The 72,089-nt window shown below is 39.3% G+C and overlaps 1 protein-coding gene across 3 annotated transcripts; it reads right to left on the bottom strand.

Annotated features, from left to right (window-relative positions):
• Positions 1-14,701: 14,701 nt before the first annotated feature.
• On the bottom strand, positions 14,702-49,375 carry LOC110601855 (beta-amylase 8). Of its 3 annotated transcripts, XM_021739214.2 has the most exons (10): positions 48,700-49,370; positions 48,389-48,616; positions 47,866-47,946; positions 47,443-47,646; positions 36,719-36,913; positions 26,795-26,959; positions 22,681-22,941; positions 17,822-18,034; positions 17,407-17,626; positions 14,702-15,060 (listed from the first exon to the last, which is right to left on the bottom strand). In XM_021739214.2, exons 1-10 carry the CDS (start codon positions 49,171-49,173, stop codon positions 15,032-15,034), a joined length of 2,070 nt encoding a protein of 689 aa, XP_021594906.1. In that variant the 5' UTR covers positions 49,174-49,370; the 3' UTR covers positions 14,702-15,031. The 3 variants fall into 3 exon arrangements, with proteins under 3 accessions (XP_021594906.1, XP_043806757.1, XP_043806756.1); XM_043950822.1 differs by lacking the exon at positions 17,822-18,034 and having other exon boundaries at positions 48,700-49,375; XM_043950821.1 differs by lacking the exon at positions 14,702-15,060 and having other exon boundaries at positions 17,484-17,626; positions 17,712-18,034; positions 48,700-49,374.
• Positions 49,376-72,089: the final 22,714 nt, after the last annotated feature.

Below are 72,089 nucleotides of genomic sequence, written 5' to 3'. Positions count from 1 at the left end.
CATCACTAGATGGCAGAGCTAAAACTGGCGCTGAAGTCAACCTCTTCTTAAGCTCTTCAAAACTCTCTTCGCACTGGTCGGTCCACAGAAATTTCTGATTCTTCCTGGTTAGTCTGGTCAGAGGAGCTGCTATTTTCGAGAAGTCCTGAACGAACCTCCTGTAGTAACCTGCCAAACCCAAGAACTCCTGATCTCCGTCACTGAAGTGGGTCTAGGCCAGTTAGCCACAGTTTCCGTCTTCTTGGGGTCCACCTCTATCCCATTCTCTGACACTACATGCCCCAAGAACGAAATGCTCCTCAGCCAGAACTCACACTTAGAGAACTTGGCATACAAGCCATGTTCCCTCAAGGTCTGTAGAACCAACCTCGGATGATGGGCATGCTCCTCTGCATTCCTGGAATACACTAGGATATCATCTATGAAGACAATAACAAAGTGATCCAGGTACTGGCTAAACACTCTATTCATGAGATCCATGAATGCTGCAGGGGCGTTGGTTAACCCGAACGGCATTACAAGGAACTCAAAATGCCCATATCTGGTCCTGAAAGCCGTCTTTGGCACATCCTCATCTCTGATCCTCAGCTGGTGGTACCCAGATCTCAGATCTATTTTGGAGAAACAGCCCGCTCCTGCTAGCTGGTCGAATAGATCGTCGATCCTTGGCAAAGGGTACTTGTTCTTGGTAGTGACTTTGTTCAACTGCCTGTAGTCGATACAAAGTCTAAGGGATCCATCCTTCTTTCTCACGAATAAAACTGGAGCACCCCAGGGTGAGGTACTCGGTCGGATGAAGCCCTTGTCTACCAGCTCCTGCAATTGCTCCTTCAACTCTTTCAATTCTGCTGGCACCATCCTGTAGGGAGGGATAGAGATCGGTCGGGTTCCAGGCATTAGTTCTATCTCGAACTCTATCTCCCTAGCAGGTGGTAAACCTGGCAGCTCGTCTGGGAACACATCTAAGAACTCTCTAACCACTGGCACTGAGGCGGGCTCTCTGACCTGACTGCTAAGCTCTCTCACATAAGCCAAATACCCCTGACATCCCCTCCTGAGCAACCTACGAGCCTGAAGAGCTGATATCAGACCTCTAGGTGTACCCCTCCTATTTCCTCTGAAGACAACCTCAGACCCATCCTGACCTCTGAACCTGACTACCTTGTCCCTGCAGTCCAAGGTAGCACCATGGGTAGATAACCAGTCCATCCCTAGAATGACGTCAAAATCTGTCAAATCTAGAACCACTAGGTCGGCGGACAAGCATCTTCCCTCAACAAACACAGGACTACACTGGCAGACTGACTCTGCCACTGATGGATCACACTTGGGTCCACTGACCCAGAGAGGACACTCTAACCCAGAAGTCATCAGACCTAACCTCCCCACGGCTCTCGGAGCAATAAAAGAATGAGATGCACCAGGGTCCATCAAGGCATACACATCTGAACAACCAATGATTAAGTTACCTGCCACTACGGTGTTAGATGCATCTGCCTCCTGCTGTGTCATTGTGAAGATCCGTGCTGGAGCTGATGGACCTTCACCTCTGAAACCCGCTGAAGAAGAGGCTGCCCCTCTCCCTCTGCCTCTGCCACTGGCCTGAGTCATGGCTGGAGCTGCTGGCTGCGCTACACTGCCTGAGGCTGTCTGCTGGGACTGAGCCATCGGGACTGCTCTTGGACATTCTCGAGCCATATGCCCCTCCTGACCACATATGAAACAGGCGTTCGTCCCAAACCGACATACTCCCCTGTGTGGCCTACCACACTTCGCACAAACTGCATTATCCGCACCAAAGCTTGAGCCACTCCCAAATCTCAGACTGGACTTGACTTTATTCCAGAACTTATTCTTCTTACCCTTGGGCTTACCCCATCTCTTACTGCCTGAAGCTGCTGCACTCAGGGTAGAAGGATCTAATCTTCCCCCACCCGGAGTTTTAGAACCAGAAGGCTGTGCCACTGTCTGCTTAACTGTCCCCTGAATGATGGCACTGGCCTCCATTTTCCTAGCCATATCTACTATGGCATGGAAGCTCTCCCTGTCCACGGACTGAATCAAGGAGGAATACCTGGAATGAAGTTTCATGACATACCTCCTTGACTTCTTCGAATCTGTATCCAGACTCTGCCCAGCAAAAGGCAACAGCTCCAAGAATCTGTCGGTGAACTCCTCTACACTCATATCCTCTGTCTGCCTCAACTATTCAAACTCTATCATCTTCAACTCCCTTGAACTATCGGGAAAAGCCCAACCTGCAAACTCGTTTGCAAACTCTTCCCAGGACATGCTGTCCACTCTTGGGTTCACATAATTCTTGAACCACTCTCGTGCCTTCTTGCACTTAAGCGTGAACCCAGCCATCTGAATGGCTCTACTGTCATCAGCCCCAATCTCCTCTGTGATCACTTTAACCCTTTCAAGATATACAAATGGGTCATCCCCTTTTTCATACTGGGGAGCACCCAATTTCATATAGTCAGTCATCTTAACCTTGCTCCCACTGGCTGAGCTAGGTCTAGATGGCTGAGCAACTGGGGCTGCTGGTTCTGTAGGTGGCGGAGGTGGTGCAACATTTTCTGAGGTAGGGTCTGCTGGATTTGGATAGTATGGTGGGGGTGGATACATTGGGTATTGTGAATATGGTGGGTAGTATGGTGGGTATGGCATCTGTGTGGGATAAGGGGTGAAGCTAGGGAAATCCGATGTACCTCCCATCGAATACCCGGGATGTTGTGAGAAGTGTGGGTAGTGGGGTGGCTAAACAAATCCCGAGGCCCGAGTGCCTCCTTGGGACTCTCCCATTCCTTCTTCTGACAAGTTAACTCCCAGACTGCCATCCCTCCTCTGCTCTACATCCATATCATCCCCCATGTCCTCAGACGCTCCTCCCTGAACTATTCCTCTAACTGATCTACTCCTACCCAGATCCAAAGACCTTCTAGGGTCTCTTATTGCTCTGTCTCTGCTAGACCTACTAGACATTGCCCTAGGCAATGCTGGAGGACGAGCGCTCGTGCCCTCATCCTCAGGTGGCACTCCAGTCAATCTTGCTGATCGACGAGTTCCCCTCATCCTGTTTTATGAAAAACAGTACACATAGCACAAACATTAGCATCATATGGTTCATGTGGGCACACATGAACCCGCATCACATACATCACATATCATAGCATATCATTAATGCACATGCATATAATCATGGCATTTCACATCATTATTCAAGACAGGACTCCACATCCTATCCTAGTGGACATGATCTTTCCTATTGTGCTTGACCTTCTATAACATCTATGAGCCCGACACTCTAGGTCCGACAATATGAACCTAGGGCTCTGATACCATTCTGTAACGACCCAAAAATCGGACCGCTACCGGCGCTAGGATCCAGATCGGCTTAAGGCCGCCGGGACCCGTAGCAAGCCTGACATCTAACCTGTAAACCTGTATAATCCCATACATGATCAACAACATACATAAAAATTAAAACTTTTCTTTCCATATACATCAACCATACTCAACCTGTGCATGCACTGTATATAACATAAATCGTAAACATTGATCCCTCTGTGGGGTCTCATCAATGCCCCCAAATGGGTGACATAACATATGTTGAGTTGGTTTACATAAACATCATAAAATCTCTAAAATCATGTAATAAAAGGGATAACAACCATCTATGGTCAAGCACACCTCTAACATCCATAAACATCATTACATAACTATACTGTACTTTTACATTACAACGTACTACAATTTGTCATGTCCACATTCTATCTATTACACAACAAGCTTTACTCTAACCGACCTCCTCTTCTATCCTGTACCTGCAAGCCTGGGGGTAAAAGGGAGAGGGGTGAGCTAAAAGCCCAGTGAGTTGAACTATAAAACATAATAACACTATGCTCCAATGAGATGCATCATAACACAGACAATTCACATAAGGGTTGGGTGAACTTGTCACCAATTAGTCCAAGCTAACTCTGTGCCAGGCCGTAGCATGGGGTCCTGGTCTTCCTGTCATACATACATTACTTACCATTATCCCAGGGCCTCCTCTGGACTCCTGGTCTTCGAGTCCCATTACCGTGCCAGGCCGTAGAATGGGGTCCTGGTCTTTCCTTACTCTGTGCCAGGCCGTAGAATGGGGTCCTGGTCTTCCTGTCATGGACTAATTGGGTCATCCAACATTCACCCACATCAACAACAATCGATGCAATGCGGCATATTCGTGAAACTAATGCAATCATCCTTGTAATACCCGGTTAGATTCCGGCATCGGAATCCCTACCTTCCGGCGGAATCTCCGTTGGAATCTGAAATTTTGATGATGCCAAAGTCTTGTAGAGGGGTAAAATGTTGTTTCTAAAATGTTTTTATTGATTTCATAGTTTTAAATGAAAAAGAATTTAGTTTTGAAAAGAATAGACCAAGGAGACATTTGCCAGGTTCGGCCGCCGAAAGTGAAGTTCGGCCGCCGAACATGAGTTGGTTTTGGGAGTGCTTTTGGCCTCCGAAAGCTATGTTTCAACAAACCAGGTTCGGCCGCCGAACCTCAAGTTCGGCCGCCGAACCTCAAGTTCGGCCACCGAACATGGGGGTGTTTTGCATGCACGTTAGGCCGCCGAAGGAGGTTTGGCTGGCCACCTATAAAAGCCCCTCAGACCGAAAATGGGTGAGTTTTCTCCCCATTCTCGAGCTCAGGTGTGTTCATGTCCTCCTTTGGTCATTTTCATGTTTTTCTTCATCTCCTTCATATTTTTATGAGTTCCATGATTGTTTTGAAGAGTTTTCAAGCTTAGATCAAAGTTTTGGGAGCTTGGAGACCCAAGGAGTAGTTTCCTCCCATCTCCAAGTTAGAGCTCGCACAAACCCTCGATCTTCAAGAGGTAAGTGTGGATCTATGCTTTCCTTTACGTTTCATGAAGTTTTAAGTGAGTTTTAAGAGGTTTTGAGGGTTGAGCATGGGTAGATATGCATGTTAGGATTTATGTGGGTTTTATGCCCAATGTATGATAATGTATGTTCATGTGATGTTTGTGTTGGGGTTTAAGTTAGTTTTCAAGCCACTTGAGCATATGGGAGAGAGTATGCATGATTGGGAGAGAGTATGTGAGGTTTGGGTTATTTTGATGGTTTTGGCCTATGTGGGTCATAAGCTATCTATGTATGTTTTAGATGTTGTTTTTGGGAGTTTAAGCTTGTTTAAGCTCCTTTGTGCATGGTTAAGGATGTATGCATGTGTTTGAGAAGTTGGGTGCTTGTTTTGGGGTGTATGGAAGGTTTGGGAGGCTTGAAATGCACAAAGGCTGAGTTCTGGATGAACTCAGGTTCGGCCGCCGAAAGTGGTTTCGGCCGCCGAACCTGCCTGAGGATGCATGGATTGGCTGCCTAACCTTGCCCCTGAAAGATTGAGTTTTGGCTTGAAAGCAGACTTTCGGCCGCCGAAGGTAATGTTCGGCCGCCGAAAGTGCCTGACTTTCGTCTCTGGAGAGCGGGTTCGGCCGCCGAAGGTGCCCCCGAACCTGCCTGACTTTCGTCTCTAGAAGGGACCTTCGGCCGCCGAAGGTGCCACCGAAAGTACCCTGTCCAGCCTTTTAAAGAGTGTTTTGTATGCATGTTCCTTGATGCTTTAGAGGGTTTTTGGCGAGTTGTTTATGAGTTGTTTAGGGTGTGTTTGGCACCTCACTAGAGTCCACCTGTGTAGGATCGGACCCGAGGAACCGAGGTGTTTAGCAGTGTCAGCCGTTTCAGAGTTGGGCCAGAGCTAGTCAAAGGTGAGTGGAACTAAACCTAATGCTTTAATTTAAGAAATTAAATGATTTTTGAGCATGATCCATGCATCATAAAATGCCATGATATGTATTAGGTTGTTTGCATTAGAATCCACGAATATGATGCATTGCATAATATGTTGTTGATGTGGATGGATATTGGATGATCCTTAGCCCTCAGTATGAGAAGAGATAATATGATATGAGATGACATGGTATGATATAGAAAGCCCAGGTGTGGCCTAATCGCCCCTGGCATCATGTATATGTAAGGAAAGACCAGGTGTGGCCTAATCGTCCCTGGCATAGTTGGACATGTTATGATATGAGTTATGTAAGCGAATACTAGGTGTGGCCTTATCGCCCCTGGTATAGTTGGACATATTTCGATATGTAGAGGGCTAATGGTGACAAGTTCATCCTTGAGGTGATATATTTGTGATGTGACGCATTCCATGATAGCATACGTTAAAATGAACTGTTTTCTTTTATGGTTTCTGCTCACTGGGCTTTTTAGCTCACCCCTCTCCCCTAACCCCAGGTTTGCAAGGTCAGAGGTAGTTCAGGAAGACGACAAGATATGGTTATGGTCATGATATGTAATAGAATAGCAGTGGACATGATGTAATGTAAAGTAATGTAAGGATGTAAAAGATTATGCTGTAATATGACATTATGTTATATGTTCAGAGTTATAGTATTGTGCTTGGCCCGAGTTGGATAATTCCTTTGTACATGAGTTTTATTTTATGTTGTTTCATGTGATGGACCGAGTTTGACATAGGGTATGCTGGCCCTAGGGGTTCTATGAGTTCAGTCATAGTGCATACACATGTCAAACTGGTTAAAGAAAAAGTTTACAGTTTTATGTTTTAAAGTTTATGCTTATGTTTGATCATGTATGGGATTATACCTACTGTTCAGGATACTTAGTAGGCTTGCTACGGGTCCTGGCGGCCTTATGCCGATCTGGATCCTAGCGCCGGTAGCGGTCCGATTTTCGAGTCATTACAATCCTATTGCATAATCATGATGCATGAAACATGATAAAACATTTAATTTAAAAGATTAAGTTTAGTTCCACTCACCTCTGGCTGACTCTGACAACACCGAAGCAGCTGAATTCACTGCTGGGGTCCTCGGTTCCTCGGGTCCGAACCTACATAGGTGGACTCAAATGAGGGACCAAACACACCTGAACATAACTATAAACTACTCCCCAAAAACCCCCTAAAACATCATGAAACAACCATACAAAATCATGCAAAGGAGGCCTGGACAGGGCACTTTCGGCGGCAGGTTCGACGGCCAAAAGTCCTTCCAGAGCCAAAAATCAGGCAGGTTCGACGGCGAAACGCCCAGACAGAGACGAAGCTCATGCATGTTCGGCGGCACTTTCGGCGGCCGAAACTGCCAGATAGAGACGAAAGTCTCCCTTTCGGGGGCAAGCTTCGGCAGCCGAAAGGCTGCCTCTCCAGCCATGTTCGGCGGCCGAAAATCCTTCGGCTGCCGAACCTGGTTTCTGCCAAAGGGCAGAAACTTGGCTCCCTTTGCACATTTCGCCTCCAAACTGATCAAACATGCATCAAACCTATTCTACAACACACAAACACAAGCATACATGTTCCTAGGGGCCTCAAACCAACATAAACCCCATCTACAACACATCAAACATTCACATTGTTCAAGAACACACATTTATACCCATAAACATAACCATAACCTAAACATGCATTCTATCCCATAGATCTACTTAAAACTTACTTAAAACATGCAATGAGCTTAAGATCGGCTCTTACCTCTTGAAGATCGAGAGGGAGACGACCTAAACTCGAAGTTGGGAGAGATTGGGTTCTTGAACCTCCAAACTCCAAAGCTTTGCTCAAAAGCTTCAATCTTCAAAACAAGGTTAAAGCAAATGAAAATCTTGAAAGATTTAGAGGAAAAACATCAAAGATAGGTGAGGGACGGCGAAGAGCTCACCTTGGCCGAAAATGGGGAAAAAGCTCGCCCGTTTTCGGCTAAGGGACCCTTTTATAGTGGCTGGCCAGACCACGTTCGGGGGCCGAATGTGCCTCCGCATGCATGCCATGTTCGGCGGCCAAACTTGGGGTTCGGCGGCCGAACCTGGACTTCCCTCACCTATGCTTTCGGGGGCCTAAAGCACACCCGCAACGCATGCATGTTCGGCGGCCGAACTTGAGGTTCGGCGGCCGAACCTGAATTTTCCTCCAATGCTATTTTCATGCAAAAACTCATTTTCTTTCATGCTTAAAACATAAAACACATTAAAACATTTCGTAAAAACATGGTTTTACCCTACTAGAGGCTTCCGACATCCGAGATTCCACCGGACGGTAGGAATTCCGATACCGGAGTCTAGCCGGGTATTACAAAATTAATGAGGTATTTTTTCATATGTTATGTTCTTCAGTGATAAGAAATGATGGGATTGTCTTCCTCAAAAATTAAGGAGACAAGAAGAGGCCACAAGGCAAGTTCTGCCAGGCCAAGTCACAAGGTGGCTTTCGCCAAACCATCTAGGCGTTGGTACCACTAAAACAAGACTAAAAAGCAGGTTTCGCCAGGTCAGGTCACAAGGTGAGTTCCACCAGACCATCCGGGCATTGGTCCCACAAAACAAGATTACAAAGCGGGTTTCGCCAGGCTAGGTCACAACACGGACTCTGCCAGACCATCCGGGAATTGATCCTACTAAGACAATGCCATAAAGCAGATTCCGCCAGGTTAGGTCACAATGCGAGTTTTTCCAGACCACGATCTAGGTGTTGGTTCCATTAAAATAAGGCCACAAGGCAGGTTTTGCCAGGCCAGATCACAAGCCTGGTTCTGCCAGACCATCCGAGCATTGGTCCCACTAAACAAGGCCACAAGGCGGGTTTCGCCAAGCCAGGTTACAAGGCAAGTTTTGCTAGACCATCCGTGCATTAGTCCCACTAAAACAAGGCTATAAGGGGAATTCGACCAAGCCAGGTCATAAAGCAGGTTCTGCCAGACCATCCAAGCATTTGTTCCACTAAACAAGTCCACAAGGTGAGTTCCGCTGTAATATCCGGCTAGACTCCGGTATCGGAATTCCTACCGTCCGATGGAATCTCGGATGTCGGACACCTCTAGAAGGGTAAAATCATGTTTTCTTAAAATGTATTAATGTATTTTATGGTTTTAAGCAAGAAAGAAATTAAGTTTTGAATGAAAATAGTCTTGAGAGGAAGACTCAGGTTCGGCCGCCGAACCTCAGGTTCGGCCGCCGAACATGCATGCACTTCGGGAGTGCTTTAGGCCCCCGAAGGCATAAGTGAGGGAAGTCCAGGTTCGGCCGCCGAACCTTAAGTTCGGCCTCCGAACATGGCATGCATGCGGAGGCACGTTAGGCCCCCGAAAGTAACCTGGCCAGCCACCTATAAAGGAGTCCCTTGTCCGAAATGGGCGAGCTTTTCTCCCCATTTTCGACCAAGGTCAGCTCTCCGCCGCCCCCCATCGATTTTGAGTCTCTTCCTACAAATCTTTTATGATTTTCATGAGATTTCACTTTGTTTTGAAGATCTTTGAGCATTTAAGCAAGTTTTGAGGCTTGGAAGACTTAGGAGCTCTTTTCCTTGGTTCTCCAAGTTTAGGTCGTCTCTCTCTCGATCTTCAAGAGGTAAGAGCCGATCTTGAACTCATTTTATATTTTAAGTAAGTTTAAGTTGATTCATGGGGTAGAAATGCATGTTTAGGGTAGTTGAGCTTAGTTAGGTTTTATGTGAACTTGTGGACAATGTATGATATTTGTGTATGTTTGATGTGTTGTAGATGGGGTTTAAGATAGTTTGAGACCCCTAGGTGTTGATGTATGTGTGTATGCATGCTTTGAGAGAGTTGGATGCTTGTTTGGAAGGTTTGGGAGGAAAGTGTGCATTGAAGAACTGAGTTTCTGCCCTTTGGGAGAAACCAGGTTCGGCAGCCGAAAGGATTTTCGGCCGCCGAACCTGTCTGTGAGGCAAGCCTTTCGGCTGCCGAAGCCTGCCCTCGAAAATGGACTTTCGTCTCTGGAGGGCAATTTCGGCCGCCGAAGGTGCCGCCGAACTTGCATGACTTTCGGCTCTGGAGGGACTTTCGGCCGCTGAACCTGCCGCCGAAAGTGCCCTGTTCAGCCTTCCTTTGCATGTTTTCTATGGATGTTTTGAGGTGTTTTAGGGGATTTTTTGGAGAGTATTTTAGAGTCATGTTCATGAATGTTTGGTTCCTCATTTGAGTCCACCTGTGTAGGTTCGGACCCGAGGAATCGAGGACCCCAGCAGTGAGTCAGTTGCTTCAGAGTCCTTAGAGCTTCAGCCAGAGGTGAGTGGAATAAACACTTATGTTTTAAAGCAATTAAATATTGATTTGAGCATGGTCATGCATCACGAATGCCATGTGATATTATAGGTTGTTTGCATTAGAATTCACGAATATGTTGCATTGCATAACTTGATGATGATGTGGATGGATGTTGGATGATCCTTAGTCCTCAATATGATACGATGTGATATTATATGGTATGGCATGGTATGGAAGTCCAGTTGACCCATTCTACGTCCCGGCACTATGTAAGAGAAAGACCGGTTGACCCATTCTACGTCCCGGCACTTTGGAATGTTATGATATGTTATGTTTAAGAGAAAGCCCGGTTGACCCATTCTACGTCTCGGCACCTTGGAAATGTAGAGGACTATTGGTGACAATACCATCCTTGATATGATTTGTCTGTGATGTGTTGCATTTCATGAAAGCATGAAATTTAAATTGAATGTTTATTTATTCTGCTCACTGGGCTTTATAGCTCACCCCTCTCCCTAACCCCCAGGTATGCAGGTACAGGATAGACCAGGAGGTCAGCAAGAGTAGAGTCTTGTGTTATGTAATAGCTAGCTGTGGACATGAAAATGTTGTAATGTAAAAGTAAAGTATTGAAATGTATGTAATGATGCTTATGGGAGTTTAGAGTTGTGCTTGACCATAGTATTGTGTTAATCCCTTTTTAGTATATGATCTCAAATGTTTAATAATGATTATGTATATGAGTTTGTGCATGCATAGGTTAAGAATGAATGAAAGAAAGAATGAATGAATGAAAGAGCCAATGAATGATTCAATGAGAAAGTTTTAAATTTTTATGAAATTGTTGATCATGTATGGGATTAAACAGGTTCACAGGATGAATGTTTGGCTTGCTACGGGTCCCGGCGGCCTTAAGCCGATCTGGATCCAAGCGTCGGTAGCGGTCCGATTTTCGGGTCGTTACATCCGCCAAGTCAGGTCACAAGGCGGGTTCCACCAGATCATAGAAGCATTGGTCCCACTAAAACAAGGCCATAATGTGAGTTTCGCTAAGCCAGGTCACAAGGCAAATTTTACCATACCACAAAAGAAAGTCATAAGCTATCACCACAAGACAGAGCAATGTGGCAAAGATTCGATAAATGGAAAACGCGGTCCCACCCGAGGAAAGGAGGATCTGAACGCCTTAACACCTTATTCGTCATTAAGACTCGCCCTCCTCTAAATGGGTCAAGTCTCGGTATAAACTTACCGTTGAATATGGACAATCTAGTGTATCCTCATTTTGCCTGTAATTGCAAAATTACCAACCTATTAGCTGAAAATATCCCTTAACAATAGTCGGCCACATCATCGCCGAATTTTCAGAAAATATTATATTTATTTTCACGTTCTTACAGTATAAAAAGAGAAGAATTATAAAGGCAAAAGTAATATCTTCTCTTATACTACTCAAGTTCTAAGTAATTTATTACATTCACCCCATTATTCAGTATATTAATTTGAGCGTCGGAGTGGCAGCTGTGAGCACCTACCACCACCTCACATTCTCTTTCTTGTAAGTTCTAGCCAATCACAACACAATACTGTTTTCCAGTTACATCACTATGTTAGAATATTTTAATTTTTTTTGGAGCTAATTTACATTGATTGTACAGGATAATATTTTTGGATCAAATATGTTATAACAACTATTTTTTAAGTGTTATATACAAAAATAGTTTATTATGCTTTCTAAGTTTTCTTTATATTTTATATTACATGCAATAATAAATATTTTTAAATTATTTGAATAATTTAATTCAAATAAATTCAATATTGAGCTTGTTATGTAAAAAAATATAATCATATTGTATGGCTGCAAATGTCACATTCCAAAATCTTGGATACCATTAGATCTTAGTTAAAAAATTTTCACAGTTAGGGTAAGTCGCATTAGAAGAGGTGCTAGCTTATCTCGAGCTACTTGACACATAATTCATTTATTGATATAGCGTCAAAAGCTGTGTTTAGAGGCTTTTTTTTTTACATTGTGTATAGAGTTAAACATATTGAAATAGAGTTAAAGCAAAAATAACATGTAATAATATTTTAGTATTTTCAAGTTCTAATAACTAAATTATAGAAAGCGTAAGTATAAAAAATGGATATATTAAAAAACAAAGCAAGCAATTGAATTAGCGAGTTAGGGACAAGTCACTTTTGGATTATGCTTAGAGATTTCCCGACGTGCTAGTTTGAGATACTTATTAAATTCTACATTCTTACATATATGAAACGGATTACGTGCTTACATATATGAAATGGATTTCTAAAAGTTAAAAGTATAAGAATCTAACTTATAATTATAAGAATCATTTGACTCATTGTATATCAACTCTAATTAAATTACGAATTTTAGAAAAGAAAAAAAGGAAAAAGAAAGCGCTAAGCCAAAGTAATTTGGAATAGAAGTAGAAGCAAGTGAAGCCCAACCTCTAACATGAAGAATGAGAACATAAGTATATGCAAACATGAAGCAAGGGAATAGGAGTTTTCAAAGAGATAGGCCTTGGAGTTTTCACAAGCATAGAACAAAAAAGCAGTGATTAAAGTTATGATACAAAATTTCCATAACAACCCTCTAATATAAAGTCAAAAAATTAAAAGTAAAAAAAACAAAAATTATTTTAACAAGCAGCCAAGCCATAAATAAAGCCACCTCCATCCCTATCCCATTAGGCTAATAGTTATTTCACAGGGATCATTTGATAATTCAAGCATTGAACGAGTTAAGCCCACAACAAAATTGTATACTATCAATATACCCATTAGCTTAAAGATAATGAAATTAGATCTTCTTAGAGATGCAAAGTTTTCTAAAGCATTAAATGTAAGAATATATGGGAACAAAAGTGGCATGGACACCTGAAAAGAAAATATCAATATTCAGATGAATAGTACAAGAAGACAATAAAATCCACTTGGTACAAGCTCAATTTTCAAGCAAAAAGGGGTCATATTATAATCAAAACTTAAGAAAATGGGAATATACCAACAGGAAAAGCAAATACCCTTCAATGATCTGATGCTTAAAATCCATTATTCATCGATCAAATCCATAACCAAAATCGTTAGTATCCTAAATATCATTAATAATATCACTTAAAAAATTATTCCTTTAAATTTCACTTCCTACTTATTAACCAGAAAATACCATACATTAAATTGAAATACCAGATCATTTACGATAGGGGCATAAATGAATTGAAAATCTAAAATTTATCGAGAATAAGAACATCGACTTCAGGTCATAAACCCTCCAAAAAAATAAAAAATAAATTAACAAACAACAATTACCTGATTGACCAAAGGGATTTAATTGCTGTGGACGGTCAAATTCCTATTTGATAAATATATATATATATATATATATATATATATATCTATATATTTTAATTTTTAATTTTTTACTAAAAAGCTAAAAATCTCTTAAAATAGAAATGTATTTTCCAACTTGTCAACTGATACATTCTTTTCAAACGGAGATTAATCCATTATCTTCATTTCTCATAAAAAAATAAATATGCATTTGATTTAAAATGGAGAACAGCAAAGGCGTAATTACTTGATTGGTTCAAAATGCAAAGTGTTTAAGGTTGATAAAATCCAATTCTTACAGGAGCTTAGTGGACAGCTCCTTGTATTTGGCACTTTCCAAATCAAATTTAATGTTTGCCACCATTCACGCTCAAGCTCAAGTTTTCTCCTGCCAATTGGAGTTTTCAAGGAAAAGTGTTGAAAATGCAAGAATTTTCTAGACAATGATAAGCCTTGGGATGAGATATACTGAATTCATGTAGCTAGAAATATGAAATAGATGCCCAGAAAATGATGACATGCTTAGAAATGTATACATAGATGGCTAACATCATTCATGCACTTTTAACCTTTTCTCACGTGACTTTTTGGGAAGCCTGAATTAGATTGTTCTCTTCAACTTCCACGCTACACTTGTATATAATTCAAATTTTATTTATTTTAAATTTGAATCAAATATTATTAAATTTAAATTTGACCTGCTCATTTAAAATAAATTAGACAAATAAAATTTTGATTAAATTTAATTTTCAATAATTCAATTTATTTATCTTTATAATAAATTTTAATTTAAAATTAATAAATTTATAACTAAATAATTTTAGTTAAATAATATATATACAAATTAACTCAAATTTTTAAAAATAAACTTTTAAATATTATCAATCTAAATATATGAAAATTTTAAAAATATAATTAAATTAAATATAACTAAACTTTAAAAAAATTAAATTTAACTAGCTGAATTTAAAATTATTTTTTTTATAATATTATTTTTAATATTATAATATATTTAATGAGACTATTTGCGAATCTATTTATAAACTTAGCAACGAAGTGAGTTCACGAATCTTAAAAATTTGAATACTATAAAACTCAAACTTAACTCGTTTATTAAACGAGTCTAAAAATTAAACTCGAATTTAACTCGTTTAAAAATTAAATCGAGTTCGATTGAATTTTCATCAATTCAAATCTTGAATAGCTCAAAAACAGTTGGATTCATTTACACCCTAATATCATAAATATAAAATAATGTATGCCAGATTTTTTATAGACCAATAGAAGGCAATTGAGCCCTCCCTCTAATTCGCCATGCTTCAAAACGGTGTCCTTGGGGACACAATACTAACAAATTGAAGTTATGATCATACTAATTGTTATAGTTACAAATTTACCACTAGAAATGCAGCTACGCATTAACAAAGATAAATAAGGAACTACCAGTCTACAATTATATTAGAAAGCTTATATATTTGGTGAAAGGAGTAGCAAATACACCAATCGTTCCCACAACGGACTACGGACTACGGTTTCCATCTACCTACTCAAAGGGAAAAAGCGACTCCCTGTCAAGACACTAGATCACCAGATATATGTCCTGCAAAGATTAAAGCAACAATAAACATTACCAAGGAATGAACAGCTAAAAGAATATGACTAATTGTAGAATTATACACACACATAAATATGGATACTTTTCCCCTTTTTATGTCTTATCCTCTTAATTTTAGAGGTTGTCATTATTAGGGATGAGCATTCAATCGGTTCGGTTCAAAATCAAACCAAACCGAATAAACCGAAAATTAAAATTTTAATATTCATAAAAACCAAACCAAACTGATTTTAATCAGAAATCAAATCGAACCAATTTTAATCAAAAATCGAATCAAACCGAACCAATCTGATTCAATTCAATTCAATTCGATTTAATCGGTTTAATTTTTAATAACTTTTTTATTTTTTATAATTTATTTTTAATATTTTAAAATTTAATCAAAATATTTTAATTTTAATATGATTAAATTTCTATATATTATTTAAAAAAACATATTATTATCACTAATCAGTTCAATTTGATTTTTTCAATTTTTTTCTGATCAAAATCAAATCGAACCAAAATAAATAAAAAATCAAACTGAATTTTTAAATTAATTCAATTCGATCAATTTTTTCAGTTTAAACCGAATACTCCTCACCCTTAGTCGTTACCTCAAAGGTTTATATATAAAGTTAGGATGCAAATAGGCAGCTAAGTAGAATGAAAATCGTTTTTTTTTTCTTGTGTTTAAATTGTGGGCTCACACAATTCTTATTAAAATAGTATTTTTAAAAATTTTAGGAACATAAATAAAAACAAGACCACGGTCCAGTTCATACTTTGAATCCAACTGAAACCAGCTCAGGTCAAACTCTGTATCAAACTGATCAAAAGGTTTCGATTTATTGAGGGACCTGTCACTAGCCTCTCCCTGTTGAACAAGGACTGGAACCTGCTCAAAATCGCCAGCTTTCCAATTTCCATTTTCATCAAAAAAAAAAAAAAATCTTTTTCAAAGAAAATTATACTAGTTGATTTGGTTTTCTGTAATTTTTTACTATAAAAATTTGAGTAAATAAATGTATTATAAATCTAACTTGTAGAAATTTATACATTCTATATAATAAATAATGTATTATAAATCTAACTTCTATAAATTTATATATTGTAAATTTGTTATATCTAGAATGTTAACAGTCTAGTAGTTTTAAAAAATTTCAAACCAATGCTAACTGAAACAGGATTGGAACTGAAACCGTTTAGCATATTTGCACTATAATTAAATTCTAATTATTTTTTACCTAAATTAATTAGATGTTCCAAGTATTAATTTAACTGGCATACGAGAGACTGTTAGAAAAGAATTCTAGGGATTAGCACAAAATTCTTTCAAATACCCTGTGGGCTTGCTAAACATCTAAAAGGACAAGTATTGGGACAAGTCTCTCTTCTCTGTGGTTTATGATCATGATTATATCTTCACTATGGAGGTAGTAGTGCCGTCCTTAAAGGTGGCAGGACAGCATGTTTCAACACTGAAGGACTACGAGGCAATGGTTATTGAGCGTGAGGATTTGTACGAAGCAAGGATGGATGCTCTGAACAGGATGATGGCTAGGAAAAAGAAGGTAGCATGAGCTTACAACAAAAGAGTCAGCATGAAGAGCTTTACCAAAGTTGAACTGGTCATTCTACCATCAGGGATACTGACCATTTAACGTACATACAGTGCTAAGAATCATTTCCATTGGTTATCTAACCTCAGGGCAAGACGCATGAAAGATGCATCAATGGGTGCTATCTTAAAAAGCACAATCCCAAATTCCCAATGCCTTAGAGCTGCCCTAAGGGTCATTATACCTGGGAATGCTATAACAATCAGTGCGGTCAACAATAGCTCACAAGAAAAGATAGCACATGCGTCTGAAATTGAAACCAATTTCCCAAATCAGGCTAAATTGTCAAACTCAGAAGTTTTATTAAATTTGATAAAATGCACATGTGGCTTTTGGTACCAACAATTTATGATAAAAGAGATGGTCTAAAACACTTTTTTCTTTCAGAATGACTATGAGAATGGACAATGGCCCATGCCTGAACTTTGATTGCTTCACTTCGCTTGCCAATTCTGTTGTCACGTTACTTTTAAGCAAACTATAAGGTCACAAGAAAATTGTTTCCCAAACAAATTAAAGGACTAGTCAACCATTAAAATGAGTCACTTTTAAAATTGAAAGTGGAACTTCTAAGTTGAATGATATTGCAGGACACATTTTCAGTAGGATCACATGCAAAAGAACATCATAAGGAATGCCAAATAAAACGATGCAATTTTATATTAAGGACCATCTGAACACTAAGTAACAAAAGTCTTAAGAACCAAGAGTTAGGTACTAAAATTCTCACCATGCATGCATTTAATGAAGTAATCCAACTCGCTGAAGCAAATTGTTCCTTGGACCAAAGGTGATGGCTGTTGATAGACAAAGAATGAAAAGTGACGATGATCAGGGTCATTCCTTGGCTTTGCCATCTCAACCACTCTCATATGTCCTTCTCTATCATAACATGAAAGCGCATTCACACCAGCTATTGTTAATCCTCGATCCCAAGCAGAATTTAAGACCTGTAGGAACAGATGTAGATCTATAAACACTTGCATGGTGACAGTAATATGGAATCATCTAATTTAACTGAAAAAAAAAACCCACAGTTCAGTCAGCATTAACCAAAAGTTGCTTGCAACATCCAAGAAACTATACACCCAAGGAACTAGGGGGTTATTGAGGGGCAATAACAGGGTTATCAGTGGACTTATCACCTGCCAACTCAAGCCCTCAGGATCAGCAAGTGCTTCATCATTCTCATGACCAGAAATTTGCAATCCTGAGCATATAAATTTCATTGTGACCGAGTGTTTCTTCAACACCTCAAAAACAGGAGAGTACCCATCATGATTTGTGGGGTTATAATATCCTGCTGTTAGCTCTGCTGCGTGGCTACTGGTCTTGTACCACCAATAAACTGCTGGAATCTGCATATTCAAATCTTCTATTTATATATAGATTCTTTATCCATTAGAAAAAAGCACCATCATCATCACTCATGTCATCCACTTCATTACATTTCTATCAAACAACATAATTATTTCGAAAATCCACCTTTTGCAACTAATTGGTTAAACAATAAGAAAGATGAAAGCAACTAACTATGAAAAGATCAATGTTGCCTACAGTTGGCCAGAGTGCTCTACTGAAGTATCAAGTCAAGGAGCATCTATGAAATTGAATAATTCCAACTAGTCGCAAAAAGGCCATTGATGCCACCTAACCACTAATAACATTACCACTACAATTACACTAATGCTAGCACCAGTAAAACCAAATATTCGTACAATAAACTTGCAGAAGCAATAATAACTATTGATAAAATTGATTGCACTCAACTCCACAAAAAATATACCTTGTAGGGAGAGGATTACCCAAGTCTTACATGAAACATATTTTCCTTCTACACGGTCAATGTGGGAAATCCCTCATGCCCAATACTAGATTGTAGTGTAAAGTTCGCAGGACTGAACATTTTTGGTGGCCTAATATCAAGATATGGTAGACTATGATATCATGTTTTGTAAATGTAGAAATATAATATTTTATTATTGTATTTCATAATAAAGATTACAACCTATTTATATATAAAAGAAGGTATCTAAACAGAAAGGTAAATAAGTCTATGATTATAGAATCTCTAAAATCAAGCAACTAATCCATCTATCAATATTTACTTCCTATATTAATATATTTACTTCCTATAATCTATAACACTCCCCCTCAAGTTGGAGCATAAATGTTAATCATACCCAACTTGTTACATATATAATCAACTCGTCCCATACAACTTAGTAGACACCGAATTTGTGAACCCAAATTCTTCCAATAATTGACGTATCCACAAAACTTCATAAACGGTTTTTGCCATGACTCGACATTCAAGTTCAACACTAGAACGGGAGACCACATTTTCTCAGCTTGGTAAAACGCCTTACACACATCATAAATACGAGAAATATTCCCTTTGCCAGAATATAGAAATTCCAAATGCTCCATTAATTTTTTTTAAACAAATTCAGAATGATTAATAAGACTAATCACCTTACTGTGAATATAATTTCGAATCCGTGAACAGTATTCGATGAACAGTACTCCTGACTTGTGAATAGTATCCGATGAACAGTACTCGTGAACAGTACCCGATGAACAGTACTCGTGAACAGCACCCGATAAATAATTTCCGTGAACAATACCTGATGAACAGAGTCCTAAGTCTCCAAATGTTACCCTTTATGGATAACCAAATGAACAGAGCCCTAAGTCTCCAACTATTATCCTTTATGAGTAACACAAATGAACAGAGTCCTAAGTCTCCAAATGTTACCCTTTGTGGATAACCAAATGAGCAGAGCCCTAGGTCTCCAAATGTTACCCTTTATGAGTAACCCAAATGAACAGAGCCCTAAGTCTCCAAATGTTACCCTTTATGAGTAACTCAAATGAACAGAGCCCTAGGTCTCCAAATGTTACCATTTATGAGTAACCCAAATGAATAGAGCCTAAGTCTCCAAATGTTACCCTAGGTCTCCAAATGTAAGGCGACTTTGGCATCCTCTTTAGGTGAACGGTGAGAGACAAATATTATCCTAAATGGATAACACAAAAGAACAGGAGTCCTGAATCTCCAAAAATTTAAGACTTGACGAGAGAGAAAAAAAATAAATCTCTACGAACCTGGCTCTGATACCATGTAGAAATATAATATTTTATTATTGTATTTCATAATAAAGATTACAACCTATTTATATATAAAAGACGGTATCTAAACAGGAAGGTAACTAAGTCTATGATTATAGAATCTCTAAAATTAAGCAACTAATCCATCTATCAATATTTACTTCCTATAATCTATAACAGTAAAGTAGAACGGACCTAGCTCTACCGTAAAAGACACCTTGCAGGGGAAGAATTGCCAAGTCCTTATGAAGCACATTTGCCTTATCCTTGTCAATGGGACAATATTAACAAACTACAAAAGGCCTAAATATGCTCTTTTGCAAGATTTAGGTTGAAGAAGACTAAAGAAAACATGGAATATGGTGTCCAGATTAGTGGGAATTTCAGGGAAAAAGTACGAAATAAGAGCCCATACTACATTCCTGTTTGTATCAAATCAGTATGATATAAGTAATTAATTGAAACCAGGATTTAGATGGTCAGCACACATGTATCGTAAACCAAATGCTATACAAAGTTTATGCCCATTAAAGAGACCTAGGACAGGAAGGGAGCAGCAAGGGAGGATTAACCACGCTACATCTTTGTGAAGGTATTAGCTAAACTGAAAGAACAGAAAAAAATATATCCATAGAGCAAGAAATGAACTAGCTCAGGACTAAAATAATTGCCAACTTGAGTGGAGTTGAGGTAAGCTAAAATGAAGAAAAATCATAAGATCCCTATAAATTGCTTTAGTAAATTTTGGATGTCTTCCATAAAATTTATATCAGTTAAATCTTGTTCACTCTATTGTGGTTTTCCTAAAGAAAAAAAAAATTAAAAAGAAAAGGGGATGGTAGGAAATTGTTGGGACCAGTAAATACGAGAAACACAATCACCTAAGCCTTATCTCATAAGTTCCCATGTATAATTAAATTCACACAGCCAAAAACTCCACAATAGGACAATCTTTTGAGTATGAATAACTTGGATTAATATAGAAGAACCTAAAATGAACATCTATACATTAAATGATACAAAATGGCCAATGAGTTTTATGACCTAATCAAACTACTTTAACTCTCCAATTTTCGGGTTCATTTAACCTACATCAATGAACATGAGTTGTATCCTGGTTTTCTCAAACTCTCCATGCCCTTGGAAAGGAAAACATGAAGTTCTTAACAATACAACATTTTCCCTTATATCTAGGGGTGGGCAGTATTTGGTTCAATCTGAAATAACCGACCGAATCAAATTAATTCAAAATTTTAGTTCAATTTTATGATCTTTTTCGATATGGTTCTGTTCAGTTGAGTTTCAAAAAATTTGATTATTTCGATTCAGTTTAATTTTGTTTGAAAAAAAATTTGACAAAATCAAATCTAACCGATTTGTTAAAACACTACATCCTTTTGATAATATAGGGAGTTTAGACCCTAAACAAAGTTAAAATGCTTCAATTAAATTTTTGAATATTAAAAATAAGGTGTAAAAAATAAAAAGTTTGTTAAAAGGTTCAACGGACAGAGCCGAACTGAATCGAATCAGACCGGTTTGATTCAAGTCGGTTGTCTCCTAATTCGGTTCGGTTCAATTTTCACAAAAATTTAAATTTTAGTTTTCAGTTCGGTTTTAAACCAAACCGACCGAATACTCACTCCTTATATCTGTGTACTTTTCACTAGATTTTGAGCAAACAACACAAAGTAATGAAAATTTAAAATAGTAAAACAGCATTCCCATAGCTCCCTCCCCTGTCCTTTCTGCGCTTCTTCCGAGAACAGATGACTGGTGCATTCTAGTAAACTGAATTCAATTTAACCTTCTAAAATTACAAACCTACTCCTTTTTCCAACTTGCGAAAAGCTTGGCCTTCATTTCAATTTTATGATGGTTCCAAACACAACCAAAGTGTGTCAGCATTTCCAAATGTGCATGTTTGTGCACATACACTAGACAGATATTCTCCATTATCCATGTGAATATAAGTTGAACTCTCACATTACACTACAGAACACTTGGAATTGAAGGAATGTGCCCATAAATGGAAAGCAGAAATTGATGATTGCAACTCATTCTACAAAAAACATTTCAGAAAAGCATACAAGTCTGGAATTCCTCCCCTACACCCCCACCCCACCAAAGTACAAAAACTAGTGGTGGAATATAGCCTCTGAAAGTGAATTGGAGGTGTTATGGTGACAGCTTTGTTTAGCAGATCCAGTGACTGGCAATGACACAGCTAGTATTGAAAATTCTAAATTGAAGCAATGAGTTACCAGTACTAATAGAGTAAGAGGACTAAGAATGCACTTCTAATAGAGGAAAACCAATAGAAGCCAATAAAACAGGACTCCCCCTCGATTAAGTTCTGCTAAAATTTTGATTATATAACTCACCCAATCACAATCAGACAAGAGACTCAAAACAAAATAAGGAACAAACTAGAAAAAAGAAACACATGAAAGAAACCAATGCTGAAATGCCTCCTAGAGACCAAGCTCTTCACAGCTGAGTATCTCTCCCCTGCTCTTAATCCCTCACCAGAAAGATGCCCTTGTCCTCTCCTCTTTTTCCTTAAATATTCGAGCTGTCATAGAATCTTTTAGGAAATAACTAATTATTGACAGGTGTCTCTTTCTCCTTACTTTCCACAACAATAATAACTATCAGAGACCCAAATATTCCTTTGCCCTTCGCCTGCCCTTTAGGTCTTCTAGAATAAACCTTAAAAGGTTTCCCAATTCTCTCTGCTTGATTCTGAGCCTTCTTATCAATTACAGATTCAGATCTCATTCAGAGTTTACATCTAAATCGACGATAGAAAATAAACAAGAGCAGCATGTCATTAATCCAGATTGAAATATTTTCAGACATTAATCTACATCCCATCATAGGCAATACTTACATTAACAATTATCTTTGCATCCTCAAAGGCAAGGCTCGCAAGTGATAAAACATTATCAGCATGGTCTATCAAAGTCTGGGAATACCAGTTGAGGAAAAAGCGCCCAAAGTAACTATCATAATCACCTCGTTCACAGAAGAACCCAGTTTCATGCGGCCTAGAATTATACTGACCAGCATTATCAGGCCCCCTTGCCCAAAACAAATGCCCACGCAACTTAGCAGCTTTGCGTAAACTTTGTTGTAAATATTTATCATAGCACTGTAGAAAAGAAATCAATAATCAGAGCAAGTAGGTAAAACATACTGGAAGTTGACATCACCGAAAACAAAATAGGATTCCACCAAAGAATCAACGTAAGTATATAAACACTCGTGTTATAGCGGCATGTCGTGGGAGAATAACCACCAACTGCTGTTTAAAAAGGGGCTAATACTGCCACATAGATCAAAGCATTAACATGGGCACTAAATATATGTATCAAAAACTAGACAGTCACAAAGTATCATTTAAAAAAAATTGTAAACCAAATTTAAACAATAGAATAGATTAAATGCAAACATTGCATGCATAAATTTAATACTTCGATACACTGGCCACTGTAGTGACCTCTCCACATACAGCATAAAATAAAATATTAAAATTTTCAAACCATTGTAAAGATGTCTAACATGAAAACTAAACCACTTATCACAAACTTCTCACTGAGAGCACATTCTATTAATTTTTTACATAAAACTGAAACAAAAAATCAGTCTCTGTTGCTCGTTTAGAGGGTGTGGTAGTTTTGCTACTTCCAAATTTCATTTGTCAAATGCATAATTGGAGTCACAGGCACACAACCAGTCATGTTTTCTGGATAACTCTTTCAATGCTTAGCCTTGTAATCCTGTACCTAATATGAAGTTCACCATCACGTCTGGCTATGCATTAATGACTCTCCCAGCTGAAATTTTTGTGACTCATGCCAATTGTTAAACTTACTCCAGCAAAAGATTGGGGCTGTTAGGATTGATGATGAGATTCCAAGTTACAATTAAGGGAAATGTTATGGAAAGCTGAATCTATTTAAAACAGTATTTGTATTCCTAAATAGATAGAATAATTAGATCTATATATTCCTATGATCATGGGATTTGATATATTCCTACTATAGTTGGAGAATCCCTTTGTTTATGGTATCATATCATATGTCTTGGATCTTCCATTATGAATAGGAAATCTTTTGTATTAGTGGGATAACCCAATTCAATAAAGATGTAGCCCTTTGAGGTTTTGTAACCGTGGATGTAGACTCTCGTAGTCGATCCACGTAAATCTTCTTGTGTTATTATCTTCTCGTTTATTATTCTAAATTTAACATGGTATCAGAGCCTTCAATTTTTTTAGATTTTTTGTTTGAATATTGTTTATCAATACTGCTCACGAGTACTGTTCATCATCACCATTTATGGGCACTATTCATCAGTACTGTTTATGGACATTGTTCACACCTATGTTTGTGTTCGATTGGTATGTTTTGTTCAATCCTAAGAGTTGTTTTGTGGTGATATTTTCTTGCCGGTATTACCTTTAAAGAGGAATTTTGTGTTGATATTTCCTCGTCGGTATTGCCTTTAGAGAGGAAAGTGCAATTCTAAGGATTATTTTGTATTTTAATATTATGTGTGAGTGCCTTTGTACAAATAGTTTTGAATATGCTCATGAGTTACTAGTTGGAAGCTGTTATTGGAAAGTTTTTGACTTTTATGTAGAATCTCATCAAGGGGGAGTGTTAGAATTGATGATGAGATTTAAAGCGACAATTAAGAGAAATGTTATGGAAAGTTGAATCTATTTAAAATAGCATTTGTATTTCTAAATAGATAGAATAATTATGTCTCTATATTCCTATGATCATGGAATTTGATATATTTCTACTATAGTTGGATCCTATGATCATGGGATTTGATATATTCCTAGTATAGTTGGAAAATCCCTTCGTTTATGGTATCATACCATATATGTCTTGAATCTTCCATTATAAATAGGAAACCTTTTGTATAAGTGAGATAACCCAATTCATTAAAGATGTAGCCCTTTGAGGTTTTGTGTCCGTGGATGTAGATTCTCATAATCGACCATGTAAATCTTCTAGAGTTATTATCTTCTCTCTTTTATTAATCTAAATTTAACAGGGGCCATCTTATTAACTACATTAGCCTTGGCAAGCATGATTTTAAATCGTGGTCACGACTGCATTCACGGTAATGGATAATGAAAACAAGCTTGCAATGGCTATAACGAAGCGATAATGGCAAGAAGCTACACAAATTTTTTTTGTGTAACTTATGAAATGCATAAATTCTAAAAGATTTAATTAAAATTTGACTTATTTGTTGATCCTAACTGATTCTAGGGTATGATTTGATTTGATTAGGATCCTTAATTATCTCTGTAATTATTTTTTTTATTATTTGCTTCCTATTTAAATATAATTCTTTGTGTATAAATAGTCATATAAACCAATTATAAATATTCCAATTGTAAAGATTAAAAGTGAAATACAAGAATTTTCTAAATTTTCTCAAAATTCTTCAAAAACAAAGATATCCAACTAAATAAAAAGCATAAATGTATCAAATAAAGACCAAAATAATCAATCTAAAACCAAAACAGCAATGTAGATAGTAAGAATTCACTATTTAACTTTTGAAAATTAAATAACTTATGCAGTAACCTAAGCGTTTAATTTAAAACTAGGACACAAACTTACTATTTAATTTATGAAAATTAGTTTCAAGTGTTTATTATGTATTTTTCTTATTTTATGTTGCCAAAGCTTAAATATATACTTGGCAAATATTATTAAAGCTTAAAACTTTCTCCAATATTAGTTTCTATTTTTCTATATATTTACATAAAAATAATTTAAAGTAGCTAAAAGGATTTAAAAATAATAGTAATAATAACTCCGCTCAAAAATTTGTGGAGAAATTAAAGATTTCACTTGTAATTGTTGAAAAATTTAAGAGAGTTGAAAGAAAATAGCTTAGCTACCTAGAAAGGAAATAACGGGGAGAAAAAATGAAATAAGACAAACTAGTCTTCCGCCTCAAAAAGGGTCCTCTTTGCCTCCTTTGATATGCAAAATATTGAAAAAAGTCAAAGATTATGAGCTGGAAAAATAATGAATTACACCTTTAAATAACAGTCGGTAACAGCTGTTACCTTTATATAATGTTGGTAACAGCCTTTACAGCTGCAAATTTAAAATCCTTTAAATAACAGGGGCAACAGTAACGGTAAGCTAAAATTCCCCTTTAAATAACAGTCATTACGTTAGTTAACTAGCAACAAAGCTTCAAAGAATTAACTGTGGGCTAGGTTTCAAATGGGAGTTATGAAGCTACTTATATGAAGTCTGCCTATTTAAGCCTTGAGGACAAGGCTGATCTTCAAGAGGTTGGCAATGATAGCAACAGAGCAAGGAGTCCAAAAGCTATGCATCAGGGCACAAAACAACTAAAAGGTATTAAAGAAGGAACCAGGAAAAGAGGGTCTAGAGATATGCACCTAGAGAAGTTAGCAAAGAATTTAATCTGGTAGAGAAAAATGTGGGACTCATAGATGCTAACAGAAAAGAAGATGCAAATCCATTGTATATAGGGGCTGTTACAGCGGCTAGAGCAAGGATTTTATTGTTGATTTACAGCTATTAGCTGGGACTAGCATTCTGCTAGTAGAGGAGATTCTTTTCCTGGTTACTTGTTCTTATTTTTCTTCTATGTATTTTAGTATTGCCTTTCAAAATTGGTAGAAGAGTAATTTGATTTAGTCAGCAGAAGAAGAGCTGTAACAGAACATGTCAATTCAAGTGAATTGCCTTTGCTTAAAGTCTTTGTTTTTTATAATATGTTAAAACGTGTTCCTACATTTATCAAGTGCTTCCATTTCTGAAAGCAATGTAAAGTAGGACCTGAATGGCATAGCAACATCAGGACACTTCTGAACTAAATCTATTACTCTGCTGCATCCTATAGACTTACCTGACACAACATCAAATATCTATGGATACACCTAAAATAAGTAAAACAGAATGGAGAGATATGCATGGGTCAACTTAAATAGATACCTGAAACTCACCAATACCAGGATATCTCCACCCCATCCTTTCTGGAAAAGAAGGATACTTTAGCTCCCCAGATGCTCCAAGTCCAATTTCAATGGCAGAAATAATACCCTCTCCAAACAAGTCATCGAACTCCATTCGGAAGCTTCTCATGAAGTCAAAATAAACCTGCATATATTCAAGAATCATAATGACAATAGAAATGCAATAACAATTTTATGAAGGGTGCTTACAATGGCTAACCAAGCATGAACAAATAAAATTGATCAACTAATTACTATGTTATCACAATGGGCTAAAATGCCTGAGAGAACCTTGAATACTCTTTCCCACACCCTCTAATAAGTTTGCACTCTTGTGCAACCTATATTTCCATTGTAATTTTAAAGACTACACATTGTCTATTTTATTTGGGCTGAGGGATAACTATTAAATATGGCTATCTGATAGAAGTCAAACTCAGAATCGTCCATAATTTTTACACTTCTTTTGACTGATTCTATGTCTTAAATTCCCTAGTTGATGTCCAAGCATCCTCATCAACGAGTCAGTTTTAAATAGTGGTTGCAGTAGCGTTCACGGACGCGGTCGAGGCAATGAAAACAGGCCTGTAGCAGCCACAACGTTAACAGCGATGGCCAAGCACAGCCAAATGTTTCTAAAAAATTTAATTAATGGGAGAATTAATACAAGATCCCTGGATTTTTAGGAAATTCACATTTTTGTCACTATTTTAAAATCACCGAATTAAAACATCCCCATATTTTGAAAAATTTAGTCCTTATGTTCAAAAAGCCATTAATTGTCTTGAATATTTATGATGTTTAGTCCATGTAATTTTAATTATATGTGTTATTTAGTCCATGTAATTTTAAATATTCATATTATTTAACTCCTCTGACCAAGATTGAAATAAGTTCACCATTGATTCTTTAACAAAATGACTAAATAGTTTGATTGTACAAAATATAGGAATGTTTTAATTGAGTCATTTTAAAATAGAACCAAACTAGTGAATTTCCATAAAATCCAGGGACTCAATAGTAATTTTTTCATAAAACAAAGTTCATGAAATGAATAAATATTGTATATACAAGTACAATAAAATGCACGACTATATAATAAGCATAAACACATCAAATAAAGACATTAGATCTATCACTCTTAAATATCATTAGCATTCAATATTGCTTTATAGTCAAAATAATTAGAGTAAATTACACTTTAGTTCCTGAATTTTAGCGTAATTAACAGATTGGTCCCTCCATCATTAAAACCAAACACTTAAATTCCTGACTTTTCATTCCGTTTCAAATTAGAAGTCCTTCCATCTATATATTTTGTTAGTTTATTTTTAATTCCAACAATGCCCTCCCATCCCTAATTTCTCTCTCCCTCTCCCTCTCCCTCTCCCTCTCTCTCTCTCTCCCCTAATACTCTTCTCTTTCTTCATTACTTTCTATCTTCTCCCCTAATGGCCCAGCAGCTTTTCAAGCTCTCATGAATGGAAGAACCACATTTTTTTTGCCCTATCTAAGAAAATTTCATAATTATTAAAAGCTCAAAGCACATCAAGGTGCCAAGGGATCCTAGAGCCTAAGCGCAAGGCGCAGGCACGCGCCTTAGTGAAGTGAGGCGCAAAAATAATAAATAAAAATAAATTATATAAATACTATAAATTTAGTTAGGATATTTATGAATTATATAAACACTATAAATATAGTTAAAATTGCATATAAAAGTATATTGTCACGTCCCTTGCCAGTGGGCTGGAAATTTCGCCCCTCCAAGGGCCCGTGCGGCACTTAGCCTTCCCCCAAGGCTAAGTCAGTTTTCACTCCATCAACAGCCCCATATAGGACTGTGCATCAAGCACTCAGAATAGTACAACGGAATGCTAACAATTATAGCAACACACACACAATGGTGGAATGAATAAACAAGAGCTTCATTCACTCAAACAATATGGCAATGTACAATTGAGCTTTGTGTGTACAAAGGGGGTACATAGGTACATTGTTGGGACAAAGGGCTCTCACAGCTCACCCACTCAGCCTGTTGCTGCCTACTGCTTGGCTGGCTGGCCAGCCACTACTGTTCCCCTCGTGGCTAGCCAGCAGCATTCTGCCCCCAGCTGGCAGAATTGCCACTGCCCACACCACTGCTAGGAGACGCTTAGCACATGGAAGGGAGACTCTGAATTGGGAGGCTTGCTTTTGTCTGCCTAAGCTGCCTTATTTATAGGCAGCTCCACCTCCTCAATGTGTGGTGGGAATGGCTTCTCCAATTTGTGGCCAGAATTCTCCTTCCAGAAGTTTCAGGGAGAGAATTCTGGATTCTGTTGGCCAACCAGCACGTGGGACCCACTTGCCTGCTGAAACCCTGCTGCCCAGCTGGTTCCTAGAAGCTTCTGGCCCGTCTGGCAGTCTCCAGCCTGTCCTGGGCGCTTCTGGCCTATTCCAGAATTCTTGTAGGCCAACCAGACTTCTCTGGATTCTTCCGCTGGCCAACCAGACTTTCCTGGAAGCTTCGTTGGCCAGCCAGAGTCTGCTGGCTCCTACCCGCGCGCCCCATGCCCTTCTAGAATCCTCGTTGGCCAACCACGCTTCCACCGCCTCTGGGAGTCTCCTGGAAGCTTCCACACAATTGGCCAACTCAGCCTACCGGTTGTTCCATCCGTAGGCCAACCACGTATGCCTACTAAGCCAGGCCTGCCAGCCGATCAGCAACCACCGACCATCGTCGTCACAGTGGCGCCTCCTGACCGTGAAACCGTGCACGGGCATGTTCCTTGTCCTCGCATACTGCCTACCCAGCCGAGGATCCGTTGGCTCATCCGTGGGCCTACCAGCACCATAGGCCAGCCGAACTCCATAGGCCAACTACGCTCCGGAGGCCTATCATTTGTGTGCCCCGCAGCTCTGTGCCCAGCGCATCTGTGCCCAGCGCATCCCCAGCGCTTCTTGGCACCCGCACATGCCTCTTGCGCGCCCCGCAGTCCCCATCTGCGGCAGGGTCACTTGGCCTTCTCCCGTAAGCCTGTCGCAACCCACCAGCTGCTTTCCTCGCGCACCGTGCGTCCCTGCGTCCTGCTGGCCAACCAGCGCTCCGCAGTTCTGCCCCGCATTGCCTCCACCATAGGCCTATCAAATGTTCCCTCGGCCCGTACATCATGCCTGTGCCAGTTTCTTGCCCGTAGGCCTGCCAACATGGCTTTTCCGCCCGTAGGCCTACCAGATCGCATCTGGTAGCCAATTAGCTTCCATTGGCCGCTTTGGTCCCTTGAGCATGCCTTCCTCATGCTCCAACTGAGGTGGCAGGTGTGTCCTTCCTCGAAACAGCGCCTTCTCTTGCTCCACCAGTAAACAATGCCGCTTACTCACCCTTCAGCCTTGGCATTCACCACATCACCTTTTTGCACCGGCGGGACCAACTTATTTAGTCTGTTTGGCCTCCCACAAAGGACCACAAGCACAGCTTCTTCACACATTGACCCGTTCAGACTCGACACTGTCTGCCCAATTTCTGCTTGGCAAGGTCTGCACATTCGGGCTCCCAACTGACTCTGCAAGCCTTCCACATCCAGCCTGCCAGCCTTGTTGATCACCAGGACTGTGGCTGCTCCAACCTTGCAGATCAGCCCCGTGGACAATCTGGCTCCCAAGTATCTGACCTGCTAGCCTTCCAGGCTGCCTCCTGTCCTACAGCCTCCTGAGCTTTCAGGCTTTGAGAGCTTCTGGGCAACTCTTGCTGCCTGCCAACATGCATCTGGGCTCCACCAGCCCCACGAGCTTCCCGGGCAACTCTGGCCACTCCCAAGCATCTAGGCACTCCCCTGGCCTGTCTGAGCCCCTGGGCACTCTTGCCTCCGCCTCGCATCACCTTGATGCTGTCCTCTCTCGCAGCTCATGCCACCAACAACTCAGCCAACCCTGCAACTCATCCTGCCTCACATGGCAGAACTCAGCCAGTCCAACATCACCAACATCACAAACTCATCTGTTCATTCCTTTCCTTTGTACAAGACAATCTTCCTTCCTTCCACTCTTGGCAAATTTCAGTTCCTCCTATAGCAGATTGTCTCACCTCCACTAGCCAAACTTGTGATGACTCCATTGCCACCCACAAGCTACACCCTTGGCCAGTCTATCTCCCATGCTGCCTCAGTCCAGCACACCAAGGAAGGCAGAATGGCATTCTTCTGTGGCAGCAACCTTCTGTGGGAAGAAGGTTAAACTCCTTCCATATTTGCTGAGGAATTATGGGAAAGTCCATAAAGGTCTTCTTCGAAGGTATGAGGGCCCCTTCCCAATTGAAAAACGAATCTAGAACGTGGCATATCGGGTGAAACTGCCTGAACATATTGAAGCTCATCCTGTGTTCCATGTGAGCATGTTGAAGCCTTTCCATAAGCATGAGGGCGAGCCAAGTAGAGGGGTGTCTCAACAGGCACCAGCTGCTGTTGGCAAGAGCTATGCAAACCAAGTGAAGGAAATTGTATCTCATCGGGTAGTGCCAAGGAGAGCCAACCATCCAAGCTACAAGGAGTACTTGATATGATGGAAGGGCCTGTCCGATGCTGAAGCAACTTGGGAGCATGAGCTCAACCAACGGGAGAATGAGGATGAGGTGCTAGCCTATTGGCAATGAGCGATGAAGGCGTCGCCACATTAGCTGGAGGAGAATGTTACTGACCCAAGGAGCTCCCCCAAGTCCAACTGGCTGAATGGCCCAATTGGCCATCATCAGGGGCTGTTATAGGCTGGAAATTGGCTGGCAAAGCCTTGACGGGCTGAGTTGCCAAAATCAGATGTGGGTTGCCCAGCTCGAATGGACCGCTAGGCCTGTGGACGGATTGGCTGGCAGGGTGGAAGGCCTGCCAGGCGGAATTGATAGGCGGAAGAAATCTGCTGGGCAAAATCAATCAGTAGTGTAATGCTTAGCTGGCCCGGCAACAAGCAGCTCAGATGCCCCGTAGACCTACTGAGGATAAGCTTGGATATTTCGTAGGCCAACCATGATGAGCTAGGAAACCTCGTAGGCCAACCACGGATAAGCCCGGATGTACCGTAGGCCTATCGAGGATGGGACCGCAGGACCCGTAGGCCTACCAAAGGGGGAACTTAGATGCTTGGCAGAGTTGATTGCCGCAGGAAGGCACAATCTACGGAGTTGGCTTGGGCAGCAGGATTGTTGGGCCGTGGAACCTCGGCAAGGCAGGCAGACATCCCCGATTGGCCAACGGGCTTGACCAACGGGCTTGATAGCGCTAGACTCCACGGCTGGCCAGCGAGCTTGGCTTGGCCTGTCCCAACATCAGCTAAAGAATTGAGAAGTTTTTTGGGTCTCAGGCTACTACAGGAAGCCATTCATTGAGGGGTATTGTCACGTATTCTAGAAGAATTAAGAAAAAGGGGGTTTGGATAGTAAAAAGGAGGGAAAATTTGTTAAGGGAAGTAGGGAGAGTCCTGAGCTGAGTCAGCAGCTAACTGGTGTATAAATAACAACTAGAAATTTACTACCAGCATTATGAATAATGAATACACCATTCTCTCCCTCTACAATTCTGTTTCTTCTCTCAACTAACTCTATGTTCCCTCCTCATCTCTTTCTGTTCTCTTCTTGATCCCATCCTATTTTCTATTCTCTCTTCTCACCTCCCTAAATTCTTCTGAAACTGTGACATATACCTTTTTCCATTGTCCTCTCAAAATATAATCACATTTTTCAACCATGGAAAGATAATCTTGGGAGAAAAAGTAGATTTCCTCACTCTCTTTTTTAGGATCATCGATTATTCTGAGTACATTTTTGTTTTTTGTATCCAAAGCTAGTTAGGCCTTGATTCAGATCGTCAATGAAAGTAGGCAAACTCTTTCAAAAGAAAATTGGAAACCTTGTGTTGTTTGAGGACAATTTGTTGAGTTTCATTATAGAAAGATGCAATAGAGGGAAGTTGAAAATTGGTTGAGAAGTGTTCAAAGAAAGAAAAATGATGTCCAAGAGCATGGAATAACAAATCAGAGATCAAAAATATTCATTAGCTCCATGGTGGGAGACGTGCCTTGAGAAGGAAATTTGAGAAGTAAAAGAGCTTTGTGAGCAGGGAAAATTTAATAGTCTTTCCTGATGCAAATGAACTAGAGGAGTGGAATTATTGACAACAAAATTGGTGGGTCAAAATTCAAATGAAATTTTGGGAAGAATCTGGGCATGCTTTATGAATGAACAAGTGCTAAGAATTGGTGTCTATAGGGTAGAGTGAGTAGGAAAAATAGAGATTATGGTGCATATTTATAATCCTAACTTCTTCAAGATGAGACTTTTGATCATGTTTACCTAGTTGCTTTATATGGTGATTTTAGCAATCACAAGTTGCAAAAATAAATATATACTCATCTTAGATGGTCTTTCAAGTTACTTTAACTAAGATGAGGTTGGAATTCCTACTCATTAAAAGAAGGGAGAGAGTGTTGTTGGTTCATGGCAAAAAAAAGGATGGGATTTATTTTGGAGATTGTTCTATTACTTGTTTGTAAGGAAAGCAAAGTTTATGCATATATATTGTTTGATAAAATGTTTAAGAGAGGTAGAGTATATTTGTTGTGTGTGAGAGTGTTAAGCTTTCTTTAGAGATTTCTCAAGTTAATTAAGGATATTATGGTCATATTACATTTTACTAACAGCAATTTTGACGGAAGAATCTTCAATTTGGATGGAGTGAAAAGTAGAGATTTAAGTGTTCGGTTTAAAAAATAGAGGGGTCGATTCATTAATTACACTAAACTCAGGGATTAAAGTGTAATTTATCCAAATAATTATGTAGATAGTAATAAACTAATCTTATTATCTTATTACCACCATAACAAATTATCTTTTAATTGTTAAAAACAAAAGTTTTATTAAAAAGATTATGGGTATAGTGGTATACCTTTTTTCAATTTTTTTTCACCTCTTTTTAGAATATGTTATATTATAACTAAGAAGCATTAAATTTAAAATTAAGTTTAAAACTTTATCAAATTTAGAAGTTCTAAAGTAATTATTAAATTTACTTTTCCCAAGTCTGAAATTACACTTATTAGCAAATATTAATGAACTTTAAAATTTTATTTTATTTTATTCTACCATTAATAATTAGCTTTTATAAAAACAATAAACAATGCAAAGAAATAGCAAAAAAATAATAGAAAAGAAAAAGGCTCACCTTGTACAAGAACAAGCTACGGAATAGAGATATTTATTATGATTCTTATCTTAAAAGGAGAGCTTTATAGAATTAAAGGGAGAAATTTGAGTAAAATTTTGAGAGAATATGATAAAAACCACTACTTTGAATGGCTATAACATTCAGAAATAAAAAAGAAAGGAGTAGAAAAATGTGTACACCTAACTTTTAGCAAATGCATTATTGGGGATAACAGGTGTTATGGTAACTTAACAGTAAATAACAACCTTTACCATCACACATAATAATAACGGTCGTTATCCCTATAACTCAGAGGATGTGTTTAAATTATAGGATAGTAATGATTGTTATTTAAAACCATGTGTCAAATTAAATTGAAGAGTTTAAGCGACTATAAATCAAGTCACCAGAAGAGAATGGTGGATTCCAAAACGGCAATATCAAGTCACAAATGTATGATAATTCTAGTCAGTATCAAGTTACAATGAACAATCTACAAAGCAAAGGGGTATTGATAGGAACGATGACTCCAAGAGAGGGAAAAAAGGGTTCTAACAAAATAGGAATATGCTAGAAGCAAAGTTGTCAAATAGAGATTCGAATCGAGAATTGAAATCTTCAATTCGCGAATCGAGAATCGAGTATCGAATCATATGATTCACTAAAACTTCCAAAAATCAATTAACAAATGGAATTGTTTGATCTTAAAGGGATCTTCTATAATTCACACATGAGGGATTATTTCTAAGATATGTTCTAAAAATAAGTAAAAAGAAATATATCATAACAACACATTTTGATAAATATAGAATAATCATTTATCTAATTATAAATATTCTTCATAATAGAATAATCCGCATGTACTATGTTATATAGTTTTATGTTATAAACTATGAACTTTGGAATTATAAATAATAATAGTTATCATTATATACTGAAACTTTCATTTAAATTTGATCAAATAAATAAAATAGTAAAAAAAAAAGATAATAGATTCGAATATTATTAATATAAGTTGTCATAACTTAACAACTATAAATAGTTAAGTAAATTAACTAAAAAGAAAAAGACAGAAGAGGGAGAGGAAAGAATGGTTGGTGAAAGAAAAATAGCGAATGAAAGGTTTTATATACACTTTTTTATTATAAAAGTGAATAAGATCTTAAATTTTAAAAATATAAAATTTAATAAACCCTTTATAAATAATTAATTGAATTGGGTGAAAATTTAATTCATATTGATTCACACCTTGTTCACTATCTTTATTTTTTTATTTAGCCACAATTCATGCACCTATAGATTTGAATAGCTAAGATATAGAATCGAATAGAGAATCGTAAGGTTTGAATCAAGAATCGTTAGATTCCAATATATTTAAAATTCACCCTATAGATTCAAATCAATTTATTGGAAAACAGATTCGAATTGTAAGATTCGAATCGAGAATCACAAGATTCTAACTACAGTGACTAGAAGGAATTTACTAACAGCAGAGCAGGAGGGAAGAATTGTTAGAGAGAAATACTGAGATAAAGACATATGCCTTGATTCGACTGGAAGGGACAAATTGCAAGATTCCACAAAAAGAGGGAAAAAATGTAGCAAAGTTGGTATGCAGAATTTTATGTGAATTGAAAAGGACAGATTCTCTGCACGGGAGTAGCTCCCAGGGGTCTAGAACTCTAGATGACCATTTTACTTTCCTTTTAATTGAGTATCATATTGTTCTTTGCTTTTTTTGACTTGATCCTTTCTTTTGGCGGAATATAGAAGGAAAGAATATTATAGAACTCTTTCTCACTAATACACCCTCAGCTTCTACAATTTTACTTTTATTTTACTGTAACACTGTTCCTAACTCTATCTAATTGGTCCGACCTCCCAGATCTTCTAAACCCATAACAGAAAACTATATGGAGAAACAAAGGCATAGCAACTTTTCAAGAGAGCCCTGGTGGAAGAAAATTTAACAAAATTGAAAATCTTTTTACAAAGTTAACATAGAAGGAGCAAGAGCTACTAGCTAAGGACGACCAAGCTCTCAATCAACATCTCTGTTACGAATGGAGGCCCACAACCAAGGAGTTACAAGGTGTATTCCAGGAGAGGAAAGAAACAGAATAAACAAGCGGCAGAAGGAAGTTGGCATTTTCTATGACGGATGAGGGGAAGAACACCTGGATGGAATGCATTAGGAACAAGTTACAACAAAAGTTTCTTCCAAAGCTTTTAAGGAGGGGATTGACAGAAGAAGCGCATCTTTAGGAATCTTACCATTTTTTTCTCTAAAAACAAAGAGGAAAGGGCAAAAGACTATTCTCTGCACGGGAGAGACCTCCTGGGGGCTGATTTCAGTCATTCTTTCTTTGGTTATTACTGACCTTTTGGTTTCCTTGATTTTCTTTCTTTAGAGTTTGTTTTACATTTGGGATTAGAATTGAGATCTGGCTTCAGTAAAGCTTTGTTATCAAAAATACAATTCCCAAACCCTCCATTCCCTGCTTGAAAACCTTGTTTTACACTCTTTACTCTATCAAATTGGTCTGACGGATTTGGAAGAAGCCGTAGCTGCCATTAGGCAGCAAGTGAGATTTGAGAGAGAGAGAGAGAGAGAGAGAGAGAGAGAGAGAGAGAGAGAGTAGCAAAAGGTATCAATAAGATAACACAAAATAAGTAGGTAAAAAAAAATGATGCAAAAGAAAGAACAAGGTTTAATTCATAAATGATTTTTTTAATACCTCAATCCCAGTTCTTCCTTTAAGAACTCTTTCTTTGTCAATACCCCAAGAAAGGCATTCAGTGTTCCTCCTTCCTTCACGGTCTGTGAAGAATATATCCTGGTTCTCTTTCCCAATCTCTAAAACCCATTGAGGGATTGAGATCAAAACTTCACCAGCATCACTTACTCCATACTCATGAAATGCCATTACAACCTTCAAATTGAGGAAAAGGTTCAAAAGCCATTATACAGTTATAAGAAATGGATTATCCATATTATAATGAAACCATATGACATACATACATGCAAACATATGTGTGTGTATACATATACATACACACATTATACATACTAGTATATATACATGTGTGCATATACATATATGTTTTTATGTATGTATACAGCGTGCACACACACACAATGACGCTTACTAAGAAATAAATAAATAAATAAACTCTAGCCCAAAGTCAAAGATGCATGTCCAGCTTGTTCGAGAAAGGAACATTAAAGATTGATGCAAGAATAACATATGACGAGAAATATTATCCAGATATTTCTTCCCTTTTGTGATAAGAAGATAGATTTTTATATTATTTATGTTATAAAAAGACAATTCAGTTTGAAATAAGTGATATAGAGGAAATGAATAAAAACATTTTCAACCATTATAGACCTATCAACATGCTCCATAGGTGAAGAATTTTGGTAGGAATTGTTCATTCTAATCCAATTGAATTGATCTTTATAAGATTTGAGTATTTATACACAAAAAATAAATCTAATTTAAGAATATTTACAACACACCTAATTAGAAATATCTACAATAAAGGTAAAAAAATAAAATCTCTATAATCAAACAAAATTAGGATCCCAAAGATCTAAATCCTCTAATTAAGAACCTACTATGTTGGTCAACACTCTCCCTCCCTTCAAGTTGGTGCATAGATACAAACCAAAGTGTGATAGATGTTGCTGAGCCCCTTAGTAAATACATCTGTTACCTGTTCATCAAAAGTCACATTATCTAACCTCAAGACACCATTTATTAGCTTCTCAAGTGACGATTAATCTCTTATGTGCTTCATTTGATCATGTTGAACCCCATTGTGAGCTATACTGCCGGCAACTTTGTTGTCGATACAAAAGCAATTTGTCCCTCACTAGCACCAGCAGTTTCAATTCCTCCAACAATCTTTGCAACTATAGGAGTTCACAAACATCTTGTGTCATCACTCTATATTCTGATTGAGCACTTATTGAGTAACAAAACTTACTTCTTGCTTCTCCAAGTGACAAGGTGGGAGTGTGCAATAACCACTAGTTGACCTTTTTTCATCAAAGAATCCAACCCAATCTGCATCTGTGAATGCTTTTATTCAGAGACGGTCATGTTTGGAGAACAGAAAGTGAAGAATTTTAGAGAATTTTAGAATATTCTTGTATTTCACTCTTGATCTTTACAATTGATTTACATGACTATTTATACACAAAAAATTATAACTAAAAAGAAAACAAATAATCAAATAATAATTACATAGATAATTAAGAATTCTAATAAAATCAAATCATATCCCTAGAATCAACAAATAAGTCAACACTCTCGCTTAAGTTCAAGTTGGTGCATAAATGTCGCACATGCCCAACTTACAAATCAGATTATTGTAGATCTTATTGTTGAGCCTTTTAGTAAACACATCCGTAAGTTGTCCACTAAAAGTCACATGAACTAAACTCAAGACACAGTCTGTTAATTTTTCTTTAATGAAGTGCCGATCAATCTCAATGTGCTCAATTCAAACGTGTTGAACTGAATTTTGTGCTATATTGATGGCAGTTTTGTTGTCACAGTACAAAATTATCTTGTCTCTCTCAAGCAACCTCAACTCCTCCAATAACTTTTGCAACCATAAAAGTTCACACCTTGAGCAATTGCTCTGTATTCTGCTTTAGCACTTAACCAAACAACAACACTTTATTTTTTGCTCCTACAAGTGACAAGGTTCCCTCCCACAACTGTGCAGTAGCCAAAGATGGATCTCCTGTCATCGAGAGATTCTGCCCAATTTGTATCTGTAAAAGTTTCAACTCGAAGGTGACCAGGTTTGGAGTAAATAAGCCCTTTTCCTGGCGCAAACTTTAGGTATCTCAAGATGCAAAATATAACCTGTATATGAGTCTCGCAAGAGTCATACATGAATTGGCTGACTAAGCTAACAGCATAGGCTATATCCGGTCGAGTGTGTGAGAGATAAATCAACCTGCCTACCAATCTTTGGTATTTTCCAATATCCACGAACTCACCAGTTTCTGCTTGCATCTTGTGATTACTTTCAATGAAAGATTCTGCTGATTTACACCCCAACATACCAGTTTATTCCAAAAGATCTAGAATGTACTTTCTTTGAGAGATGAGGTTTCTTTTTATGATCTAGCCACCTCAATACCTAAAAAATATTGCAACTTTCCTAGATTTTTTATCTCAAATTCTCGAGCCAACAACCTTTTTAATAGAGTCATTTCCTCTTTGTCATCACCTGTCGCCACTGAATCATCAACATACACAATAAAAATGGTGATCTTACCCTTATGATGTTTAATAAACACAGTGTGATCAGCATTGCACTATTAGTAACAAAAGGACATCATGCCTATGCTAAACCTATCAACCCAAGTTTTAGGAGATTGTTTTAGCCCATACAAAGCCTTTTTCAACCTGCACACCTTTCCTTATGCCTTCTCATCAGTGAACCCAAGGGATCTCTATGAACACTTCTTCCTCTAAATCTCCATGGAAGAAAGCATTCTTCACATCAAACTGCTAAGTTCCAGTCCCAGTTGGTTGCACAAGATAATAGGACTCTAATTGAGTTTATTTTTGCAACTGGCACAAATATCTCTTGATAATCCACTCCATAGCTTTGAGTGAATCCTTTAGCAACCAATCTGACCTTAAACCGTTCAATTGTGCCATCAGTTTTGTGTTTCATTGTGAACACCCACTTAGAGCCAACAAGTTTCTTTCTAAGTGGGAGAGTGACGAGCTCCCAGATCTCATTTTTTTGCCAATACTTTCATCTCTTCAATCATTGCTCCTTTCCATGTAGGATCCAAATGAGCTTCCTTCCAATCCTATGGAATAGGCACAGAGAAAATAGACAAGGCAAAGACTCTATAGGAGGGAGATAATGATTCATAAGAAACAAAATTAGAAATATGGTGTATAGTAAAAGATCTGACATCTATTCTTTGTGCAATAGATTTATCTAAATCATTGAAGGATTCAAAAGTTGTAGATAACTCAACAGAAGCAGATTCTTGACTCTAAGTAGACTGCATAATGGTTTCTTCTACCTTATCTCTCCTCAAATATCTCCTCAGATCTAGTTTGTCCAAACATCCAATTCTCTCCCCCTGATTGGACATCTCCCCCTATCTACTAGAACTCAAACTCTCTAGCTAAATCATATCATTCGGAATCACAAAATTCGAGATCACCTCTTCTTGCTTATTATTCGGAAGGTAACATCCAATGGAGGGTGATAACATGTATTCCTTCTGTGTCGAATAATACCCAACAAACACACATTAAGGGCCTTGGGGTCCAACTTTCCCACAGTCCTAAAATGGACAAAGCAAACACCCAAATACTTTTTATAGAACAATATATGAATTCTTCCCTTGTAGAACTTCCAAAGTACTCATAAAATCAAGGGCCTAACGTCATTTTATTAATAAGATAAGCAGATACAAGGACTACATCTCCTCAATATGCTTTGGATAGGTTCATGGTGAATATAAGAGATTGAGCTACCTCCAATAGATGTTCGTTTTTCCTTTCAACAACATCACTTTGAGCACTAGTATAAGGACAATTTGTAATGTACTATCCCATTATCTTTCAAATTAGCAAAAAACCTACTATCTATGTATTCTCTTCCATTGTCAGTTCTTAAAATTTTCACCTTAATATCAAATTGAGTACAGATCATCTTGTGAAAGGATTGAAAACAAAAAAAAACATCCCTTTTAATTTTAATCAAATAGACCTAAGTCATTCGAGTGCAATAATCAATAAATGTGACAAACCATCGATTACCAGATAAGGAAACAGTTCGCAAACATCAAAATGAATTTAGCTTTTATTATGACTCAAATGATAGAAGGTTCTAGTGTGCTTAGCATACTCACAAGCATCACAAAATAAAGAACCAAAATGAGTTCTAGCAAACAAACTAAAATAAAGTTCTTCTAAAACAAAAAATTATGAATACCCTAATCGCATGTGCACATTCTTATTTTCTACAAAACACGCTTTAGATATTGGAGAATCTGGATCACTTCCAACATGTATAAGCTATCATGCAGTTTACCATTGCCAATCCTCTTTTCTGTATGAAGGTCCTAAATAACACAATGATCAGGAAATAATTCAATTTTATAGAACACCGGTGATAACACTGACACATAAAAAGTTGACAGGAAAACAGAGAACGTGAAGGACAGATGATAATTTAATATTGGCTGCACAAATAACAGAACCTATTCCGGATATGGGAATAAAAGAGCTATCGGCAATTCTGACACTATCTTTGGTTAGAGAAGGAAAATAATTGAAAAAGCTTTTAGAAGAGCCTATCATGTGTCTATTTGCACAAAAATCAATAATCCATGGAACAGTACCGGAGAGGAAGTATTACTTGACTTTACAAAGATGCGGTACCAGAGAAGAAGAGGTGTCAATATGAGACTGGAAGTGCTTGAGACTCTGAATTTCATCAAGGGAAAGGAACTCAGCCGCTGTTGTCTCCTTAAAGAGCTCCTCCACATTTGTTGCTAAATTAGCTTGAGTTCTGGAGGTATCTTGTTCCCCCGCGGCCTCTTCCCCCCCCCCCCGGACCTCTAATGGAACGACCATGTAACTTCCAGCATGTCTCCTTGGTATGCCTCGGTTTCCCACGATAGTCACAATGTAGGTGATCTTTCTCAGAATTAGGAGGTTGCGGTGTGCTCAAACTAATAGCCAAACCAACCTTTTCAACTGGTGCAATAAAGCATAATAGCATGTCAGACGACTTTCCTCTTGTTGAACATGGGCGTGGACCTCCTCTAGAGAAGGAAAAGAATTTTTTCCCAACACTTGGACCCGAATTGGATTATATTTGTCTGCAAGAAAATCATAAACACGCGCCTTTTCAATCATTCTCAGAAATTTGACTGCATCTCCAATACAATTTGCCTAAATGTTCTAATAGTAATCAAGTTTCTACCATAAGCCACATAACTCAGAATAAAATTGAGAGAGTCATTTCTCCTTGCTTAGTACCATAGATCTTATTTCGAATATCATAAATTTGGGCATCATTTCCAATTTTGGAATAAATTAAGGACAAAGTCTTTCATATCTTTGCAGCAATATCAATTAAAAAATAGGATTTAAAAATATGAGATTGCACAGAGTTAAGTAACTATGTCATAACAAGACAATTATCCAAGTCCCATTGAGGAAAATTTGAGTCACTCTCATCCGGTTGCTTCTTATAAGGAGTGACATAGATAAACAACAAACAAGACCTTGACGAAGCAAGATAATTGATTCATCAAGTTTTACAGGACTAATTTTCAATGAAGGATTATCAGAGTTAGGAATTGAGACTCTTTTACCTTCTGCAATGGTAAAAACAAATGAACAGTGAAAGAATAAAAGGTATCCAAGGTTGTACACCATGGTTTTAAATCGCGGTCGCGGCCACGTTCGCGGTCGTGGTTTTCTAAAAAAATTTGCAAAGTTCATAAATAAAATTATATTGATTAGATTTAATTTAGAACAATATATACAAATGCATAATAAACATAAATATATAAAATATAGATTATTCAACTTAAGTTAAACATCATATAGTTTAAAATAAGAAAAATCAACATAATCTTTATAGATCGAGTAAACTAATAGCTCAAAGTACAATTTTAACTCAAAACTAACACTTTAATCCACAAAAACTTACAAAAAAAGGAAAAAAAAACAACAATTTAAAACTAAAATAGATAAAAATTTAACTAACTTTTTAGAAGAAATAAGCTTGGAAATAGAGTATTTTATAATGGATCTAAGTTTATACGAGAAATATGCAGGGAAGATTGAAATTTGAAAGAGAAAGGGAAGAGAAAACTTAAAAAATATAGTCTTTGAACCTGCTGAAAAGTGTAGAAACTAATGAAAATGAGAATAGAGAACAAAAGATAAAGGATATAAAAGAATTTTAATTATTGGTAACAGCCGTTACCATTACGTAACGACTGTAACGGCCGTTACGCCTGCAAATCAGGAAGGACCTATGTATAACGAGATAATGGGTAACGGCCACCCCAAAACCTGTTGCATAACGGTCGTTACATTATGCAACGGTCGATATTTAAAACCCTGTTGTACACACAAGAGAGTCCAACCGAATCACCGAAAGACCAGGCACCGGCATGTGAAGGCCGGAAAGACGATCGAAATCGGCACCAGAGTGATTGAAGCAGCAAAGCAGCATCGAACAATGTCTCACGAGCTGGGAAGGGAGGGCGCATGAGCCTCATGCGCGGGATTTTCCAGCGTCAGAGCTAAGCAGTCAGGCCGGCGACGATCCAACGATTCTCCTAGTGCCAGGGATGAGAGGTGGAAAGGTTCCCAGATGGGATAATCCCAAAAAGATACATCTAGGGTTTTAAAACCCTAAAAAGGAAATTTTGAATTTCCTTAAAATCAGGAAAAAGCTCTATACCATAAAGAATTTTGAAGGATTTTAGAGTATTCTTGTATTTCACTATTGATCTTTACATGACTATTTATACATAAAGAATTATAACTAAACAAGAAACAAATAATCAAATAATAATAGTAGAGATAATTAAGGATCCTAATCATATCAAATCATATCCCTAGAATCAGCAAAAAAGTCAATAGAAAGCTTTGTCCAAAGGCAGACTTCAAGTACTGCAAAATGCAAAAGACAGCTTGCATGTGGAATTCACGAAGATTATGCATAAATTGACTGACTAGGCTGACTGTATATGCTATATTTGGTCGTGTATGTGAGAGATAAATTAATCTACCTACCAATCTCTGATATCTGCCAATATCTATTAGTTCACCAGCAAGTCCCTATTTGCAACTTGTGATTGCTCTCAATAGGATTTTTTGTTGGTTTGCAACCTGACATACCAATTTCTTTCAAGTGATTCAGAATATATTTCTTCTCAAAAATAAAGATTCTCTTCTTCGATCTAGCAACCTCGATTCCTAGGAAATATTGAAATTTTCCTAGATCTTTAATTTTGAATTCCTAAGCCAGAAGCTTCTTTAATCACGCCATTTCTTTTTTATCATCTCCTGTCATTACTATGTCATCAACATAAACAATGAAAAAGTAATTTTACCCCTCTGATGTTTGATAAACAGGATATAATTAGCATTGCTCCGTTGATAGCCAAGAGAAAACATAACTTTGCTAAATTGGTCAAACCAAGCTCTGGGTGACTATTTCAATCCATACAACAGCTTCTTTACCCTGCACACTTTTCCTTGGTTTTTTTATCAATAAATCCAGAAGGGATGTTCATGTATACTTCCTTCTCTAAGACTCCATAGAGGAATGCATTTTTTACATCAAATTGTTATAGGTCCCAGTCAAGATTGGCAGCGCAAGATATTGAATTCATTTTGGCAACAGGGGTAAATGTCTCCTAGTAATCCACTCCATAGGTTTGAGTGTATCCCTTGACAACTAGTCTGACCTTGAATCTTTCAATTAATCCATCTGCTTTGAGTTTCACAATGAACACCCATTTGCAGCCAGCTGGCTTTTTTCTAGGTGAAAGAGTCACCAACTCCCAAATCTCATTTTCAGCTAAAACTTTCATTTCTTCCATCATTGCTCCCTCCAATTAGAATTTTTGAGAGCTCCCTTCCAATTCTGTGGCATAGGCACATAGGAATAGACAAGGCAAAAACTCTATAAAATGGAAACAAAAAACATAAAAGAGAAAGTTAAAAATAGAGTGTTTTTTGCAAGACCCAACTCCTTTTCTTTGAGCAATTAGTTTATTTAGATCATCAATGGGCTAAGATTTAGAGTTGACTCACCAGATGAAGAAGAGAAAAATTCATGACACTGAGTAAGCTGCACAAATGACTTTTTCTGCTTCTGTTTTATCTCTTTTTGAGTATCTACCTAAATCTAAATTATCCAAAAGCCAATTATTTTTTCTGGTCACCAAAAGTCTCCCCCTATATAATAATCTCCTCTCGAGTAAAAAACTGTAGAGTTATAGGACTAAAAATCATCTCCTCTCTCATTGTGCTCCTCCCCTTGAAGAGGTGATGGGGTAATACTGAAGTAAGATTAATGTAACATCCATACTAATAAAATATTTTTTAGATGGAGAATGGTAGTACTTGTAATCTTTCTGTGTGGAATAATACGCAACAAACACACATTTGAGAGCCCTCGAATTGAGCTTTCCACATGTCCTAATATGAACAAAATACGTGCACCCAAACACCCACCTTTGGTGAAACAGTATAAGCATTTTTCCCTTATAGCACCTCTAAAAGACTTTTAAAGGCAAAAGCTTTGAAAGGCATTTAATGAGATAAGCCTCTCCAATAAGATTTTTGAAAGATTCATAGTGAAAATGAGAGATCTGGCTACTTCCAACAAGTGTATTTTTTCCTTTCAACATCATTTTGGGCACTAATATAAGAACAACTAGTTTGATGTAGTATCCTATTAAACTCCAGATAAGTAGAAAAACAACCATCCAGTGCTATTATCAATTCTCAAAATTTTTATTTTAACATCAAATTGAGTACAAACCATCTTATAAAAAGATTGAAAATAAAAAAATACATCACTCTTTGCCTTTATCAAATAAACCCAACTCATGCGAGTGCAACAATCAATAAAAGTAACAAACCATGAGACCATTTGAGTAGATCCCCAAATGTCATAATAGATTGTCACAAAAGGGATCGTAGTCCTATTGTTACTTGAGGGATAAGAGATTCTTGTATGCTTAGCATACTCACAATCATTACAAACTAAAGAATCACATTGAGCCTTAAAAAATAAATCAGCATTAAGTTTCTCTAAAACAAAGAAAGATGGGCGTCCTAACCGTTGATGCCATTGTATGATTTCCTAGTTGACATCCTGATTTCTTCCAAAAAGAGCCCAAGGTGAATTCAAACTCAGATTCCATTCCAACATATATAAGCCATTGTGTAGTCTACCATTGTCATTCATCTTTCCAATTTGAAGGTCCTAAATAATACAATGGTCAGGAAAAAAAATTTAATTTTACAGTAAAGTGCCTTAGTGAGAATACTAATAGATAAAAGATTAACACAGAGAAACAAAAAACACGAAGAACAAAGGATAGCTTGATATTTGGAGTACAAATAATAGAATCAGTTTCAAAGATAGGAGTAAAAGAACCATAAGCTATTCAAACATTATCCTTTTGTAGACATAGAAGATAATTAAAGAAGCCTTTAAAGGAGCCTGTCATATGTCTATTTTCGCCAGAATGAATAATCCATGGAGCAATATCAATAGATGAAACGAAAGCATTATCAGAAGCTCTTACATTTCCCACACTAGTCACTTTCTTGTCCGCCATTTCGAGGAGAAGGAAAAAAAAAACTACTTTTTTCTGTAATAAAAGGGAAAAGAACAATTGTTCAACAGAGAAACAGAGGCGAAAAGGCATGGGACAAGGCTGGTCAGTGCGCAACGTGAAGGGGAGGTCGCCGAAAAGGAGCACCGTTGAAAAAGGGCACCGGAGAGTGACCCACATGCCGGCACGTGGAAAGGATGCGGAGTCTGTGGTGGCACATGAGCCCACGCGCATGGCCGAAACAGAGACGCAACACCAAGAAAAGGCCGAAAATTCAATGGGTATTCTCCTAATATGGGCAGTGTCAGTGAAATCCCTCTATAGAGTCGTCTAAAAGCTTGACCTATAAAAACCCCAACTCTATAAATAGTACCAAGAATTCTTATACAAAATAATGTTGGCAATGCTATGATAATATGAAAAATTTGGAGAGAAATTTTTTTATTTTACAATTGAATTGATCTTTACAAGGTTTAAATTTTTATACACAAAAAATATTTACAATAAACCTAATTAGGAATATCTACAATAAGGGTAGAAAAATACAATCTCTATAATCAAGCATAATTAGGATCCCAAAAGTATGAATCCTTCTATGTTGGTCAACAATAAGTTCAATAATTTCATGAGAGAGAGAGAGAGAGAGAGAGAGAGAGAGAGAGAGAGAGCTATGAACCAAATGACCTATACCACAAAGAAAACCTTCTTTAGAGAACTATTACTAATAACTAATAATCTTTCATTACTGGAATTTCATAATTTTTATTTCACACACAAGAATCCAAAAGAATTGAGTTGTCTTCATTTGCAGATGACAGCAGGATGCATTGTCCTTAAGATTGTTTTGATGATTTTTGTATTCAACTCATTTAAAACATAAAAGTCACAAGCTTCCATAAGAAGTGCCATAAAATAGGTAAAATTGCAGCAATCTGAAACATGGAATTTATTGTCGTATTAGTTTGCTACCTGATGTGATGCCAACATCAAGAAAATAAAGACCACAGGCTTTTGGAACCAGAACAAAATCCAACATAAATAAAAAGCACATAATGAAAGGCTTGCAATTTTGGAATGCATTACCTGCAATTTCAACTTGAATTCACGAATGATGTTAAAAAGTTCCCTATAGCCTGACCATACATATTTCTGAGGGCTCCATGCTTCAACAATTCCCCACCAACATTCTACAACAATTCCATCTATATCTAATGACTTCATCTGACTTAGCTCCTGTCTAACGCCTTCTGGATCAACCAACTGGCAGAAGTTGTTGATAAAACCAGTCTGCCATGGTATTTGAAGAATTTTTAGCATTCAGAAAGAAGTTTTGGAATTTCCTTATGAAATCACAACCGATGCTATAAAATTGCAAGCATAGAAGAAAAACAAGCACTAACACAGAAAAAATGCAAATAAATATGCAGAAGACTCAAAAGAATTTGAACCACAGTACAATGACATGAAGCAGCAAGAAGAAGCAAGAAGCAGAAAGAAAATACTTACAGCAAGAAATGCATAAACTGGTACATATGAAGTACCAGCAAAATCATCATCATGCTCACCAGAACGAACATCTTGTATGAGCTGCAACAACCGCCATCAATCAGACACGATTTTACTGCTTACAACATATATCAAGTTTATAGGAAGTGACTTCAGAATTACATGCAACATCAGAACAGCAATAACCCACTAGGATTGGCATATTGCCTGACAGTGCCTTGGTGCCACATCAAAGAGCCTATAGGAAACTTGTTGGCAGTTTCATATACCTTAAAGCTATAGGCTCAAAAAGGGCTAGACAACTCATTTGTGGGAAGAAAATCAAAAAGAAAAAAGGGACTGAAAAGGCAAATAAAAGGGTTCCTAATAAGTTCTTGTCGAGCCAATATCAAAATTTACTCCCGTTGCTTTAAAATTTCAACATATCATTTGAATTTTGAAATTCAATTGCATGATAAAGTAAACCCAAGTGACAATAACCCAAACATGGAGCAAATCACATAAAATTTAGGTAAACAACTACCTGATCAGCATCCAAGCAATCAACTGAATTGATAGGGCTGGCATTGGCAAATTTCTCACTCCTCGTTTCTCGCTCTGTCATCACCACTGAATCAAGAGACGGCGGCGACAAGCTCTCATCAATTCTCACTACAGATGGCTGACAGTCCAATGCGGCTGCTTTTACAGCACAATTTTTCAATGATGCACTCGAAACTGGGCTTTCAACTGATCTCACAGTAAATGAAGCCTGACCAATTTCCAAGCATCAGTACATAAATGCGAAAGAAGAAACTATAATTTCTATAAAAAATTAAAAAAGAAAAAACTAACCATTTGAGAAGGAGGAGGAGATTGTCGATAAGTGGTGCCATCAGCCTCAACAGTCCAGCCAGCCTCACGCGCTAGCGCCGCCAGCACATCGTTCATGTCAGCACGCGCCGGGAGAGGGAAATTACCGTATTGTCTTAACCCAGCTAGCATTCGGCTGGTGATGGCACGGCGATGGCGTTCTCGAAGCTTCGTTCTCTCTTTCTCTTTCTCCCTCTCTCTCTTGCCCTTACCTGAGACATTAACGGAGACAGTGTTTGTAGGGTCCGTTGATGTGGCTGCAGCTGCTGCAGCGGCAGCAGCGGCGGCAGTAGCGGCGAAGCCACGAGGACGACGGGGTTGCGATTGGGGTTGGGGTTGGGCTTGCACGGGATGGGGCTGAGAGTGAGAGTAGGGATCGGATTGGGAGAGTGGGGTTTGGATTTGGGTTTGGGGATCAAGGAGAATATCTTGGTTATCGGAGGTGGAAGCGTTCATCTTGCTATGAATTTTTTGAGTTGCTACTCAGTACTGACTCTCAGAAGCTTCTCCATCGTGGCGGGTCGAGCCTCAAATTCAATCCTCTCTCTTCCATTTTTCACTTTATAATTTCAACCAGGGAAAAAAAAAATTTTTCCAGCAAGTAGAGAAAGATTATTTATCCTGCAAATTTGTATTGCATGACTGTCTAAAGAAAGCAACAAAATTTATAAAACGAGCTATCCAATTAAATGGTAAAATATCAAATGTTTCTCAAATAAAGTTTGGTTACCGTATCATTAATTTAATTATTATGTTAATACATAAATTCAAATGTTGAGATCGCAGAAATGTGATGGCACAATAATTTTTGCTGTGTCAAAGGAGAATATCTCATCCAATAAAGTACTGGAAGTATACGGACTACTACAGCAATGCCAGAATTGATCCTTACCTCCCACATCAATATTAAATTTTAAGGTTCCATGAATGAAAGTGCAAAATTAATGAACAATAAAAATATCATATTGCTTAAATTCCAAATAAAAATATTATATTATTTAAATTCCAAGCGGTTTAAAGTAATGCGGGATAAAGTGATAAAAAAATTAGAGGAATAAATTCAAACACTTTTTTATTGCATACTTTCTACATATTCAAATATCATGTTATCTGTTGATATTTATATAATATCGGATTTATAAAACTAAGGGCTAATAAATCAAATAATGCTAGTATGGGGACAGAGAAAAAGAATATGTGCTATTGTTTTTACTTTTATAAAGTAAATATACGAGATAAATTTTAAGTCCACGCAACACTAAATTATGCAAAATAGAAATTGCATTATGTAATAAGCGTCAGAGAAAAATTTTAAGTTTAGGCTAAACAGAAAGAGTCCAGATTCACTGCTAAATAGTATTTGGGATGACCGGTGAATGAGATACTTATAGTTAAATTTGATAATACACTGCCATGTTTGCTTAAAGTGTCAAACTAAAAAATCAGAAGTGCTTACAAAAGTCACTAATATAGAAAAAATAGTAACAGCCAATGAAGAAAAATGATGCACTAATTGATAATTTCAATTTAAACATGGTGATTCACTAAATTTGCCACCTAATTAACACGAGGAAGGCAGTGAAATGAAAAATAACTCGAAAACTAAACACATCAAGAACCATGGATCATGCCAAGGTAGAGTATTACGGTCATCATCAATATTCATTCTAACGTTTCCCAAAAGAATATCCCTACCAACTATTATACTTTACAAAACCTGAGAGCATCACTTTCAAAGAGGAGCATCTTAAATAGAAGATTAATAGACAGGATTTCATTCATTACAAGAGGGGCTACTAGCTAAAAATAAACTATAATTTTATAATTTTTCATATTTGTAATTAAAATTTTTAATTTTGGATCAAAAAATTTAAACTTTCTAATTTATTGTAGTTATAGCAATTTCTTAAAGCATCATGATAAAAAGATCAAGTGGATCAAAAGGATCCCATTAAAATGAAATGATATATTCACCTTATGATTTTAGTAGCAAAATTTCCCTCCAGTGTACTTTCTCTTTTCTCTATTAAATTTATTTTACTACATATCTTCTTTTTTAGCAACTAACAATAAATTATATTTTTTAAGACACAATAAATAATTAAAAAATACTTATTTTTTTCATATTAAAAAAATAATTTTTTACTTTATATAATACAATATATTATAAAATAAAATTATATATTTATTTATATAATATATATTTTTTCTACATAGCATTATTGTTGTTTCTGCTATTTTCGGGAGCTAGTACTAGTTGGTTGTGACCAAGTCAAGAAATATATATATATATATATATTGAGGTTGGATTAGAGGCTATTTTGAATTTTGTAGGAAATTTCCACCGTTATTGTTTGTACATATGCTTGTATAAAAGTATATATAATATTTTATAATATAATATTACATTATAATTTTTACAATAAAGTTACTCAATTAAATTAAAATTAAATCCTAATATATCTAGGATATGCAAGTCAATTGAATAAGTTCAATTTATATTATTTTCATTTATATTTGAGCCAATTTGAATTAAGATTAATTTATAATATATCAATTATAGAGTGAGTTAATTGAGTTAAGATCAAGTCACTTTATTGTAACTTTAATTTGATTTAATTGAATTAAAATTAAAATGATCTTAAATCCATTATATGTGAGTTAATTGAAGTAGAATCAATTTATTTTTTATACACTATATTTTATATAATTGAATTAATATAAAAATTATATCATATATCCATTGCATGTAATTAAATTTAATTAAGATCAAATAAATTTATATCCACCGTATATGAGTAATATAATTGATGTTATATAATATCCGCCTAAGTTAAGTTATAAGTTGTCGCTATTAAGTAGGGATATGTGGTCAGGATCAGACACATAGGAAATGCAGACCAATACGAGAAAGAGAAAATCCAGACATTTTAGTACCCATATCATCATCAGAAGACTCGCCCTTCCCCCAACAAGGCGAGTCTCGACACGAAATTACTGTTATCACACACATTATATCAATGATCGCGAGATTCCTCCCTGTTGGCTAGTGATATCCCATATCAAGTAGACGACCATATTACTACTAGGTTATCCGAAAAAATATTATATTCATCTTTACCACTTACAATATAAAAGGAGAAGAATTATAGAGACAATACTAAAGTTTTCAGTAGTTCATTACATTTTCTCTACTCATGGAGATACTAACTTGAGTATCGGAGAGGGGCTGCTATAGGCACCCACCACCACCTTGCATTTCCTCTCTTTTAGATTCTAACCAATCACAGCACAATCTCATTCCGGCCACATCATCAATCTATCTCAGCAACATCATTTGGTTCCGTTACTGGAAAATCCATTGAATCCCCTTTATTTATTTGGATCATGACCGATTTCCTATTTCTACTCTCTCCCTTCACTCTCAAAATCGCTGGTAGTCCTAGAGCTACTATTAATATTACTACCAATGAGGGAGTTATCCTTTCCTCCACTCCGAATAACAGAGAAAATACACTCCAGTAGTCAATGAAGCAGATCTTAATAATTTAAATAATGAACATATATTCCAGTATATGTAAAGGCTACAGGCTACTCTCGGGCAGTATAAGATTAGGGAAGAGGCGTCAAAGATGGACCCTATAAGAAGGGATGAAGCCTCTGTAGACACACTAAGGGTCCAAACAGAAGCCCCTAAATTGCAGCCTAAAGGAAGGGCCAAATCTAAAGATGAATTAGACGAGGCTCTGAAAGGAGTGGATTGGAAGCTAGTACGAGCCGTATAAAGATATCAAAAGGAAAAAGAAGAGGATTTCCATCTAGATAGTGCCTCACCTCTTTTAGAAGAAATATTAGTGGAAACCTTTCCCATGATATTCATGCTGTCTAGCTTAGACAAGTACGACGGAACGGTAGACCCCAGAAGCGATCTGGCCATCTTCAGGATGACCATACAGCTTCAAGACGTCAATGATTTTGTGTTATGCTTAGTATTTATGTCAACACTCACACGTTTGGCTTAAAAATGGTACCAATACCTAAGTCTAGGTTTAATTCAAAACTTTACACAGTTTGCTATGATATTCAAATCTAGATTTATTAATTGCACACCTTCCAAAAACTTTTCTCTGACTTGCGGAAGATCCGCCAAGGAGAGGGCGAGTCTTTAAGAAGTTTTATTTTCCGTTTCAACGCTGAATTCATACAAGTGGAAGAATTAAACCATGAGATAGCATGTGAGACATTAATGAAAGGAACCCGCAATGTCAAGTTCATGGATTCCTTAATTAAAAATACAGTCGCAATATACCAACAATTGATAGACAAAACCCAGAAGTATATCAGGTTGGATGATGAGGTCCAGACACTAAAAGAAGACAAGAGGGCGAATTAGAAGCAAAGTCAAATGCTCAAGAGACGAGGACATGAAGGAGATCACAGGAGCTATCCCATCTTGCAAAAGAGGGATAAATAGAGTAAGTATAAGAATTACACTCCGTTAAGTGACTCACGAATTCATACTTGATGTGGATAAGGAAAAATGATAAAGAAATCAGGTGGCCGCCCAACCTCAATCCCGAAAAGGCGGAGAAATGAAACAGGATAAAGTATTATCGCTTCTATGAAGATCATGGCCACACAATAGAAGAATGTCGACAACTAAAGGATGAGATTGAAAGGCTGAAAAAGGATGGAACCCTTCGAAAATTCACAAGAAAGGGAAAAGAAGAAAAGAGATCTTAGCCTGAGGAAACGACCCATAAGAAAACTCCTGATAAAGAACTAGTATGAGTCATACATTTGATAACAAAAGGACCCGGTAAGGGGTAGGAAAAGTAAGCATATTACAAACATAATTACTGAGTAGGTAGGGAAACTTTCGAAAATCTTGGAAATCATTCACCCATGAGAGTCATCCACCTAAAATCTCATGGGAATTCTAGTATTGTTTACATTTTGTCAGCCATTTGAGGGAACCGAGTGGTTTTACCCTCATATGTAAATGGAGGATATTCTTTTAATAATAAAGCTAACGAGGTATTTTTATATGTTATGTTCTTCGATGAAAATGAACAATAGATTGCCTTCCCAAAATAAAGAAGAGAGACCAAACAATTCAAAGTTAACATGGGTCATTTTAAAGGCAGTTTTCACCAGGCTAGGTCACAAGATCGTTTTCACTAGACCATTCGGGCGTTGGTCCCACTAATCAAGGCCATAAGGCAGTTTTTGCCAGGCCAGGTCACAAGGTGGTTTTCGCCAGACCACTTGGGCATTGGTCTCAATAATCAAGGCCATAAGACAGTTTTCACCAAGCTAGGTCACAAGGCAGTTTTCGCTAGGTCACTTGGGCATTCGTCCCACTAATTAAGGCCACAAGGTTATTCTCGACAAGTCAGGTCATAAGGTGGTTCTCGCTAGACTATCTAGTCGTCGGTCCCACCAAAAAAAGCCACGAGGCAAGAAACCGACAGAATCATGTTTGGGTGAAAGTCTTGTGTAGCAAAGAAATATCCTAAGGCAGTTCATGCCCAAGCCACAGGACATGCATCTACCATCCATATGGTCAGGCGTTAGTCCCATTTTGAAAATTTACTATGTCCTTTGTTTCATGGCCACGGGTCAGGCCAATAACCAGGCATCATGGATGGCTGTTAGCCCCTTGAGCAAAATTTTTAAAAGAGATTATTTGCAGAACATATAAACACTTAATGAAAATAAGGGCAAAACATTCCCATTAAAGTCATAAAAATGTTATAAAAGGGTAGGGCCTTCAGGCTCATCCTCCCGAGTCTCCATTACATCGATATTCTTTACATTTATTACATTAACAGGAGAAACTCGGTTGGAGGAGTATTTTCAGCACGCTCTCCTTCACCCTCATCTTCTTCCTCGGGAAGGATATCATCTATTCAGGAGAAATCCTCAAGAGGATAATGCTTCATGAGTTCGTTCTTCACCGAATCTCGGCCTTGAATAAATATCTCCCCACCCTGGGCTACTGTCTCCTTAAACTCTATCTCGAGCTCAGCAACCTTGGTAGAGGCCACTTAGACCCCTTCAATTTGAGCTTGCAGTTCCAAGACTTGGCAATGGAATAAGGCCATTTGATCCTCGGTGGATTTTGCCCTATTCTCAAGGCCCAAGTTAGAAGTAAGGGCCTCGTTAAGAACAACCTAAAGCTTGTTCATCGACCCCAAGGTCTCCTTCATGGTGCCCTCAACTTCAGCGACCTAAGCCTTCAATCTTGAACATTCCCTGGCCAAGAGCCCCCTGCCTGTCTCATTTGCACCTAAATCTCATGTCAAGGCTTTTAATCGCTCATTGGCCACGTAAGTGTAAAGGGCACCCTTAAGTCTAGAATGGATGGCATTAACAAATAGCTCATCTATCTCAACCTCATTCAAGTGGCGGTGATCTATGGGCCTTAGGGAACTTTTGATTAGTAGGAGGCCTAAAGAAGGATCATTAAGGAGCGAAGACGCCCGGTTTAGCACCAAGGCCAAGTGTTGAATTCCTGTAGGCCAAGAAGACTCAACCACCACCCTCGTAGGAGTAGGTACAGTAAGGGAAGGGACGTCAGCAGGGAGCTCAAGAGCCGAGGCAAAAACAGAAGAACCCGGAGCTGAAGATTCGGGCTGAAAGTGTGTTGACTCCTTAGTCACAAGATTGGGAGGGGGAGGAGGAAGCACAATCACAACTTTTGAGGGGCGAGCACGCTTAGCAGGGGGACTAGCAACCTCAACAGCAACAGCCTTGCCCTTACAAGTAGCATGTACCGCCTTGGTAAATCTTCTTGACCCAGCCATATTTGCAAATAAAAGGAAAACTAAGTAAGAAAGATAGTTCAAAAAATAAAGATGATAGAAAGAGAAGTACCCTAATCTCGAGCCAGGGGAGTGCTTTTAGGAAGGCTGGGATGGCAAATGAGGACCACTGGTCTGGTTTACAGGCAGATGACTCTGCTAGGACATAATTGCATTTCTCACCGCCTGGGTAATCTAAATTTTCCTTAGGGCTTTAGCCATCGCTAGGAGAAAGGCTAAAGCTTCGTCTTCCTCTCTCCTCGGACAGACCCCATCCTTCTTCAACTCTACTCAATAATGCTAGCTGGTTTGAAGATGCCCAAAACCCCCCCAGCTTCTGATGACGAAGGACAACAAATTTATTCTTTCACTGCTTCAAAGAGGAAGGCATACGGTCAAAAATGTTCAAGTACTTTCAACTACTAAAATACCAGAACTCCTTATTTTTTATGGATACCCAATTGGTATAGTTGGGAGAAAAGCACTACACTTGGCTCAATGTGGTTGTTAAGGCACATGAACTGAAAAGTCACCAAGATTCTCCAGCCATTAGAATGAAGTTGGGTGACCGAAAGCTTGTGAAACCAGAGGACCTCCATGAAGAAAGGGTCTAGGGAAAAGTAGAGGCCCGCCTTCAACTGCTCTTCGAAGACAATGATAGTGTCCTCGACAGGGATCAAGTCATTAGCACGAACTCGGGGAGAAGGAGCAAAAACCCAAAAAGACTCTCAAGGAATGTGGTAAGTATCATGCAAACTGTAACATCCTTTGGGCCCACACAAATGAATATTGTCCGCTTTGGTCAAGGGATTGACACCCTGTCTTCCCTCACGGTTTTGTTTCCGAGACAAGGGATTGGTACCTTGTCTTCCCAAAACGCATCCACTAGGGTGTCCAGGGCACACCCTTATAAGGCCCTGCCCCTTCTAACCTATTTCCGATGTGGGATACCTATTCCTATCATCCCGTGTACTTGCTAAAATTCCATACATGATCATACATTATAACAAAAACTTAAACATTTCATGAAACCCAGTTCAACCTGTACATGTATCATACTGAAAACATAAAACCCATACTAGAGTCCTCATCAAATGCTCTAGTATGGTTAACATCACATACCTCAAGCTTGGTTCAAACATAACTCATAATTAAAAACTTTTACATAATGATCATGTTAACAGGGATTACAAAGGCAAAGAAAACTAGGGTGTAACAGCCCGGAAACCGAACTGCCACCGGCACTAGGATCCAGATCGACTTAAGGTCGCCGGGACCCGTAGTAAGCCTGCTATTCTGTCTGTATACCTGTGAAATCCCATACATGATCATACATTTGCTGAAAAAACATAAAACTTTTCTTCATTCCAAGGCTTAACCTGTGCATGCAATCTTTCTATTCTCTACTAATCCCTACTAGAGCTCCTCATGGCCCTAGGCGGATCAAACTCATCATGTTAAGCCTGGTTTTGCTCATAAACATACAACAATAAAGAAACATACATAAACTGATCATGTGACGCTACAAAGGGATTACAAGTCTTATAAATCAAACACCATTTTATACATATACACTATCTCTATACAATGACATGTCCACGCTAGCTATTACAAAACTCTGTACTCTTCCTGTACCCTGCTGAGTTCTCTCTGACCTCTGACCCTGCACAACTGGAGTTAGGGGAGAGGGATGAGCTACGATAGCCCAGTGAGTAGAATAATAAAATAACAGGTGATAAAACATGCTCTCATGGAATGCAACATATAAGCACATCACCTCGGCCGGACGGATCAAAAATCCCTCTATCTAATCTGGGGTACCTAAGTACCATGTGCCTGGTCCCCGTAGGGCTGTTCCAGGTCTTTCTGTTGTGCCTGGTCCCCGTAGGGCTGTTCCAGGTCTTCCTCTGAGGGCTAATGAATCCTCACGAAGTCCGTGCCGTCTCACATAAGCAATGTACAAGGAGCAATGCCAAGTACAAGGATAAATGCAATGCATCATCTTTGTGTACACTAATGCACTCACCCTATAGCATAGTCATGATGCATGAAGCATGAGAAAATATCAGTTATCATATCATATTAAAACATTACGTTAAATTCCACTCACCTCTGGTTATCTTTGCACTGACACACTGGACTCACTGCTGATTCCCCTGATTCCTCTGGTCCGTACCTACACAGGTGGACTCAAATGAGGGACCAAACTCACTCAAGAACCTCTCTAAGAAACGCCCCAAAACCCCTCTAAACAATCCTAAAACCATCACATAAAACATGCAAAAGAAAGCTGGACAGGGCACTTTCGGCGGCAGGTTCGGCGGCCGAAACCCCACTCCAGAGACGAAACTCATGCATGTTCGGCGGCACCTTCGGCGGCCGAAGGTCTCGTCCAGAGACGAAACTCACACACTTTCGGCGGCCGAACTCCCTCTTTCGGCGGCCGAAAGGCTCTTTCTAAACCGAAAGCCTTGCTTTCGGGGGCAACCTTTGGCAGCCGAACTGCCTCCACAAAGGGTTCGGCGGCCGAACCTTCCTTCGGCGGCCGAACCTGGTTTTGCCCGAAGGACAGAACCCTGCTCTGTTTCATGCAAACTTTGCCCAAAAACCTACAAACATGCATAGCCACTACTCCCAACTAGCATATACACATAGATATGCCCAAAGGGGTCTCAAACTACCCTAAAACCCCAAACAAACATAGCACATAACACTTACACATGCTGGAACACCACAAATCACCAAAACCTCACCTAAACCGAAACATGCATACTACCCATACAAACTTTATAAAACCTTGCAAAATCATCAAAGAAGCTCAGGATCTTCACTTACCTCTTACACAACGTAAGGATGAAGGGTCCTAACGTGGAGATATGAAGAAAAGCTCTTCCAAAGCTCCAAGCTTCAAAACTTGTTTCTTTTTCTCAAACCCTTCATAAATCACCAAAACTCTTAAAACTCTTGAAAGATTTGATGAAACTCATGAAAAACATGAAAGTCAACGTGGAGAGGCTGAAACTCACCTCTGGCTGCAAGTGGAGGAGAAAATACCCTCCTCTCACCGACCTTTGGCCCTTTTATAGGTGGCTGGCCAGACCACCTTCGGCAGCCGAACGTGAAGCCGCAACCATGCAATGTTCGGCGGCCGAAAGTGACCTTCGGCGGCCGAACCTTTACATTTCTCCCTTGTTGCTTTTCTTTCAAAACTCAATGCTTTTCACACTTCAAAACATGAAAACAAGTGAAAATACCTTGGAAAACATATGCATTACCCTTCTCGAGGGTTCCGACACCCAAGATTCCACCGGACTACAGGAATTCCGATGCCGGACTCGAGCCGGGTATTACATTCTCCCCCCCTTAAGAACATTCGTCCCCGAATGTCCCTAACACAACATAAACACATAGAAAAGGGGAAAAACTAACCTTAAAACAGATATGGGTATTGCTGGAGCATGGACTCCCGAGTCTCCCAAGTGCACTCTTCTAGGTTGTGGTGGTTCCACAGAACTTTCACCATTGGTATCTCCTTGTTTCTCAGCTTTCTGATCTGGGTGTCAAGGATCCGCACTGGCTGCTCTACATAGGTGAGATCACTTAAGATTTCCACCTCAGGTTCACTAAGAACTTTCTCTGGATCTGACACAAACTTTCGCAACAGAGAAACATGGAATACCGGGTGAATTCTTTCCATAGAAGCCGGTAAATCTAGCTTATACGATACAGGCCCGATCCTCTGCAAGATCTCAAAGGGACCAATGTACCGTGGGGCTAGCTTACCCTTCCTTCCAAAGCGAACCACTCCCTTCATCGGAGACACCTTAAGCAATACCATATCCCCCTCCTGGAACTCTATCTGCTTCCTACGGATGTCTGCATAGCTTTTCTGTCTGCTTACAGCTGTTCTGATCCTCTCTCTGATGATAGGCACTAACTTGCTGGTTATCTCAACTAACTCTGGCCCTGCAAGAGGTTTCTCTCCTACCTCTTCCCAGCAAACAGGTGTTCGGCACTTCCTCCCATACAAAGCTTCATAAGGAGCCATCCCTATGCTAGCATGATGGCTGTTGTTGTAGGCAAACTCCACCAGAGGTAGATGCTGCCTCCAAGAACCGCCAAAGTCTAACACACACATTCTCAGCATATCTTCAATGGTCTGGATGGTCCTCTCTGACTGACCGTCTGTCTGTGGATGGAAAGCAGTGCTGAAATCCAACCTTGTGCCCATTTCGTTCTGCAGACTCCGCCAAAACCTGGAGGTGAACTGAGGTCCTCGATCTGATACTATCGACACTGGAACTCCATGCAACCTTACTATCTCGTCTACATACACCTGCGCCAACTTGTTTACAGAGTAGTTACTCCTGACTGGAATGAAGTGAGCAGATTTAGTGAGTCTATCCACAATCACCCATATGGAGTCTAGTCTGTTAGACGTCGCCGGTAACCCCACTACAAAATCCATAGCTATGTTCTCCCATTTCCATTCTGGAATTGGCAGTGGGTTAAGCATTCCAGCCGGCTTCTGGTGCTCTAGCTTCACCCTTTGACATGTCTCGCAGGCTGACACAAACTGTGCCACTTCTCTCTTCATTGCTGGCCACCAATACACCCTTCTCAGATCTTGATACATCTTGGTGGCTCCCGGGTGAATACTATACCGCGTATTATGAGCTTCCCTCATAATGTCGGCTTTCAAACTGCTATCATCTGGTACACATAACCTCTTACCGTGCCGAAGAATCCCCTCTCCGTCAAATCTAAACTCTGCACTGTTGCCCGACTGAACAGTCCTGGCAATCTTTACTAACTCGGGGTCTTCGTGCTGTTTCAGAGCCACTTGCTCTAGAAACACTGGTGTTACTCTCATCTGTGCGATCAACGCACCTGTACCAGATAACTGCAACTGTAACCCTTCTTCCACGAGCTTGTAGAAATCCTTCACCACCGGTCTTCTCTCTACTGCAATGTGGGATAAACTGCCAAGTGACTTTCGGCTTAATGCATCAGCTACAACATTAGCCTTGCCCGGATGATACTGGATTTTACAATCATAATCACTGAGCAATTCTACCCACCGTCTCTGCCTCAAGTTTAACTCTCTCTGACTTAAGATGTGCTGCAGGCTCTTATGATCCGTATAGATCTCACATTTTACCCCATAGAGGTAATGCCTCCACATCTTAAGTGCAAAGATCACAGCTGCCATCTCAAGATCGTGTGTCGGGTAATTCAGCTCGTGCTTCTTCAGCTGTCTAGAAGCATAAGCTATCACTCGGTCATTCTGCATCAACACACAACCTAATCCCACTCGGGATGCATCACAGAACACTGTGAAATCTTCATCACTGATCGGCATAGCTAACACCGGTGCTGAAGTTAACCGTCGCTTCAACTCCGCAAAACTCTCATCACATTCCTCTGACCACACAAATTTCTGATTCTTTCTGGTCAGTCTGGTCATAGGAGCAGCTATCTTCGAGAAGTCCTGAACGAACCTCCGATAGTAGCCTGCCAAACCCAGAAAACTCTTGATCTCTGTCACTGTAGTGGGTGTAGGCCAGTTGGCTACTGCCTCTACCTTTTTGGGATCTACTGATATACCGTCCTCTGATACAACATGTCCCAAAAAGGAAATGCTCCTTAGCCAGAACTCGCACTTGGAGAACTTGGCATACAAGCCATGCTCTCTCAAGGTTTGCAGCACTATCCGCAGATGCTGGGCATGGTCCTCTGCATTCCTGGAGTACACCAAGATATCATCAATAAAGACGATCACAAAACGATCCAAGTACTCCCTGAAAACTCTGTTCATGAGATCCATGAATGCTGCAGGGGCGTTAGTCAACCCGAACGGCATCACAAGGAACTCATAATGCCCATATCTGGTTCTGAAAGCAGTCTTGGATACATCTCCTTCCCTGATCTTCAACTGGTGGTATCCAGATCTCAGATCTATTTTTGAAAAACAACCTGCTCCTGCCAGCTGGTCGAATAGATCATCGATCCTGGGTAATGGATACTTATTTTTGATAGTGACTTTGTTCAACTGTCTGTAGTCGACACAAAGTCTCAGAGGTCCATCCTTCTTTCTGACAAATAATACTGGAGCACCCCAGGGTGAGGTACTCGGGCGGATGAAACCCTTAGCTACCAAATCCTGTAACTGTTCTTTCAACTCTCGCAACTCTGCTGGTGCCATCCTATAGGGAGGAATAGAGATCGGTCTGGCATTGGGCATCAACTCAATCTCGAACTCTATTTCCCTATCCGGTGGTAGTCCTGGAAGCTCTTCAGGAAACAAATCTGGGAAGTCTCTAACAACTGGTACTGAGGATGGTTCCCTAACCTGACTGTCTAGCTCTCTCACATAAGCTAGGAACCCCTGACACCCCTTCCTTAACATTCTACGAGCCTGGAGGGCTGATATCAAACCCCTAGGTGTCCCTCTCCTGTCTCCTCTGAAGACACACTCTGACCCATCCTGGTCTCTGACACATGTACAAGGAGCAATGCCAAGTACAAGGATAAATGCAATGCATCATCTTTGTGTACACTAATGCACTCACCCTATAGCATAGTCATGATGCATGAAGCATGAGAAAATATCAGTTATCATATCATATTAAAACATTACGTTAAATTCCACTCACCTCTGGTTATCTTTGCACTGACACACTGGACTCACTGCTGATTCCCCTGATTCCTCTGGTCCGTACCTACACAGATGGACTCAAATGAGGGACCAAACTCACTCAAGAACCTCTCTAAGAAACGCCCCAAAACCCCTCTAAACAATCCTAAAACCATCACATAAAACATGCAAAAGAAAGCTGGACAGGGCACTTTCGGCGGCAGGTTCGGCGGCCGAAACCCCACTCCAGAGACGAAACTCATGCATGTTCGGCGGCACCTTCGGCGGCCGAAGGTCTCGTCCAGAGACGAAACTCACACACTTTCGGCGGCCGAACTCCCTCTTTCGGCGGCCGAAAGGCTCTTTCTAAACCGAAAGCCTTGCTTTCGGGGGCAACCTTTGGCAGCCGAACTGCCTCCACAAAGGGTTCGGCGGCCGAACCTGGTTTTGCCCGAAGGACAGAACCCTGCTCTGTTTCATGCAAACTTTGCCCAAAAACCTACAAACATGCATAGCCACTACTCCCAACTAGCATATACACATAGATATGCCCAAAGGGGTCTCAAACTACCCTAAAACCCCAAACAAACATAGCACATAACACTTACACATGCTGGAACACCACAAATCACCAAAACCTCACCTAAACCGAAACATGCATACTACCCATACAAACTTTATAAAACCTTGCAAAATCATCAAAGAAGCTCAGGATCTTCACTTACCTCTTACACAACGTAAGGATGAAGGGTCCTAACGTGGAGATATGAAGAAAAGCTCTTCCAAAGCTCCAAGCTTCAAAACTTGTTTCTTTTTCTCAAACCCTTCATAAATCACCAAAACTCTTAAAACTCTTGAAAGATTTGATGAAACTCATGAAAAACATGAAAGTCAACGTGGAGAGGCTGAAACTCACCTCTGGCTGCAAGTGGAGGAGAAAATACCCTCCTCTCACCGACCTTTGGCCCTTTTATAGGTGGCTGGCCAGACCACCTTCGGCAGCCGAACGTGAAGCCGCAACCATGCAATGTTCGGCGGCCGAAAGTGACCTTCGGCGGCCGAACCTTTACATTTCTCCCTTGTTGCTTTTCTTTCAAAACTCAATGCTTTTCACACTTCAAAACATGAAAACAAGTGAAAATACCTTGGAAAACATATGCATTACCCTTCTCGAGGGTTCCGACACCCAAGATTCCACCGGACTACAGGAATTCCGATGCCGGACTCGAGCCGGGTATTACATTCTCCCCCCCTTAAGAACATTCGTCCCCGAATGTCCCTAACACAACATAAACACATAGAAAAGGGGAAAAACTAACCTTAAAACAGATATGGGTATTGCTGGAGCATGGACTCCCGAGTCTCCCAAGTGCACTCTTCTAGGTTGTGGTGGTTCCACAGAACTTTCACCATTGGTATCTCCTTGTTTCTCAGCTTTCTGATCTGGGTGTCAAGGATCCGCACTGGCTGCTCTACATAGGTGAGATCACTTAAGATTTCCACCTCAGGTTCACTAAGAACTTTCTCTGGATCTGACACAAACTTTCGCAACAGAGAAACATGGAATACCGGGTGAATTCTTTCCATAGAAGCCGGTAAATCTAGCTTATACGATACAGGCCCGATCCTCTGCAAGATCTCAAAGGGACCAATGTACCGTGGGGCTAGCTTACCCTTCCTTCCAAAGCGAACCACTCCCTTCATCGGAGACACCTTAAGCAATACCATATCCCCCTCCTGGAACTCTATCTGCTTCCTACGGATGTCTGCATAGCTTTTCTGTCTGCTTACAGCTGTTCTGATCCTCTCTCTGATGATAGGCACTAACTTGCTGGTTATCTCAACTAACTCTGGCCCTGCAAGAGGTTTCTCTCCTACCTCTTCCCAGCAAACAGGTGTTCGGCACTTCCTCCCATACAAAGCTTCATAAGGAGCCATCCCTATGCTAGCATGATGGCTGTTGTTGTAGGCAAACTCCACCAGAGGTAGATGCTGCCTCCAAGAACCGCCAAAGTCTAACACACACATTCTCAGCATATCTTCAATGGTCTGGATGGTCCTCTCTGACTGACCGTCTGTCTGTGGATGGAAAGCAGTGCTGAAATCCAACCTTGTGCCCATTTCGTTCTGCAGACTCCGCCAAAACCTGGAGGTGAACTGAGGTCCTCGATCTGATACTATCGACACTGGAACTCCATGCAACCTTACTATCTCGTCTACATACACCTGCGCCAACTTGTTTACAGAGTAGTTACTCCTGACTGGAATGAAGTGAGCAGATTTAGTGAGTCTATCCACAATCACCCATATGGAGTCTAGTCTGTTAGACGTCGCCGGTAACCCCACTACAAAATCCATAGCTATGTTCTCCCATTTCCATTCTGGAATTGGCAGTGGGTTAAGCATTCCAGCCGGCTTCTGGTGCTCTAGCTTCACCCTTTGACATGTCTCGCAGGCTGACACAAACTGTGCCACTTCTCTCTTCATTGCTGGCCACCAATACACCCTTCTCAGATCTTGATACATCTTGGTGGCTCCCGGGTGAATACTATACCGCGTATTATGAGCTTCCCTCATAATGTCGGCTTTCAAACTGCTATCATCTGGTACACATAACCTCTTACCGTGCCGAAGAATCCCCTCTCCGTCAAATCTAAACTCTGCACTGTTGCCCGACTGAACAGTCCTGGCAATCTTTACTAACTCGGGGTCTTCGTGCTGTTTCAGAGCCACTTGCTCTAGAAACACTGGTGTTACTCTCATCTGTGCGATCAACGCACCTGTACCAGATAACTGCAACTGTAACCCTTCTTCCACGAGCTTGTAGAAATCCTTCACCACCGGTCTTCTCTCTACTGCAATGTGGGATAAACTGCCAAGTGACTTTCGGCTTAATGCATCAGCTACAACATTAGCCTTGCCCGGATGATACTGGATTTTACAATCATAATCACTGAGCAATTCTACCCACCGTCTCTGCCTCAAGTTTAACTCTCTCTGACTTAAGATGTGCTGCAGGCTCTTATGATCCGTATAGATCTCACATTTTACCCCATAGAGGTAATGCCTCCACATCTTAAGTGCAAAGATCACAGCTGCCATCTCAAGATCGTGTGTCGGGTAATTCAGCTCGTGCTTCTTCAGCTGTCTAGAAGCATAAGCTATCACTCGGTCATTCTGCATCAACACACAACCTAATCCCACTCGGGATGCATCACAGAACACTGTGAAATCTTCATCACTGATCGGCATAGCTAACACCGGTGCTGAAGTTAACCGTCGCTTCAACTCCGCAAAACTCTCATCACATTCCTCTGACCACACAAATTTCTGATTCTTTCTGGTCAGTCTGGTCATAGGAGCAGCTATCTTCGAGAAGTCCTGAACGAACCTCCGATAGTAGCCTGCCAAACCCAGAAAACTCTTGATCTCTGTCACTGTAGTGGGTGTAGGCCAGTTGGCTACTGCCTCTACCTTTTTGGGATCTACTGATATACCGTCCTCTGATACAACATGTCCCAAAAAGGAAATGCTCCTTAGCCAGAACTCGCACTTGGAGAACTTGGCATACAAGCCATGCTCTCTCAAGGTTTGCAGCACTATCCGCAGATGCTGGGCATGGTCCTCTGCATTCCTGGAGTACACCAAGATATCATCAATAAAGACGATCACAAAACGATCCAAGTACTCCCTGAAAACTCTGTTCATGAGATCCATGAATGCTGCAGGGGCGTTAGTCAACCCGAACGGCATCACAAGGAACTCATAATGCCCATATCTGGTTCTGAAAGCAGTCTTGGATACATCTCCTTCCCTGATCTTCAACTGGTGGTATCCAGATCTCAGATCTATTTTTGAAAAACAACCTGCTCCTGCCAGCTGGTCGAATAGATCATCGATCCTGGGTAATGGATACTTATTTTTGATAGTGACTTTGTTCAACTGTCTGTAGTCGACACAAAGTCTCAGAGGTCCATCCTTCTTTCTGACAAATAATACTGGAGCACCCCAGGGTGAGGTACTCGGGCGGATGAAACCCTTAGCTACCAAATCCTGTAACTGTTCTTTCAACTCTCGCAACTCTGCTGGTGCCATCCTATAGGGAGGAATAGAGATCGGTCTGGCATTGGGCATCAACTCAATCTCGAACTCTATTTCCCTATCCGGTGGTAGTCCTGGAAGCTCTTCAGGAAACAAATCTGGGAAGTCTCTAACAACTGGTACTGAGGATGGTTCCCTAACCTGACTGTCTAGCTCTCTCACATAAGCTAGGAACCCCTGACACCCCTTCCTTAACATTCTACGAGCCTGGAGGGCTGATATCAAACCCCTAGGTGTCCCTCTCCTGTCTCCTCTGAAGACACACTCTGACCCATCCTGGTCTCTGACACATGTACAAGGAGCAATGCCAAGTACAAGGATAAATGCAATGCATCATCTTTGTGTACACTAATGCACTCACCCTATAGCATAGTCATGATGCATGAAGCATGAGAAAATATCAGTTATCATATCATATTAAAACATTACGTTAAATTCCACTCACCTCTGGTTATCTTTGCACTGACACACTGGACTCACTGCTGATTCCCCTGATTCCTCTGGTCCGTACCTACACAGGTGGACTCAAATGAGGGACCAAACTCACTCAAGAACCTCTCTAAGAAACGCCCCAAAACCCCTCTAAACAATCCTAAAACCATCACATAAAACATGCAAAAGAAAGCTGGACAGGGCACTTTCGGCGGCAGGTTCGGCGGCCGAAACCCCACTCCAGAGACGAAACTCATGCATGTTCGGCGGCACCTTCGGCGGCCGAAGGTCTCGTCCAGAGACGAAACTCACACACTTTCGGCGGCCGAACTCCCTCTTTCGGCGGCCGAAAGGCTCTTTCTAAACCGAAAGCCTTGCTTTCGGGGGCAACCTTTGGCAGCCGAACTGCCTCCACAAAGGGTTCGGCGGCCGAACCTTCCTTCGGCGGCCGAACCTGGTTTTGCCCGAAGGACAGAACCCTGCTTTGTTTCATGCAAACTTTGCCCAAAAACCTACAAACATGCATAGCCACTACTCCCAACTAGCATATACACATAGATATGCCCAAAGGGGTCTCAAACTACCCTAAAACCCCAAACAAACATAGCACATAACACTTACACATGCTGGAACACCACAAATCACCAAAACCTCACCTAAACCGAAACATGCATACTACCCATACAAACTTTATAAAACCTTGCAAAATCATCAAAGAAGCTCAGGATCTTCACTTACCTCTTACACAACGTAAGGATGAAGGGTCCTAACGTGGAGATATGAAGAAAAGCTCTTCCAAAGCTCCAAGCTTCAAAACTTGTTTCTTTTTCTCAAACCCTTCATAAATCACCAAAACTCTTAAAACTCTTGAAAGATTTGATGAAACTCATGAAAAACATGAAAGTCAACGTGGAGAGGCTGAAACTCACCTCTGGCTGCAAGTGGAGGAGAAAATACCCTCATCTCACCGACCTTTGGCCCTTTTATAGGTGGCTGGCCAGACCACCTTCGGCAGCCGAACGTGAAGCCGCAACCATGCAATGTTCGGCGGCCGAAAGTGACCTTCGGCGGCCGAACCTTTACATTTCTCCCTTGTTGCTTTTCTTTCAAAACTCAATGCTTTTCACACTTCAAAACATGAAAACAAGTGAAAATACCTTGGAAAACATATGCATTACCCTTCTCGAGGGTTCCGACACCCAAGATTCCACCGGACTACAGGAATTCCGATGCCGGACTCGAGCCGGGTATTACATAGGGCCAAGCACAATTCTAATCCATTAAAATTTACATGTCCACACTATTCTATTACATGTCTTCTATAGTTTGGATCCGATCAGAACCACATGAGTTGTGAATTCCTACGCATATGCCTACTTTATAGAGTTTTTGTTCTCATTGCAACTGAGGAATCTAAACCCTATGCAGGTGGATCAAAGATATCCCACATTGAAAAAAGGTTAGAAGGGGCAGGGCCTTATAAGGGCATGCCTTGGACACCCTAGTGGACGCGTTTTGGAAAGACAGGGTAACTAATCCCTTGATCCGAAAACAAAACCGTGAGGGAAGACAGGGTGTCAATCCCTTGACCCAAAGCGGACAATATTCACCGGTGTGAGCCCAGAGGATGTTACAATTGGTATCAGAGCTTGGGCCTCATGAGTACGGTGTGCTGAGCGAGGACGCTCAGGCCTGTATGGGGGGAAGGAACCCTATGCAGGTGGATCAAAGGTATCCCACATCGAAAAGTCGTTAGAAGGGGCAGGGCCTTATAAGGGCATGCCCTGGACACCCTAGTGGACGCATTTTGGGAAGACAGAATAACCAATCCCTTAATCCGGAAACAAAACTGTGAGGGAAGAAAGGGTGCCAATCTCTTGACCCAAAGCGGACAATATTCACTGGTGTGGGCCCAGAGGATGTTACACAAACGATCCACATTGCGCTCCGAGAAGGCAAATGGGATATCACTGAGTAGACCACCTTCATCCTCTAGAGCCTCCCTCAACGAAACAACTAATATGTTCGATGTACCTTAGAGCCAATTTACCTTTCTTTCCAAAACAAATCACCCCTTTCATAGAAGACACCTTAAGCAATACCATATCTCCCTCCTGAAAGAAAACTTGTTTTTTACTAATGTCTGCATAGCTCTTCTGCCTACTCATAGCTATTCTGGTTCTTTCTCTGATGATGGACACCACCCTATTGGGATCTCTATCAATTCTAGCCCTGTTAAAGCCCTTTCTCCCACTTCTGCCCAACAAACAGGCGACCTGCACTTTCTTCCATATAAAGCCTCATAGGGAGCCATCCCAATGCTAGTATGGTAACTGTTATTATAGGTAAACTCCACCAATAGTAGGTGTTGCCTCCAAGAACTGACAAATCTAGCACACACATCCTTAACATGTTCTCTATGGTTTGGATAGTTCTTTCTAACTATCCATCAGTATGTGGGTGGAAAACAATGCTAAAATCTAACCTTATGCCCATAGCATTCTGCAGACTCCGCCAAAACCTAGAGGTGAACTGGGGTCCCCTATCTGACACTATAGAAACTGAAGTCCCATGCAACCTGATGATTTCTTTCACATAGATCTGTACCAATTTATCCACAGAGTAACCACTCCTGATAGGAATAAAGTGAGCAGATCTGGTCAATCTGTCCATTATTACCCATATAGAGTCGTGTCTGTTGAATGTCACTAGTAGCCCCATTATAAAATCTATTGCCACATTTTTCCATTTCCATTCTAGAATCAGTAGTGGGTTGAGTATTCTAGCTGACTTCTGATGTTCCAACTTCACCTTCTGACACACTTCACAAGCAACCACAAACTTAGCTATGCTTTATATAAGGCCACCAGTACTCTTTCTTCAGGACTTGATGCATCTTGGTGGCTCAAAGGTGGACACTATGCCTCGCATTATAAGTCTCTCTCATAATGTCTTCCTTCAAGCCTATGTCATCTAGTACACTTAATCTATTTCTATAACGGAGAATCCCTCTGTTGTTAAACTGGATATCACCATTCTTACCTTGCTGAAGTACTCCTTCTAATTTCACCAACTCTGGGTTCTTGTGCTATTTTTGTGCCACTTGTTCTGGAAATACAAGTGTCACTTTCATTTGTGCCACAAAAGCACATGTACTAGACAACTCCAGCTATAAGCCTTCATTAACAAGTCTATAAAATTCTTTCACCACTAGTCTCCTTTCCATTGAGATATGGGATAAACTGCCAAGTGATTTTTGGCTGAGAGCATCTGTCACTACATTTGCTTTACCCAGATGATACTGGATTTTGCAATTATAATCACTAAGTGGTTCTACCAATCTCCTCTGCCTCGAGTTTAAATCTTTCTGACTCAAGATGTATTGCAAACTTTTATGATCTATAAAGATCTCATATTTCACCCCATACAGGTAGTGCCTCCACATCTTAGTGCAAAGATCATAGCTGACATCTTTAGATCGTGTGTAGGATAATTTAACTCGTATTTCTTTAACTACCTAGAAGCATAAGCAGTTATCCTATCACTCTGCATCAACACACAACTTAGTCCCATTAGGAATGCATCACAGAATGCTGTGAAATCCTTATTACTCATAGGCAGAGCTAATGCTGGTGCTGATGTCAATCTTCTCTTTAACTCTTGAAAACTCTCATCTCACTGATATGACCAGACTGACTTTTGATTCTTCTAGGTCAACCTAGTCATAAGAGCTGTTATTTTAGAGAAATTCTAAACGAATCTCTTGTTGTAACCTACCAAATCCAAAAAGCTTTTGATCTCTATTACCGTAGTGGGTCTGAACCAGTTAACTACTGCCTCTACTTTCTTAGGGTCTACCTCAATTTCATTTTCTGAGACAACATACTGACTCGCGGTTGTCGAAGCCGATCAAAAATAACCTTTTCGATTATCAACAATATTACTATTGCAAATAGTGGTAAAGGATCGAATCCACAGGGAATTGAAAACTTACCAACCTTCCTTATCAAGACCAAGAGAACGCACTGATAACGAATAAGCTGAAAGTAAATAAAATAAAAGTGCATGTAAAGTAAAATGGGAGGGTTTGAGATTGATTTAAGAGATCTAATACTGGGAGCAATAAAAGAAGCAAATAATAAAAAGAAGGAGAAATCAATAATGAGAAAGATCTAGTTGAAGAATTGGATCCACTTCAGTTGTTAGGATTGATCATTGAAACTAATGTTCTTTTGATTGATTCAATAGATTAGTTATGGAGATAGAAGACGCTTCTCACCACCATGTCTCTCCTTAAGATTAAATTAATTAGGAAACGTCCTCTAATCAATAACTAATCAACAAGTTGCCAAGGAATGTCCTTGGGTCTTGGGCATCAAAACAACTGTTAATTACATGAAGAGATAGAGAGAGCCAATCCTAACTACTGAAACGCATGAGATGTTGCTAGATCACACAACTTCCTTAGTTTTTACACCAAGTGTTCTTATGTTTGAACAATCCAAGCAATTACGGACTTAAAATTATCCAAACTAACAATATATTACCTTGCAATCAAGAATCAAGTGGCCAATTTTGTAACGACCCGAAAATCGGACCGCTACCGGCGTTAGGATCCAGGTCGGCTTAAGGCCGCCGAGACCCGTAGCAAGCCTGACATACAACCTATAAACCTATTTAATCCCATACATGATCAAGAACATACGTAAAAATTTAAAACTTTTCTTTCATTCATACACCAAACTCAACATGTGCATGCACTGAACATTATCATAATCATAACATTGATCCCTCTGTGGGATCTCATCAATGCCCCAAAGGGCAAAACAACATATGTTGAGTTGGTTTACATAAACATCATAAAAAGATCTAGGATCATGCATTAAAAGGGATACCTTACACATAGGTCAAGCACAACCTCTAATCCTCAATATCATTACATTACATAACTATTCATAACTTTACAATTTATCATGTCCACATTCTATCTATTACATACAAAAGACTTCAATACTCTTGCTGACCTCCTGGTCTACCCTGTACCTGCAAACCTGGGGAATTAGGGAGAGGGGTGAGCTACTAGAGCCCAGTGATCAGAATAATAAAACATTCAAAACTTATGATAACATGGAATGCATCACATCACAGCTAATCACATCAAGGATGAACTTGTCACCAATAGCCCTCTACATAGTCCAACTGTGCCAGAACGTAGAATGGGTCCTGGTCTTTCTCTTACATAGCATAACATAACATAGTCCAATTGTGCCAGAACGTAGAATGGGTCCTGGTCTTTCTCTTACATAGTGCCAGCGAACGTAGAATGGGTCCCACTGGTCTTACATTCCGTACCGTACATATCACACCGTCACATCATAGATCGAGGGCTATGGATC

The sequence above is a fragment of the Manihot esculenta genome, chromosome 15, assembly GCF_001659605.2.
Source record: "Manihot esculenta cultivar AM560-2 chromosome 15, M.esculenta_v8, whole genome shotgun sequence".
NCBI lineage: Eukaryota > Viridiplantae > Streptophyta > Magnoliopsida > Malpighiales > Euphorbiaceae > Manihot > Manihot esculenta.
This window is presented reverse-complemented; position numbering and strand designations above follow the sequence as displayed.

Bases quoted from the DNA above. Each gene is read 5' to 3' on its own strand.
- LOC110601855 (XM_021739214.2), bottom strand. From the start codon at position 49,173: ATGAACGCTTCCACCTCCGATAACCAAGATATTCTCCTTGATCCCCAA. The intron at 47,647-47,865 runs GTAAGTATTTTC...ATACCATGGCAG, and splicing joins CAGTTTATGCATTTCTTGCT to ACTGGTTTTATCAACAACTT. The intron at 17,627-17,821 runs GTGATAAGTCCA...CTGTTCCTACAG, and splicing joins CTGAGGGCTTGAGTTGGCAG to GTCTTAAATTCTGCTTGGGA.